We start from the raw sequence: 72,089 nt of genomic DNA, 5'->3' as shown, positions 1-72,089 counted from the left end.
TATCTTTTAAAGGTTTCTTTATTTTTCATTGCCTTATGTGGGTTATCATTCTAGGTCATCTATTCTTTTCATAGCTAACTAACCTGTCCTAAGGAATAACTGATATTCCTTTGTTCCTTTCTTCTAAGAGAACTCTATGTATACCTTAAAAAAAATTTAGCATGTTGTTTGAAAATACATATATCTGTTTTTTTGTGCTGGACTATAAGCTTCTCAAGTACAAGAACTATATATCTTACTCATTTCCAAAGATAAAGTAGATACAAGTATGCTTTTCTTAATTGAATCCTTAAAAGGTTTTTTATGTGATGTAAAATTATTATTTTAATATAGTTCCAAAATCAGTATTGAGAGGCTTAAGAAAGTCAATTTTAGGGCCTTAGGAAATGGACTTAATTTTCTCGTAGTAATATTACTTTAGCTGTCTAAGTTTCAAAATGTATTATTAGGGCACTCTAAAATTAATTCAAGCTTATAGTTATTTTAAATACATTAGAAATCAAATATGAAATTCTGTTTTCAGTTATTTTGATTCCCGATGTTCATGTCTTAAAAGGTTATATATAAAAGGCATAAAAACACTATCTAGCTTAATTTTATAATAGTAGTTATGAATAAGCTTTTGATTATTCTATTTAAAGACAGCAAAAAGTGGATCTTCGAAAATCACTTACATTTGTCTTTATAATACTTTTAGTATTTTACCTCCTTTCACCCTTTCCCACCCTTCTTCTAAATACATGTTCTGTCTCCATAGAAGGGTCATTAAGCATTTAATTTCGGGAACCTTTCTTACTTAAGCTATATGAAAAGTAAGATCGAATAAGAGACAGGTGTCCATAAAAATAAGTAATGAAGCATAGTTCTGCAGGTTCTTTAAATAATAGATATCGTAATAGCTACCATTTGTTGAGCACTTAACTTGGTATCAGGTACTCTAAGTATGCTAAGCAAACTACCTTTTGATCTTCACAATAATTCTTGTTTCCTCTTCTATAAAATGTTGATAAATACCTTACGCAAGGTTGCACAGTCGGTAAATTTAAAAATTTGATAAATCAGAATCTGAAGGTGACTATAATTGCTTTGTTAATTACTGGCAGACAAAGAATGCCTTCCTGCTGCAGTGAAGATGCTTTCTGATTATGTATGCTTTAAAAATTTAGAGTGGCAGTTGAGGACTGCCTGGTGGGGCAGATTCAGAATGATAGGTGTGATTGACTTAGACAGGGGATATGGTTCTCAAGAGGTAACCAAGAAAAACAAATTTTTCTTTACATTGATTGCTGCGGATTCTGGGTGGGGTCTTGGGGGAGAAGGAGGGAGAAACTCTTTCCTTCAAATCTATTTTTTTAGAATTAAAAATAATATTAAATGAACTTATCTTCTCTCTCCTATTTATTTTGTTTAATTTTATGTCGTGCCCTGGATTGGGAATTAACACAGAAAAGGACCATAGAGATGATATAGAATGAAAATAAATGAAATGAAAAGTGACTTAATGAATGTCATATGCCTTAGATTGGACTTCTCTGAGAGTCTTTGCTACTACAGGAGAGTTGCTTGTCTTAGGATACTAGAGGTCTGGAGTCTGGGGTCAGGATGAAGTTAGAAGCCTTGAAAACTGTTCCCATTTCGGTCCTCTGTATATCATCAGTTTTTCCTGGAATTCCTTTCTTGATAGCTACTGAGAAAAAGGGAACAGAGACTTTTAAAATCTTAGTATCTAAAAGCTCACTTTTATGAACAACTAGTTACTATTTTTATCAATGTGAGCTTTTTTTCCACATTCAAAGGCAATATGAAAGTCAGTAAAGCATTGTGGTTAAGAGCGTGAACTCTGAAGCCAGACAGCCTGGAGTTGAATCCCGGCTCTGCTATCTTCTGGCTGTATGGCATTGGGCAGCTACTTAATCATGTTTGTGCCTTCATTTTCATTACCTGTAAAATGGGGAGAATTAATATTGCTTCCTTCTCTGGGTTGTTCTAAGGATTAAACAAATTAATAACAACTTTTTATTAGCTATGAAGAGTAAGTTTTGTGTACAGAAAGACAACTAATATTTTTTTACAGGTAAAAATAAAATCTGATTTTTTTAGGCCATTAAGTTCAACTTATGTATTATTCTGTTTATCTAGTAAATGTGAGCAATTACTTTTACTTGATGAAACTTTAGTTCAAATTGAACAGATTCAGTTCCTTTAACCATCAGCCTCATTTATAAATTTAACTAAATTTAAACTCTTAAATAATTTTAATTGCATATATAAATTTAATGTATTTAGTTTTCTGTTTAAACAAGTAAGATGGCTGTTGGGCAAATTTATGACCCAAATGAGTAAAACCTTTCCAAATACTTAAAGTTCCTTTGACTGTTCCATCCCTTATAAAATTAATATTTTATAGACATAGACAAATTCTCTTGAACATTTTAATCTAAATAAGTCATATGTCTAAATTTATCATCCATTTTAAACTAGAATCAGAAGGCTAATCTGTCAGTTTACATCAGATTCTTTTAAACATTAAAAACACAAAATTATTCATAAGCTGCTCCAATTAATATAAAACATATTTCTAAGCTTTTCTAAAAAGTATTAACAAATCTGATTTTATTCATTATCTCTGTATTTAATTCTAAATCTTCTCTAGATTGGAAAGTCACTTACCCACTAGAAGGAAGTTTATTATCTCAGGTAAGCTGGAGGTACCATTTTAGGTGAACTTTAGTTATACTATTCCATATTGATTTCAAGTTATTGCTTGACCATTTTTCATTAAAATATGGTTCCTTATTGATCACAGATTTAAGGCTTAGATACTGCACCTGAGCTGCATACATCCTGGATAATTCTTCCTGTGACATTGATGGTTAGGCTTGGCCTTCTTTTATAGTCACCATGACAACAAGTGACTCCAAACCATGCTTTTTAGATAGTATTGGTATTTTAATCCTTAGACCAATGCTGTTCAATATGTACTTTTAAGTTTTGGGTAGCTATATTAAAAAAGCAAAAAGTGACTAATTTTAATAATAGATTTTATTTAACCCAATGTATCCAAAATATTATAATTTCAACATGTAATTAATATAAAAGTTATTAATGAGATCTTCGACATTAAAAAAATTTTTTTTACATGAAACCTTTGAAATCTGGTATGTATTTACACTTACAGAATATCTCAATTTGGATCCTAGATTTTCAGCAGTTACATTAAAATGTAGTCCTGCCAAAATGGTAAAGTTGGATTTGATGGAAAAATATTTTACGTTTCTTTAGTTTCTAAATTAAAATTAATAAAAATTAAATAAAATTAAAATTTTAGTCCCTTGGTTGCACTAGCTGCATTTCAAGTGCTCAGTAGCTCCTGTATTGGATAATGCAGTCCAAGATTCTGGGTTCAGACTTCCTTCTTGCCTAATTATTCGATCAGCGTTAGGTTGTGTCCCACTACTGTTTAAGATAGCTTCTTTCACTCAGTTGGATTCTTCATTTCTCCAGCTCACATTAATTTTAATGACATATGATTGGCTTGACAGGCATTTTAATGTTATTTCATTAAATTAAAATATTCCAGTTTTTAAAATTTCTGTTTTTTGAGTAGTTTCTGTGGCAATTTAAAAAATTTGTTTGTTTACAGATTTTATAAAAAGCAGTAGTAGTTTCAAAAGAGGTGCATTAGGGGTAAGCTTATGCCATCTCTATTTCATCATAAGTAGTTTACCGTTTAGATGGGAATGCTAAAACATTAAATGTAATCTGGGTGTGACTTCAGGTGCTGCCTGGCAATCCTCCTCCTTTTTCCTAGTCTGCTGATTATTCTGCTAGCTGAGACAACCATTTTTTTCTCTTTTTTCACCTCAAACCTGTACTCCCCCCTCCCTCCTTAGCCTCTGCAGATGAACTTGCTTCTAGAGAACTTCCAAAGGCTTCTACTACTGGATCTTCAGCATCTCCTCCTTCTGAACCCATGCACACTGCCATCTCTCATGCGACCCAACGTGACTGAGCTGCTCTCTGCAGTCATCTTTTTCTCTTGTACATTGTGTATTTTCCCCTGTTGCCTACTCATGGATAATGGTCTTTTGCTATCATTAATTTTCTCCATTATTGGATCATTTCATTAGTTTATATACTGTAATATTACAAACTATTAATTTAAACACATTTTTATTAAAAAACACAACAGAATACTTCCTTGTCCCCTAAATTTTCCTTCAGCTTCTATACCATTTTTTTTTACTTTTCCTTAGAGCAAAACTTACTGAAAGAGGTGTTTACACTATTCTTTTTCTGTCTTCTCATTCTTGAATTTATCAGTTAGGGCTTCATACCAATTACTCTGCTGAAGGTACTTTACAATGACCTTGGGAAATCCAAAGTCAGTTCTCAATCTTCCTCTTACCCAACCTAGCAGTGACATTTGACAGTCGATCAGTCCCTTCTTCTTTTAAGACTTTCTTCACTTGGTGTCTACATTAGTTGTTGCTTTAGTAATGCTGCATTATAAACCACCCTAAAATTTAGTAGCTCACATTTAATCTTTTGTTCATGCGTCTCCTGTGGCTACATTTAGGCTGATCTAGAATGGGCTGAGTTGGGTGGCCCTGCCCTAAGCTGTGGATTGGGTTTAGATCTGTAACTCATGTATTTGTTTTGGGCTTTATACTGAAGGGGCTATACCTAGGGCATGTTCTTGTTATGGCAGATTATTGAGGTCCAAGAGTAAAGTCAAGCTATGTAAGCATACTGAAGGCCTTTTTTTTTTTTTTTTCATATTGCCCACTAACTAACATTTTTGTTGGCCAAAGAAATTCACATAGCCAGGCCTAATATCAATGGGCAGGAAAGCACACTCCATCTGCAGTTGGGAAGGGAAGGGGAGTGAATATTTGCTGAACAATAATCCAGGACATGTAGCCTTCAGGACACTTCTCTTTGTTGATTCTCTGCCCATCTCACTGGCTTTTCTGCTTAGCGTACTTCGATGGTTTCTGTAGATCTCTCTAAACATTTCAGTGCCTTCAAGTCCAGATTGGATTATTTCCTTTTTTTTTTTTTTTTTTTTTGTCTACTCCCATTTCCTAGATAGTTCATCTTGTCTTGTGGCTTTAATATCATTTACCTCTGTTGAGTCTCAAATTCATATTTTCAATAGAAAATCCTTCTTTTAATTTCCATTCATACATCCACTTGACGTTTCCACTTTATGTCCTAATAGGCACCTCAAACTCAACATATCCTGATTCCCTGTACTAATACTCTTCCGATCTGCCTCTCCTACAGTTTTCCCAGTTTAGTAAATGGCATCTTCATTATTTTAGGAGCTTTGGCGATAACTTTGTACTTGACATCTTTATAACTTGACTTTCCCTTTATTCCCCTTCATACTTTAAGTTGAGTTTATTAGCAGATTTGTTTACTCTGCTTTTGAATTTGACCATTTCTCCCACTGTAGCACAATCTACTACCATTTCCCTTTTGTTTTATTGAAGATGCCTTCTAACTGGTCTCCTAGCCTCTGCCCTTATAGAGCAGAATACTGTCTTATTTCCTTTGTAGCCGCAAGAACAATCATTTTGTACCTTAAATCAGATCCTATCACTTCCCTGCTCAGAAGACTCTGATACCAAAAGAAAACTAACCCCCCCTGGTCTGGTTCCCTCCTTGCTCAGAATAAATAACAGAGCCAGTTCAGAGGCCAACGAGGCCTACGTGCTCTGGCCCCTGCTAGCCCCTACTCCATCTCCCCTTTGCTCATTCACTCCAGCCTTGCTGTTTTTTTCTGAATGTACTTAGCCTACTCTTGCCTCTGGACCTTAGCAATGCTGTCCCCTTTGCTGGGACTACTGTTTCTCCAAATGTTTGTTAGTTTACTCCTTTGTTTCTTTTAGGTCTGTACTCAAATGTTATCAGAGTGGCCTTCCCTAAGCACTCTATAAACAATTGCAATGTTTTTGTCTCCTGTATTCTCTACCCCTCTTACCTATTCTTTTCCATAGCACTGTTATCACCTGGCACATCATGTAGACAAATAAAAAGTGTACATTTGTTTGTCTTCCTCTTGTATAAAATCCATCAAGACAGTGGTTTTATTTTTATTTTTATTGCTATTCTCAGCTTCTAGAACAATGCCAGGAATATAGTAAATGCTCAATAAACATTTCCAGCATTAATAAAAGAATTTTATGTGAAAACTGTTTCTAGTGAAGATGATCAGTATTAAGAAAACTTCAGAATATTATAAAAGGATTTTAGGTTTCTGTAGTCAAGCCTCAGCTTGCTGAGCATTGTCAAGTGATTGTCTCTATAGCTCATTAAATGGTCTCAGAGAAGAGCATAGAAATGCCATCCTCTACTCTAGTAAAGAGATCAGAATTATTTATTTGGTAAAACTTGAAATATCTATAATCACTGAGACTTGAGAATTTCCATGGCAGAGACTTTTCAGCTGGGCGAGGGCTTTTAATAATACCTACGTATTTTAACAGTTTTGTTGAAGTCTTAAAAAAAGGTACTGTATAGTTCCCGTCTCTTCTCAAGGCTTTGTAAAAATGTATATAAACCATTGGAAAATAATTTTGAACCATTTCTAATTTAGTATGATATAGCATTTCTTATGTGAAATTTTAGGGCTAAGAAATAAAAGGAAGATACCTGAAATCCACTTCTTTATAAGCTTGGATTAGCAGTTTGCTTGCACATATTCAAGTACTAATGATAATAATAAGCACTGTAAAAAACATGGTGTCTCAAGAGTGAGAGACTGTACAATCAAGTAAGTGCAATAGTTCTCTGATTTGTGTATTTTTGAAACCGAAGTAAATGTTACTTGCTAGGGAGAAGAGTTACAAAGTTGTGCTTTAGCAAAGCTTTTTAATGATCTCTTAATCATTGAAATATGAACTGGAGTATAGAAAATACAAAATACATCCCCATTCCAAGACTATGAATTAAAAAAGAATTATTACTCTTTGTTGTATTCAATGTGTATGTATCATGTGAAATTTTTTTTTTGAGGTCCACGTCTCTTAAAAAATGTACAGACTTATTGAAGGTTATTAAACCAGCTCTTAGATACTAAAAGAAGGAAATGAAATTGAGAGTTATTGATTAGTGTGTAGTCTGCCTTGCTGGTTCATTGTGCCTACATTGAATGGATGTGAGGAGCATGAGTTTCCTCTTAGTAATCACATGTGGCTCGGAATTCTGGCTTTGCCGCTTAGTAAGCCAAGTGACCTAGAGCACGTTCCCTAACTTCCCTTACAAGCTTCACTTACCTCATTACAAAGTGAGATACTGATGATACCTGTCATAATGATCATCTGGAGGGTTAAAGAGTTAAATGAGATAATATATATTTATTATTTATTATCAGCTCATGTATATTTATTGTTTCTTATTAACTACACAATATTATTAGCTTGGGGAGATTATAATAAAAGTGGATAGTAATATTACATTTTTATATGAAAGATGGTATAACCATCTTGGAGATAAACTTTTCTAGCAGTGGGAATTGATTTGTGTTGATTTAAAGGTGTTTTTGTCATTTAGTTCCTCATAAGTGATGGCAGTCTTCTTGGAGTTAAGATGCATGAGAATTAAAGTGCATGTTCTTGCAACTGGTATCTGTCTGTAGGTGGGAAGTAATTAGATTTAGTTCAACCTCTGGGTAGAGGGCTGAGATTGAATAATTGGAGAATGTTGGGAACAAATAAATCTGTTAGGTTAAAATAGGACGTTCTTCATACTGACAAATGATGATGGTATGATATTTTAAAGAGCAGGGTAAACAACTCTTTTTGTTAAAGCTCCATCCTGTACTTAGCTCATGATTTTTTTTGGTTTTGTAAGACAATATATTCATTTACGGAGTACATCTATACAGGTAGAACGAATGGCACATGTATAAGCCGGAGACCAGGAGTCTATAGACACTGACTTGTAAAAGGGGAATAATGCCATCACCTAGTAGGGTTGTTGTGAGGATGAATGACAGATGGATGGACGTAAACTCCTTGAGGACAGAGACAAAGACTTTTCTTTTGCTTAAAGTTCTATTCCCAAGGATTATTGCGGAGCCTGGCACCATATGGGCACTCAGTTACTTACTACTTGAGTGACTAGATAAGAATTTTGAGAAACAATGAATAAGATATAACTCTATGTTGATTTCATCACAATTCAGTGTTTCCCTTATATCACACATAGAAGGTAGATACATCTATGATGGCCAAATAAATTATTATAGCTAGCAGGAAATAATTCATAAAGCCATAATATCAAGGTTTTATTCAGATATTTTAATTAAATTTGTAAGTACTCCAAGCTCATTTTGACAGTGGAACTGCTATAAGCTACATATTAATAAATGAAAGGTATTTTCATGGGGAATCTATGAGAACACTTGATATCCAAAAAGGATACCATGTATGTTATAACCATATAATGTCGCTGAAACTGTTAAGATAGTTATGATATCTTAATCATGGTAATGTATGGGTAGAAAAGTTAGCATATCTTACATTGACTATGTACAAAAGATGCTTTAAAACATTTAATTTAAAAAAGACATCTGTGATTCATTTAAGATAGATCTCACTTACTAAAAGGGGTATTTGAGATAGACCATAATATTGATTTATATAGTTTTGGTATGAAACAAGCAACATAACAAATTTAATGTTTTCCCTTTTCCTGTCTTTATAGACAGTGATGGAAGAGTTTGAAACCTCTAAACAATTTTACCCCAATAGTGGAACACATAATTAAGAGGAACTTAAAGCATTTTAGAACTCAAAATTGTATCGGGTCTGAGATTCAATTATTCCTTGGTTTGCAGGAAACTTAAATGGCTTGATAATTAACCGCTAGATCATGGTCAATTGGTCTATAAATGATAGGTTTTTCTGCTAGAGAAAGCAGCTTAGAAAAAGAGAAAATTTAGATAGCCCATGTAAAAATTTTCCATTGTAGAAAGGAGGAAATTTTTTATGTAAATGCATTTTAATATTACTTTATTTATTCAATAAGTACTTATTGAATACTCATTGTGTGCAAGGCACCAATGACCGAAAGGTGAACACTCTCCTGGAGCTGACAGTGGAGCGACTGGTCATTACATTAGAGTGTGATATGAGGGGCACATGATGCATGTGGAAACATGTAGGAGAGGTGTCCAAACCAGGTTTGGGAATGATTAATACCTATGCTGAATGGTGTCCCAGGCAAGGGCGCAGGTATGGGACTGGTTAGAGTGGTGAGAGAGTAGGTAAGAGAGCTAGGAAGAGGGAAATTCACATACTAAAAGCCCAGAATCTATTCTATAGATAATGTGGCTTTCGGAGAGTCGGTAGAGTTGGAGTAGAGATATATGGTTGGGGAGAAAGACGGAATGGTAATAGATGTGGCTGGTGAGGAAGGCAGAGGCCCTATTACGAAGACATTAAAATATTTTCAACAGGGAAGGAATAAATGATCAGATTTGGGTTCTAGAAAATCTGGTTGCTTTGTGTAGACTTTAAAAAATCACATTATTCTGTTTTATGTTTTACATATTATGTATAGATATGCGTTTTTCACAAAGTAAGCCAACCTGTGTGACTAAAAACTGAAAATAAAATATATTTTATAATATCAAAAAATAAAATGTTATCATTGCCCCAGTATTTGTCTGTTGCCTTCTTTCAGTCATTACCTGTGCCCAAAAGGTGACTACTAGTCTGAATTTTATCACTCTTAGTTCACCTATTTTAAAACTTAAAACAAATGGAATCATACAATATGTATTTTTGGGGTCACTAACCATTTCTTTGTGACATTTATCCATGCTGCTGAGTGTAGTAATGGTTTGTTTTTTTCTTCCCCCACATCTTGCTATTTCATTATTGTATATGCCACATTTTTTAAAAATCCATTTACAGTTCATAGACATTAGGTCATTTCTAGTTATTCTCTATTACAAATAGTGCTGCGCTGAACATTCTTATATATATGCGAGCATTTCTGTTGAGGAGTGGAATAGGTAATTAGCTGTGTGTGTGATTTACCTTTGATACTGTCAAGCAATTACCCAGTGGCTGCACCAGTTTACATTCCCAATGTCCGTGTAGAAAAGTTCTAGTTCCTCCTCATTCTTGCTCACATTTGGTATTGGTAGTCATAGTGGTGAATGAAAAGTAATACCTCATTGTGGTTTTTATTTATACTTTCCTAATAAGTGAGATTGAGCAATTTTTATATGTTTTATTGGCCATTTGAAAGGCCTCTTCTGTGAGATGCTGGTTCAAGTTTTTTGCCCATTAAAAAAAAATCTCGTTCTTATTGGTTTTTATGGAGTTCTTTGTATTTTCCAGATACAGGTCCTTTGTTAGATACATGCGTCGCAGGTATCTTCTTATGCCATGGCTTGCATTTTAATCTTGTAATGTTGTTTCCTTGATGAATAGAAATTTTTAATTTGAACGAATTTCAATTTATAAATCTCTTTAGGTTAGTGCTGTTTGTCTTGTTTAAGAAATTTTTTCTTACCTCAGAAGTCATGAAGATATTCTCCTGTGTTAACAAAAGTCTTTTTGTTTTACATTTTACACTTAGATCTATAACCTTCTTGGAAATGAATTTTGTGTTGTGTGAGAGAGGGATCAAGATGATTTTTATCTATTTAAATATTCTGTTGACCCAGCATTACTTGTAAAGATTATCTTTTCTCCAGTGAATTGCAATGGCACATTTTTTCATAATTCAAGTCATTGTATTTTTGTGAATCTGTTTCTGGATTCTGTATTATGTTCCTTATGAGTTATTTGTCTAATAAAATGCCTTAAATGTATGTAGTCCTGATATCAGGTAATGTAAGTCTTTCAATTTTGTTTTTCTTCTTAATTAACATTTCCTTAGTGTTTAGCATTTCCATATAAATTGTAGAATCACCTTATAAATTCCCCCACCCCCGGCCCCCCCCACACACACTGGCTGAGATTTTGATTGGGATTGCATTGAATTTGTAGACCAATTTGGGAGAATTGACATCTTTACAATATTAAGTCTTCTATTCAATGAACATAATATAGCTTTCTATCTAATTAGATTGTCTTTAGTTTCTCTAAGTAGTTGTCAAGTTCGCTCTGTAGCATTCTTGCACATTTTCATTAGGTCTATTCTTTTTGTTATTATTGCAAATTACATCTTTTAAAGTTTTACCTTCTAATTTTTTTTTTGTTGCCTGTGTATATAAATGCAATAGATTTTGGTGTATTGACTTTGATTGCAAGGATTTTGCTGCATTTACTTCTTAATTTTAATAGTTCAGTCCTAGAATCATTTGAATTTTCTATGTGCATAATCATTTTATGTGATAGAGTTTTAATTTTTCTTGTTCAATTCTTATACCTTTCATATATTTTTTATTGCCTCATTGCACTAATTAGGACCTCGGTTATGGTTTTGAATAGTAGTGATGATAGCATGTGTTTGTTTCATTCTCATTCCCAGTTTCAGGGGAAAGCTTTCAGTGTTTAAAGTATGCCATTTACTTACTTAAGAGTGTTGTTGGAACCTTTGTGTCTGGTTAAGAAAATTCTCTTATTTCTAATTTGATAGGCATTTTACTCATGAACATGTGTTGAGTTCTATCAAATACTTTTTGGCATCTGTTGGAATTATCATATGATTTGTTTGTCCTTTATTTTGTCAGTGTGGTAATTACTTTTTAAAAAATGTTAAAGCAGTTTTGTATTACTATTATAAGCCAAACAGATATGCTAACACTTTTATGTTTTGTTGGGTTCAATTTAATAATTTTGTTTAAGAATTTTGTGTCTATGTTTATGGAAGAGATTAGCTCCTAATTTTCCTTTTTGTATAATGAACTCGCCTTGTTTTGGTATTAAGGATATGCTGGTCTTAAAAAACCACTTGGGAAGTGTTCCCCTTTTTTGTTCAGCTCTCTGGGAGAGATTGGTATTAGTTCTTCCTTAAATTTTTGATAGAAAATTCATCAAGAGTTTTCTTTGTAGGAAAGTTTTTAATTATGACTACAATTATATTAAGTATAGACCTATTGAGACTTTCTATTTCTTCTTGTATCAATTCTGTTATGTTGTGTTTTTCAAGGAATTTGATTATTTCATCTAAATGTTCAAATTTACAAGTAAAAGTTGAAATGAGATCCTCAACTTCTTTTTAGGATTTGTGGGATATGAGTAGTGTCCCCTTTTTCATTCCTGACGTTAACGATTTGTGCTTTTTTGTTGTTCTTGTTCGGTCTTGTCTGGGGGTTATCAAATTTATTATTCTTTCACCGAGTCTATTTTGACTTTTTTTTTTTTTGCTATTATATGTTTTTATTTTCTAATTCATTAATTTCTGCTCTTGGTTTATTTTCTATTCCTAATACTTTTTGGCTTTAATTAGTTCTTTTTCTAAGTTTGTAAGAATGATACTTAGATTTTTGATTTTTAATATATACAGGTTCTGCATTTTCCTTTAAGCGATGGTTTTAATAGCATCCTATAAGTTTTGATGTCGTATCTTAGTTTTTCTGCTGAAAATATTTCTGAGACTTTTTTTTATGGCCCAAATATGATCACTTTTGGTAAACGATACATGTATACTTGAATAGGCTGCACAGTATATTCTGTAGTTATTGATGCAGTGCTCTATAAATGTAGATTGGATAAGATTTATTATTTGTATTGATCAAACTTCTGTCTATAGATTTTTTTGTCTACTTGTTCTGTCAGTTATTGAGAAAAATAAGCTAAATTTCTTACTGCGATGACATTTTTAAATGTCTCTTATTAATCTGTTTTTTCAAAAACCGATAAATTATTTAATAATAATTTATATTAAATGCCTCTCTTTAGTGATAGTAGTGGTTCTTGGCTTATAGTCTACTTATCTGATATTAGTATATACAAGTTTTCCTTTGGTTCATGTTTGTATGGTGTATCTTTTTCTATATTTTAACTTCTTGGGCTTTTATTTTTATAAGCAGCATATAGTTGGGTTTTGCTTCTTTATTTCACCTGACAATCTTTGGAACATCTAATGGTTCATTTACAGTTAAAGTAATTAATCAGTTAAGTATTCGATAATATACTGGATTTAAATGTACCGTTTTACTATTTGTTTCTAATTATTCCATATGGTCTCCATTCCCCTTCTCTTCTTTTCTTGCCTTTTTTAATGAATCAACTATTTAACATTCAATTTTCTTCTCTGTTGGCATCTTAATTATATATCTTGTTCTTTTAGCCATCATTATCTTACAACATCCATCCTTCATTTATGAATTTACTTTAAATTGGTACTTTATTTCCCTCACAATACTTGATTCTGAGAATAGTTTAACTCTGTAAAAGTCTCTGCTGCCTCTTGTACTATTGCTCTTATTTCAACTTCACATATGAATAAACCACATAATATATTATTATTGCCGTCTTATGCAGTTAGTATTTATTTACATTTAGCCTTTCTCTTCATTCCTTCATATAACTCTATGTTTCCCTGTGGGATTATTTTCCTTGCATTGGAAGAACTCTCTTTAGTATTTCTCTGTATTTTTGTTTGTTGGAAATTTTCTTTATTTTTTCTTAATTCTCGAAGTGCATTTTTGCTCCATGTAGAATTCTAGGTTGTCAGTGTCTTTCAATGTAGTAAAGATGTAATTTCATAGTACTCTGTAATTTATTTTTCTTTAAAAAAACAGCTTTCAGTCTCATTGTTGGTCCTTTGAAGATAATATGCTGTTTTTCTCTGCTTAAAACAATTTTTTTTCTTTGTCTTTGATATTGAGGAGTTCTATTATAATGTGCCCAGGTATATTTTCCTTACAATTTATCCTGCTTGGGGATCATGGAGATTCTTGAATCAGTTTTAAAATATTCTTGGCAATTATTACATCAGGTATTACTTCTTCTGGTTTAGTCTCTCTCATCTTTTTAAAGTACAATTTTATGTATATGTTAGACTTTTTCACTATGTCTTATTTGACTCAAACTCTTTTCTGTATTTTCATTTTCCTGTGTAGTTTGCTGAGGCTTGCTTTATTTCTTATTTATTTTTAAAAAGATTTTTATTAAAATATACCTAACATACAATTTTGTATTAGTTTCAGATGTGTACCATAGTTATTCAACATTTATACACCTAAAGAACGATCACCATGATAAGTCTAGCAAACATCTGACACCTTACAGTGCGATCACAATAATATTGATCATATTCCCTATACTGAACACCATATTCCCATAACTTACTTGTTTTATACCTGGAAATTTGAACCTCTTATTCCCCTTAACCGTTCCTTTTCTGATTTTTCATTTACAGTTGACATTCAGTATTATATTAGTTTCAGGAGTACAACATAGTGGTTAGACATTTATTCATTTATGAAGCAATCCCTTTGACTAGTCTAGTACCCACCTGGGTACTAGAAATTACCATATTATTAACTATATTTCATATGCTTTACTTTACATCCTTATGAATATTTTGTAACCACCCTTTTGTACTTCTTATTCCCTTCATTTCTTTCACCCTGCCCACAGTCCCCTTTCTATCTGGAAACTATCAGCTTATTCCCTGAATCTGTACATCTGGTTTTGTTAGTTTATTTTGTTCCTTAGAGTCCACATATTTGTGAGATCATATGGTCTTTATCTTTCTCTGTCTGACTAATTTCACTCAGCATCATACCTTCCAGGTCCATCCATGTTGTCACGAGTAATAAGATTTCATTCTTTTTTATGGCCGAGTAATATTCCATTGTGTGTATGTACCACGAATTCTTTATCTAGTTGTCTATTGGTGGACACTTAGGTTGCTTCTATATCTGGGCTATTGTAAATAATGCTTCAGTGAACTATGGGGTACATATATCTTTTCAAATTAGTGTTTTGGATTTCTTCAGATAAATATCCAGAAGTAGAATTGCTGGGTCATGTGGTAGTTCTATTTTTAATTTTTAAAAGAATCTTCATACCATTTTCCATAGTGGCTGCACCAATTTTCAATCCCACCAATACTGCACAAGGGTTCTCTTTTCTCTACATCCTCACCAACACTTGTTTGTTGATTTATTGCTGGTGACCTTTCTGACAGATGCAAAGTGATATCTCTTTGTGGTTTTAATATGCATTTCTCTGATGACTAGTGACATTGAGCATCTTTTCATATGTTTATTGGCCATCTGTATATCTTTGGATAAATGTCAATTCACGTCCTCTGCTCATTTTTTAATTAGATTGTTTTTTTTTTTTTTTTTTTTTTGGTGTTGAATTGTGTGAGTTCTTTATAAATTTTGGGTATTAGCCCCTTATCACATGTATCATTGGCAAATATCTTCTCCCATTCAGTAGGCTATATTTTTGTCTCGTGATGGTTTCTTTTGCTGTGCAAAATCTTTTTAGTTTGATGTAGCCCCATTTGTTTATTTTTTCTTTTGTTTCCTTTGCCAAGACTACATGCACATCAGAAAATATATTACTAAGAGCAATGTCAGAGAGTTTACTGCTATGTTTTCTTCTAGGAGTTTTATGGTTTGGGTCTTACATATAAGTCTTTAATCCATTTTGAGTTTATTTTTGTATGTAGTGTAAGGAGGTTGTCTAGTTTTATTTTTTTGCATGTATCTGTCCAGTTTTTACAACACCACTTATTGAATAGGTTGTCTTTACCCCATTGTCTTTTCTTTTCTACTTTGTCAGAGATTAATTGACCATAAGGTGTGGGTTTATTTCTGGGCTCTCTATTCTGTTCCGCTGATCTATTTGTCTTTTTTTTTTTTTATACCAGTACCATTCTGTTTTGATTACCATACCTTTGTACACTTGATATCAGGTATTGTGATATCTCCAATTTTACTCTTTTTTCTCAAGATTGCTTTGGCTATTTTGGGACTTTTGTGGTTCTGTATAAATTTTAGAATTATTTGTTTGAGTTCTGTGAAAAATGCCATTGGTATTTTGATAGGGATTGCCTTGAATATATAGATTATTTTTGGTGGTCTGGACATCTTAATAATGTTACTTCTTCCTATCCATGAATACCGTATATGCTTCCATTTATTTGTATCTTCTTCAGTTTTTATTAATTTCTCTTTCTGATAGTTTATTTTTGGTGTATAAAAAACAAATTATTTCTGCATATTAATTTTATATCCTGATATTTTACTAAATTCATTTATCAGTTGTAATAATTTTTTGGTGGAATCTTTAGAGTTCTTTCTATGTAGCATCATGTCAGCTATAAATAATGACAGTTTTACTTCTTCCTTTACAATTTTGAGGCTTTGTCTTTCTTTTTCTTGTCTGATTCCTGTGGCTAGGACTTTTAGTACCATGTTGAATATAAGAGGTGAAAGATGACATCCTGTATTATTCCTATCTTAAGGAAAATGCTTTTAGCTTTTCCCAGTTGTGTATGATGTTAGCTGTAGGTTTGTCATATATGGCATTTATTAACTTGAGGTATGTTCCCTCTATTCCCACTTTGCTGAGAGTTTTCGTCATAAATCAATGTTGGATTTTGTCAAATGCTTTTTCTGCATCTACTGATATGGCCATATGATTTTTATTTTTTGTTTTATTTATATGGTATATCGTGTTAATTGATTTGCAGATATTGAACCAACCTTGCATCCCAGGAATAAATCCCACTTGATCATGGTGTATGATTTTTTAAATGTATTGCTGAATTCAACTTGCTAATATTTTGTTGAAGATTTTTGCATTTATGTTCATCAGGGATATTGGCCTACAGTTTTCTTTTTCCGTAATGTCTTTGTCTGGCTTTGGAATCATGGTGATGGTGGCCTTATGAGATTGGGAGTTTTCTACTCTCTTGAATTTTTTGGAATGTTTTGAGAAAGATATGTGTTAATTCTTCTTTGAGCATTTGGTAAAATTCACCTGTGAAGCCATCCGGTCCAGGACTTTTCTTTGTGGGAAGTTTTTTGATTACTGATTCGATTTCATTAGTAGTAATCAGTCGGTTCAGATTTCTTGTTTCTTCTTGATTCAGTCTAGGAAGATTGTGTTCTCAGAAATTTTTCCATTCTTTCCAGATTGCCGAATTTGTTGGCATATAATTGCTTGTAGTATTTTCTTATAGTCCTTGGTATTTCTGCAGTGTCAGTCATCACTTATCTTTCATTTCTGATTTTATTTATTTGGGTCCTCTCTTTTTCTCTTGATGAATCTAGGTAAAGGCTATTCTATTTTATCTTTTCAAAGAACCAGTTGTTGGTTTCATTGATCTTTTGTATTGTCTGGTTTTAGACTCTATTTAATTTTCATGAAAAACTGCAGCGGGGAGCAACAATGACTGCCTACCACCTGTGAAAAAGCCTCTGGTAATGCACAAGTTTGGTGGGGCAGAATCCCATGGAACCACCAGGGTGGAGTGAGTGTGGGTCACCAGGCCAATGGAAATTCAGATTTGGCCATGTAGGGTGAGGGCTCAACACAGGGATCAAGCAAGATGGCATTTGCCTAGCTCCATGGGAGTAGGACCCAACATAGGGACAATGTCAGCTTTCTCTTCAGTCTTCACTCTGAAGCCACACAACTCAGTCTCTCCCTATATGTCTCTGGCACCTCCCTAGCTTCTCTCCTTTTACCGGAACCCAGGATGAGTGCCTGGGAGTGAGGATGCCTGGGTTTATAGCCACCTTCCATCTCACCTGGACGGATCAGAATCCCAGCTGATTTTCATAGACAGATGTTGTGCAAGCTACTCTTCCAGGTGCTGGTGCTTCAGGCTGGCAGTCCACATGGGGCTTGGACCCCTTGCTGTTCAGGTGGGTACTCTGCAGCTGAGATATTCCTTCCGATGCTCAACCACCACACATGGGTGTGGGGCCAGCCTGCTGTGCCCCTCCTACCAGTCTCGAGGTGGCTTCTTCTTTATATCCTTAGTTATAGGACTTCTGTTCATCTAGTCTTCAGATGGTTCTCTAGGTTGACTGTTTTATATTTTACTTGTACTTTAATGTGGTCATGGGAAGAAGCAAGCACAATGTTTACTTATCCCATCATTTTGACTGGAATCTTTGTATATCCCATTGTCTTTTTTTTCTCTTTGCTTTAGTTTGGAAATTTTCTAATGATCTATCTTTCAGTGCACTAATGCTCTCAGTATTTAATCTACCTTTAAAGCATCTATTGAGTTTCTATTTCGTTACAGGTTTATTGAGGTATAATTTACATGTCATAAGATTTACCCATTGTAAGTATACATTTCGGTGATATTAGTTACATTTATAGAGTTGTGTAACCATTACTACAATCCAATTTTAGAACATTTATCTACCCCCAAGGTTCTCTTGAGTCCATTTGCAATCTCTTTCCATCCCCTAATCTCATGCAATCACTGTTTCTATAAATTTGCCTTTTCTACTCATATAATATAAATTGAATCATACAATGCGTAGTCTTTTCTATCTGGCTTCTTTCACTCAGAATAATATTTTTGAAGTTTACAAGGCTTGTCCATATTGTGGCATACATTGGTATTTTGTTCCTTTTTATTGCTGAATAGTATTATATTGTATAGGTGTATATCTGTTTCTTTATTCGTTCATTACTTAATGGAAATTTGGATTGTTTCTAGTTATTGGCTACTATGAATAATGCTGCCATGACAATTCTTGTAAGTCTTGTATACATATGTTTTAAATTTTTTTATGTAAGAGGAGTGGAGTACGATTTCTGGGTCATGTGCTGGATGTATGTTTAAAGTTTTAAGAAACTACCAAACTGTTTTCTGAATTGGCTGTAACATTTTATATTCCTACCAGCAATATATGAAGGTTTTGGTTTCTTCACGTCCTGGTCAGTTATTGATTACAGCCATTCTAGTGTATGTGTAGAGTCGAATTTATGATTTCATTTGTATTTTCCTAATACTTAATGCTGTTGAGCACCTTTTTACATGCTTATTAACCACTTATATGTTTTTCTTGGTGAAATGCCTATTTGCTTCTCTTGCACATTTGTAATTGGGTTATCTTATTGATTTGTAAGAGTAGTTTATGTATTATGGATACAGGCTCTTTATCAGATACACGATTTATAAATATTTTCCTCAAATCTGTGACTAGTACTTAAGTTTTCTAGATAGCGTCTTCTTTTGAAGTGCAAAAGATTTAAATTTTGATGAAGTTCAATTTATTAATATAGTTTTCTATGGTATGCTTTTGTTGTTGTATCTAAGAACTTGTTATGTAATCTGAGATTTTCTGTATTTTCATAAAATATAGTGATTTTCTTCTAAAAGCTTTATAATTTTCACTATTACATTTAGATCTAGGATCCATTTTGAATTAATTTTGTATATGGCGTGTGGTAAAAGTCTGTTTATCTATTTAGTTACATATGGGTATTCGATCACTAGAACTTTTGCTGAAGAGACTATAGTTTTCTCATTAAATTAACATCCTTGTCAAAAATCAATTGACCATAAATGTAAGGCTTTATTTCTGGACTTTCAGTTGTTTGTTTGACCTATCTGCCCATCTATCTGTCTGTCTGTCTGCCTACTTGCCTGCCTGACTGACTATCTCTCCATCTATCCACCCTTACTTTCTATTATGCTTTATTTTAAATTTTGAAAAAATCAAATAATGTAAATCTTCTAATTTTGTTCTTGTTTCATAAAATTGTTTTGGTTATTCTAAGTCCTACACATTCTCATATCAATGTTAAAGTAATTTTGCCAATTTCTACAAAAAGAAGTCTGCTGTGATTTTGATAGAGATTGTGTTGAATTTACAGCTCAATTTGGGGAGGATTATCATTTAAGCAACATTGAGTCTTCCAATTCATGAATATGAAATGTCTCCATTTATTTAGATCTTTATTTTCCTTTAGTAGTATTTTGTGGCTTTCAGTGTGTAAATCTTGCACTTATTTTGTTACATTTATTCTTAAATATCTTTTTTTTAGTGAGGTATGGTTAACATACAACATTATTTTAGTTTCAGATATACAGCATAATGCTTTGATATTTGTATACATTGTGAAATGATCACCACAGAGTGTCTAGTTAACATTTGTCATCATATATAGTTACAGAATTATTTTTTTTGCAATGAGAACTTTTAAGATCTACTCTCTCAGTGATTTTCAAATATGCAATACAGATTTATTAACTATAGTTGCCATGCTGTATGTTACATCCCTAGGACTTATTTATAACTGGTAGTTTAAACCTTTTGATTCTCTTTACTAATTTTCCCTACCTGCCCAATTATTCTTTAATACTATTATGAATGGAATTACTTTGTTAATTTTATTTTCAAATTGTTGCTAGTATGTAGCATATTAGCTAGTTTATGGCTGATATAAAGTAATACAGTTGATTCTTGTGTTTGTTCCTGTGTCTTGCAATCTTGTTAAATTCATTTATTCTAGGAGTTGTTTGTGGAGTCCATATTATATTTTACATACAGTTCTAAAGTTCTGTTTCTTCCTTTTGAATCTAGATACCTTTCTTTTCTCCTTCCTTTCTTCCTAAATTCTTTTCTTCCCTGTTTCCTTCCTTTTCCTTCCTTTCTTCTTTTTGTAGTAGCCAGAACTTCCACTACAAGGTTGGATAAAAGTAGCAAAACTGGACAACCTTGCATTTTTTTGTGGCAAACGCAATCACCCTTGCTTTGTCCTTGCAAGCATTGGAGGTAAAAGCATTCGGTCTTTCAACATTATGTATAATGTTAGCTGTAGTTTTCCTTCCATTAATGCCCTTTTGTTAGAATGAGAAAGACCCTTTCTACACTTAGTTTTAAAAAATTATCAGTGGGTATAGGATTTTGTTAAATATTTTTCTGCATGTATGGAGATGATCATGTGTTTTCCCTTTTTATTAACATTTATCAATTTTATTTCTATTGATATTATGTTTACTAATATAGTTTATTATATTTATTGATTTTTGAATTTTAAACCAACTTTGTTTTCCAGAGTTAAATCTCCCTGGTTCCAGCTGTATAATCTTTTTCCTGTATTGCTGAATTCAGTCTGCTAGAACTTTTTAAGAGGATTTTTGTGTTTGTATTCATGAGGAACATTGCTTTGGAGTATTCTTGTGATACCTTTACTTGGCTTTCGAGCTAAGGCAATTCTGGCCTCATAGAATGGGTTGACAAGTGTTTTTTTCTTTGTTTTCTGAAAGAGATTGTGAAGATTGTTCTTTATATTTTTGATGGAACTCACCAGTGAAGCCATCTGGGTTTGGGCTTTTCTTTATGGGATAATTTTTACTTACCAATTCAATTTTTTCCCCTTGTTTAGGCCTATTCATATTTTCTATTTTTTTTGAGTCTGTTTCGACAGTTTGAGTGTGTTTTTTTTTTGAAATTTATCAGTTTCATCTAAATAGTCTAATTTGTGGAGATAGTTGTTTGTAATATTCCCTTTTTCATGTGTGCTAGAAAAGACCGTTATTCTAAAGTCATTGAGTAGAGTTTTCTACTAATATCAGTTAGGTCTAATTGGTTGATAGTTTTATTTAAGTGTTTGCTGTCATTGCTGATATTTGGTCTAGATATTCTACCAATTATTGAGAGTAGGTTATTGAAATCACCAACTGTTATTGTTGATTGAACTGTTTATCCTCTCATAACTCTCAGATTTTGCTTTCTATTATTTGTGTACACATTTATAATTGTCATATCTTCCTGATTTATTAACAGATTTATCATTATGATGTTTCTTTTTGTCTCTAGTAATATTTCTTGCGTGTCTGTTTTATTTGATATTAATATTGCCATTTCAGCTCACTTATGTTTACTGTTAACATGATATAACTTTCTTCTACTTTGACTTCCAGTCTATTTTATGTCAGAACCTGAGGTGTGACTCCTAGAGATAGCACTTAATTCAGCTGTGCTTTTTTTAAATCCCGTCAGACAGTCTCTGCTCTTTGAGTGGAATGTTTAGTCCATTCACATTTAATATAATTATTGATATGGTTTTATATTTGCCCATTTGCCGTGTGTTCTGTATATCTTGTATTTTATATCTCTCTTCCTCCTTGACTTCTTTCTTTTGTGTTAACTAGTTTTTAATAGATTTGTTTGAATTTGTTTTTTAATTTTTAAATATGCTTGTTTTGTTGTTATTTTATTAGTGGTTGCTCTAGGGATTACATGTCTTAATTTATAGCAGTGTACTTCAGATTAATAGTAAGTTAATTCCAGTGAAATATAGATACTTTGTTTCAGTATAATTTTCTTATACTCCCCTTTCCTTTAAGTTCTTATTGTCATATATATTACATCTCTCTCTATATTGAAAACTAAACAATTGCATCTCTAAATATTTCAAACCCAACAATGTTATAATTATTGCTTTATACGATTTTATGTGTTTTAAAGAAGTTAGAAAAATATATTTATAGAATATTTTGTATTTCCTACATATTTAACATTTAAAACATTTTCATTTCTTCTTGTTAATTCAATTTAATGTCTGATGCCATTCTTTTTAGTTCAAAGAATTTCCTTTAGTATTTCATATAAGGCTAATATGCTAGGAACAAATTCTCCCAGTCTTCATTTATCTAGGGATATCTTTTTCTCCACCTTCATTTTTGAAGTTTTGCTCATTTGGTTGACAGTTTTTTCCCCCAATACTTTAAGTATGTCATCCACCGATTTTTGGCGTCCGTTGTCTCTGTTGGGAAATCAGTCACTAATCTCATTTCTTCTTGGTATGTGATGATTGGTTTTTCTCTTGCTGCTTTCAAAATTTTATTTTTCTCTTTGTCAACCAACTGTGATGTGTCTTTGCGTGGATATCTGTGTTTATCTTACTTTGGTTGGGTTCATTAAGCTTTTAGATTTGTAGATTATTATTATTTTTTTTTACATTACATTTGGGGATGTTGTGGCTAATAGATTGTCACATATTTTTTCTGCCTCTTTCTCTCCTATTCATTTCTCATTGTATGTATATTAGTATACTTAATATTGGCCCATGGGTTTCTAGAACTCTGTTTTTATTTGAATGTTTTGCTCTCTGTTCTTCAGATTGGATAATATATCTTTATTTTAACATTACTGATTCTTTTTTTTTCCCATCTCAAATGTACTATTGAGCCTCTGTTGCGTTTTTCATTTCAGTTATTGTAATTTTCAAGTCTCAAGTTTCTATTTGGTTCTTTCAAAATAATCTCTTTATTAAGATTCTCTATTGATTGAGTCATTGTTACCATACTTTTTAAAAATTCTTTCAACCTATTATAAAAGTTTTGTAAATGTATTTGTAATAGCAGCCTGAGGTCTTTGTGAAATCTAACACATGGGATCACTCAGAGACTCTTTTTATTGACTGCTGTTTTTTTCCTGAGTAGGTGCACCTTCTCTTGTTTCTTTGCATATCTAAATCTTGTTGTTGTTGTTGAATACTGGACATTTTGAATAATATATCATTAATAGCAACTGGGGCTTATGATTTATTTTCCCCCAAAATGGTAGTGGTTGTTTGCTTACTTATTTATTTATTTTGTGATTAGTAACTTAACAGGCTTAAATTTGTGAAGTCTGTCTCCCCATATGTATAGCTGATATATCTGCTTAGTTCTTTTTCTCATCTTTTAATTTTTAAACATGGCTTCCTAGGAATCTATCTTTCCTGTGTCTGCATAGCTGAATATTCAGCTAAAAATTAGTCAGAACTCGTGCTCAAATATCTCAAGCCAGTAAAGCTTCCACTCTCTACAGATGGATCTGTATTTGGACTGGGGAGTTCATTCAAAGTTCAGGGTGTTTTCAAGTCTGCCCCTGTTTGTACTTCCATTGGGCACTCTTTCATATTCTCTATGCATGGATTCAGGCTCTATTGGCCATGAATATGTAAACTCTAGTCTCTAGTATATATGTGCTCAGCTTTTGGTCAAGTCAGACTATTTTTCAAACCTCTTTTTTCTGTCTTACCTTCTGGAACAACATATCTGGCTAATCTGCCAGTCTATGGCTCCCCTAAACAGAATTGCTATCTTAGGCTAGTAGATCTTTTGTCTCTCCATATTAACCTGTAACTGAGATGACCACTTTAAACGATGTTTCATGTCAAGCGAGCTTCCTTGACAGTGGCAATGAAACTGCTATTTCTCACAGCTGGTTATGCCCTGGTTGACCTACCATGCTGAAGGGAGGGCACAGGGTTGATGGGAGAAGCCCCAGGCAGTAGTACTACAGTGCTTATGTTAATCTCACTCCAAATTCAGTCATTTTCACGAGTCTATGCTTCTCAGTTTCTTGAATTCTGTAATTTTTAAAGTGCTGAATTAATTGATTTTGACAGCTTTGACCAGTTCTGTAGTTGTTTTATGGGGAGATTTGCCAATCTCCTCACTCCATCATACTGAAGTAAATCTGTTCCAGTTATTGTATTTTTGAGATTTTCAATCTTTATTTGTTTTTTACATTTTTTCTTTTTAAAACAGATTCCAGTCTTCTGGTAAATTTTTCACTTGTCATCTGTTTCCTTGAGCATATTAATCATAGTTCTTTTAATGTTCATGTCTAATAACTTCAGTATTTGAATCCCACTGCTTCACTTTCTCTTGTCCATCTTTCACCCCTCCTCCCTGGATTTTAGTCATTTGGTCTTGTCCGCTAGCATGAGTGAGGAGGGTTTTTTTTTTTTTTTTTTTTAAATAGAATATCAAACAGTATATTTGAAAAATTGTAGACACTAGACGATGTTATCTTTCCTTAGAGTACACTTAATCTTCCTCTGGAAGACAAGCTACGGGTAGCCTATTTTGATTTAGTCAAGGATTGAAAAAATTTGATTCTGACTTTCATTCTTTCTGAGGCTTATTTTACTTTTGTTTTTTTCTTTATTCCTAGAGGATGGCCTTTTAGAGATCTCAACTCAGCTGCTTTCTGGGACCTTCCTCTTTGGAGAGTCTGAACTCCACTTTCTCTTTCCTCAGCTCTACAAATCCAGGAAAAGCTCTGCCTAGTAGTTTAACCTCATATATGCCACTTTCTCTTTGGTTTCCTGTCTTCTGGTGTTATGCCACTGAGGAATCTTGAAGAGAATTGTTAGGTAGAATATTGGTCTTGCTTCTCTACTCCTCTCATCTTCAGGTGCTTGGCTCCTTCAGTCCTTCCTGCTTTGGTAAACTTAAACTCCAGTTTTTGAGCACATAGTGCAGTGAGCCAAATATTTGAGCTGTTGCTTTCTTCTTGGCCTCTTGCCTCAAGTAAGCACAGAAATTGGCAAATGTTTTGATGAGCAAGGTGGCCAAGAATGTTGGGCTAACTACAGTACATTTTCCCTTCGCTCCTGAGTCTTGGTCTCTCTAGTCTTGGTTGCCTTGATTGCTATCTAAGACTTTGAACAATTTTTTGCTATTATAAATTGTATCCAACTTTTCTTCATGGGAGGGTTGGTCTAATATAAATTTCAGTCTTTATGAGAGTGGAACCCCAAAAGCATTCTTTAGTGTCATTACTTATTTGACCTAACTTGACAAAGATATGTGTGATAGTGCAATTTTTTTCCCCTCTAAATTAGGGTCTTAGAATAATCATAGATTCTTTAAGGTATGATGATTGAACGGAAAAGTTAAAAATTTATTCTGAAAAATTTGAACTAGAGAAATTCTACTCAGTGTATATCGGTAACTAAGAGACTTTTGTATAAAAGAATAAACTAATCTGCAGTGTTATGTTATTGGTCTTTTGAATACTTTTCTGAACCACTTAGTTCTTTATTGTTTCTTATAATGAAATCAATTAAATATATAAGGCAATTTTATAAAACTTTGATAATGACTAGTGTAGATCTTTAATTGTAATTTATAGAATAAGACCAACTTTATTGGCATTTATTATTAGAAAAACACAAATATTTAACAATTTATTAATGTGAAATTATTTTCTTAGTTTTTTAGTGAAATTTCACAGAGTGCTTAATTTTTATGCTAATTTCTTTAGGATTTAATACTTTCATTATAATACAGGAAGCAAAAATTGGTCTTGAAAATAGCTTTTAAAAATTATTAAGGTAATGTTCAAAAAATTATTAAGGTAATGTTCAAAAAATTATTAAGGTAATGTTCATCATTTGTAACAAGTGTACGACTCCGGTGAGGGATGATAATGTAGGGGGCTCTGCATGTGTAGGAGGGTACAGAAAGTACAGGGGGAAAAGGAGAGGGAAAGAAATGGCAAATCTCTGTGCCTTTTCATCAGTTTTTCTGTTATTCTTAAACTCCTCTAAAAAAATTAAGTTTTCAATTATTAGATCCACAGAAATGATATTGACCTACTTTGATATACCAGTGTTATCCTGATGCACTGTCAAAGAAATTTTAAAATCATTATCTCTAGGTTGTTAACCTAAATATGTTAGGTGCTGTTTTTCTATGTACCACTCTAGTAAACAACCAATATCATGATGAACTATAATGACTTTTTGTATGTTTTTGATACTCATTGATTTTGACTTGATTTAAGCTCCAAAGTTGAACCTATAACATTTTAAAATAAAATTTTTGGTTATTGTTCGAGGTATTAAGTTTATGAATATTTTTAGTGTACTGAAAAATGAAAAGAGGAACATCAGTGACTTTCTAAGAACATGTGAAAGGAAACTTTTCTGTTCTTTGTCTTTTTCTGAAATTTTTATTTGGTAGAATAGACACGAAATAAGCATTAATAGAATTATGAATATTTAATTGCACGTAGGGGACACTAATGGCTACCTCATAGACGTCCAAATAGTGAAAGTTGTTTTTAAATTATAAAGCACTATATAATTTCATTCATCTAAATAAGAATGAATATCAAATGACATATATATCAGAACCCTTGATAAAATTAGAAAATGCCACACAATGTAAGGCATCATGATTAGGCCCATGGAGCTTGTTTCAGCTTGCAGTTGCAGTCCATGGTTTGGATTTTATTATTTTTTTGACAGATGTAGAAATAGGATTTTTTTCATTAAATAGGTTATACTACCAGACAAATGAATATTGAGATACCAGTAGAACTATGTAGCACCAGCACTTATCTCACTGCCATGACTGCTATAGTTTGTATATATGCCTGTCTCTGTTAGATTTTGAGCTCTGTGAGGAAAGTGACAGCATCTTGCTCACTGTTAGAGATATGGCAGCTGGTACATGGGAGATATTCAATAAATGTTGGCTAAGTGCATCATATTAAAGAAAAATTTTACACCAGACACTTAAAAATGGCAAGTCAGATTCTTTTCAGTTACTACTGCAGTAGAGGAGAGAGACTTAAGTGTAAACCGAGCTCAACACCACTAGAACAAAAGGCAGAAGGCCTTTTAGATCCTGGGGTGTGTTAAAGGGGGAGCACCAATGGTCCTTAAGGGAAGTTTGTCTTTGTGGTTAGGCATTCTCGGTTTGTTCATTGGCACTTACCTGGAGGAGAAACAAACTTCTCATATACTTAGGATAGAAAGTACTTTTGCAAATTGGTGCAAGGCATCCTCTGGAATTATGCTCCTACTCTCCCACAAGAACTGGGGGATAGGAGAAAGTGCTCCCTGGATGTTTGTATTTCAAAGAGGTAACTTCTAGTTCTTCTTGGAGACATTTCTGGTTAGTAAAAGATTTACTTCTCAAAGGGGCAGAGAAAGGGTTTGTAATTGTAAAGTTTTATAAGTAAATGGTCTAAGAAAAGGGTGGTCTATCGTCAGGTTTTGGCTGGAACAACAGTAAATTCTTCTGGCAGCACTGAGCTTTCTCAGGCAGGCATTTTAGAGAGCTGGGTCATTCTAGGAACACAGCCTTGGGCTAAGAGAAACTAGCTAGTGTGACACAGAAAGGTTAAATGATTTCCCCCAAGAGATTTACTCAAGATCCCAGAGCCTACTCATTAGAGAAAGCTGGGATTGGTTTAACCAAAAATGATTGTGGGCCAATTTGGGGGTTTACCTCCAGATGTTGTTATCAAAGAACATATTTATCAAATGTCAAACTACCACAGTGTTGCCATTGCATTCTTTTTTTAAGAAAATAATCTTAAAAGGTAAAATTGCCCATAGGTGGTGATGACAGTGACTCAACAGTGTCCCTGGTAGCCCCATCAGGAGATTTAGTAGGGTTCTCTGTTGTCTGTCTGAATCTGCCAAATAGAACTCTTTTGAGTTCCTCCCATACTACAGGGAATGTGGCAGAAATAAAGTAATAGCAATAGGACAACAGCAAAACAATCAACTCAGAACTAAAATAGTAAACCTTTAAAAACGTTTTATTTAAATGTGATCACTACAGTGTTTAAAAATTTTTAAAGATTGATGTATACCACTGCTCTTACTTATGGCAAAACCTATTAAACTGTTTTGGGTGTTATTAAACAATAAGCTAGGTTTTCCTCCCCCTTGTTCTTTTTCCTGTATTGCTGTACCTCAATTTTATGTTGACAGTTTTCCTTTTTTTTCCCTTTTTGTTTAGTAATAAAATAACCCATTTAAAAAATTGTAATAAGAACACTTAACACGAGATTTACCCTCTTAACAAAGTTTGAAGTGTATGGTCCCGTTTCAACTATAGGTTTAGTGTTGTTAAGCAGATCTTTACAGTTTATTCATCTTGCTTACCTGAAACTTTATGCCCCTCTCATTTCTCTCTCCACCTTCCCCCTGGCAACCACCATTCTATTTTGAGTCTATGAATTTGACTACTTTAGATATTTTATGTAAGGGGAATCATGTAGTGTCTTTCTATGACTGGCTTATTTCACTTAGCATAACATCCTCCAGGTTTATTCATACTGTTGAAAATGGCAGGATTTGCTCTTTTTTTTTTTAATGGCTGAATAATGTTCCATTATGTATATATACCATGTCTTCTTTATCTATTCATCCATGGAGGGACATTTAGGTTGTTTGCACATCTTGGTTATTATGAATAGTGCTGCAATGAACTTGGACTGCTAATACCACTTTGAGATCTTGCTTTTAATTCTTTCGGATAAATACTCAGAAAAAGGATTGCCGGATCTTATTGTAGTACTATTTTTAATTCTTGGAGGATCTTTCATGATGTTTTCCATAATGGCTGCACCATTTTGCATTCCTGCCAACAGTGCAGTGCGGAAGGGTTCCAGTTTCTCCATATCCTTGATAGCACTTGACATTTTCTGATGTTTTTGGTAGTGGCCCTGTCCTGACAGATATGAAGTGATATCTCATTGTGGTTTTGATTTGCAGTTCCTTGATGGTGAGTGATGCTGAATGTTTTTTTATCTACCTGTTGGCCATCTGTATGTCTGTAGTAAAATGTCTATTCAAGCTCTTAGCCCATTTTTTAATGGGATTATTGATATTCTGCTATTTTACTGTAGGAGTTTGGGGCTGTTGGAATAAGTCACCTAGAAGTAAAGGACCTGTGTGGAATAGAGTGGAAGCAGAATTCATTGTCTCACTTTCATCGAGTCATGGACTAGTCATTAGAAACCTTTGGGTTATAAGATGGGGTAAGTCAGGGCCACTTAGAGAAAGGAAATCTATTGCTTAGGAGAGAAAAAGTAGAAAATCGGGATAGATTAATATCCTACAAAAGAATATTAAGAGGTGAGAATGAGGAACACAGGAAGGTGTAGCTCCTCCTTCTCTGCATTCCCTTAGCACGCTTTTGCAGCATTTATCATCAAGTGCTATAATAGCTGAGTTACTTACTTGGCTCAACCTCTAGATTGTACATTCCTTGAAAGTAAGATTATTTCTAGCACTTAGTAAGTGTTGAATAAATATTTGGTTGAGGAACAAATATACATGGTGGATGGGCAGGGAGAGAAGCAAAACATCCATGAAAACAATTGTTGGAAAGTTGTGACAGAAAGCTTTGCTAATGGTTTTTATTTTTATCTTTTAATTATGGAAAAACTTTTAAACTTATTCAAAAGTAGAGACAATGGTAGAATAAATCCCATTTTGCCAATCACTCAGCCTTAACAATGATCAACATGTGGCCAATCTTGCTTCATTTATCTGTTCCCCTCCCCACTGGATTATTTTAAACAAAGCCCAGATGTCATGTTATTTCATCTGTGAATACATCAGTATGTATCTTTAAAACAATAAAGAGAATTTCCTTTTTAAAAAGTATAACTACAACATTATTTGCACACCAGAAAATAGCACAGTAATTCTGATCAGTATTCAACTTTTTCTGATTGTCTTGTAAATTTTTTGTCTAGTTGATGTGTCAGAATCAGAATCCAAATAAGGACTACACATGCATTTAGTCAATAAATCCCTTAGGCTTCTTTTAATCTATAGGTTTACCTTTTATTTTTTATTTTTATTTATTGAATACATCAGATCCTTTACCTGTAGATTCTCCCAAAGTGTAAATTTTTACCAGTTGTGTCCCACAGTGTAATTTGTTTTTCTGTCCTATATTTCCTGTAAACTGGTAATTAGAGCTTTGATGAGAATTTCCATTTTTTAGCAAGAAGACTTCAAAGGCAGAGTATGTACTTTCTATTATAAGGCATCAGAGGGCACATAATACCTGTCCCTCTATTTGTGAGCTTAAGTTTGACCTGTGAGCACTGTTGTCAGCCTGATCCATCCATTATAAACTTCCTCATCTGCTTTTGGCCTAATGGTTTTAGCAGCCATTGATAATTATTGTGTAGATCAGGGACTGGTGAGCATTTTCTGTAAAGGTCTAAATAGTAAATATATTTTAAGCTTTGCAGGCTATAAGGTCTCTGTCACTGTAATGTGACAATAGCTTTAGGCAATATGTAAATGAATGGCCATGGCTGTGTTCCTATAAAACTTTATTTATTTACCAGATCAGATTTGGCCCACTGGCCATTATTTGCCAACTCCTGACCTACATCAATTATTTCATTAGGGATTGTAAAATAATATAATTCTATCACCCTTTGTTTATTAATAGAAATGCATCTATGAAGAAGAATTTTGCCTTATCAATTATGTGGTTATTCTATGGAACTTTTTGTAAAGGAAAGACAGGATAAATGCTTGAGTCTTTCTCTTTATATATTGCTATCCATTTTCAGAATAAGGAGCTGGTTTTCTAGCATTTTCCAAAAGTGATTAGTTTGGCTTTAAAGGATTATTGTTAAATTATGGATTTTTGACATATTTGATGTTTCAGTCTCCCTAGATACTCTGTAGATACACAGGAAGGACCTATGGCTGTTGTCTGTTAACAGTCAACTGCAGCCGTGTGGCACTCCTGAGGCATTGTTAGCTACATGGCAGAATGTCTCAGTTGTAGTTACTATAAAATAAATCAGTGACCTTTGTCTACAGCTCTAAAATCTATGATGCTATACTTTTCGTTGTATTGGGTAAGAAAAACACATTATGTTTTTCAAATTCAGAAATTAGATGCTCAGTTTTACATTTTTTTTATGTTAACATGATTGTTTTTATCATGACTAGCATGCTTTTGTAAACAAGATTGATACTAAAATGTTCGTAGTTCAATATTATTTAGTTAGCCTACAATCTGAAATTTGATTTAATACCCTTGGTTTTTCATTAGTGCCAAGTGAAAACAAACTGGACATATTTAAAAGGGCTCAAATTTACCATCGTACATATCAATATCAAAATGCTCTCTCATGATTTATCATCCATATTTCACTTAAATTAGTCCATATTCTAATGTACCTCCTTGCTTCTTTTCTCTCATATTTTAGCTGTTTGAATTCATTTTATGCATTTTCTCTCTACCATGGCCAAACTTTCACCCTAAACCCACTGTGCCTTCCCCTTAGAAATGTCCTCTGAGTGTTCCTATCATTGACCTACTTGCTGCTTTTGATGCCTCCTTGTCATCCTTTGTTTCCTTGGATTTAAGGATGACTTTTTTTTTTTTTTTCATCCTCTGATTCCTTTTCTCTCTTCTTTTTCCCCAGCCTGTGAACAGTGTTCCCAAATCTTGTTTTATATGTCTTCAGCATTTCTCACTTTCTCTTTAAGTTCTCTAACTTTCTTGGGAAGCTCATAGTTTGCCAGCCTGTTTTCATGATTTCAGTTAATACCCCATATGCAGGTGACATTTAAACTCGGTCTCCAGTTCTGGGCTCTGATGTTTCTATATTTATTGCCAAGTATAAGATGTTTAAACTTTGATTGTTTTTTCTAACCGAAAATAAAATCTAAGAGAAGAGAGAGAGTACATCATGTTCTTGAGGTATCTTTTAAATGTATTTATGGCACTCCTGGAGCCTCTGGTGCTAGCTGAATAATGAAAAGATTTTGAAGACTAGTTTAAAGCATTTTAACAGTTATTTTCTATTTTCATCTTCTTCTGCACCTTGTGTCCGCTTTTGCCCAGTAGCTGCTGGCTACCTTTGCTTTAGACTACTCTATGACATTCTTTCTCTATTTAATATATTTTGTCCCACTACAAGTTTCCCTTCTTTATGTGCAGATTTTCCAGATGAATTCTGACCATCTTCAGGGAGACCAGCAGTTGAGCTCTTTTTTTCTCAACTATTAAATGAGGAGAAATCTCTTTCATAACTTAAAATCTCCCCCAAATCCGTTATTTCCTGGACTGATAAGAAAGGAAGCAATGCTCTTCTGGGTTTGCCTTTCGAGGATAAGAGTGTTTCGTCTGTCTGTCACACAACAAAATCTTTTAACCTTAATTTGTAATAAATATAAAATTGTCTTTCCTAACAGTGTACTTCTTTCCTTATACAGATATGATTTTTATCTTGTTCAACAAATATTGCAGCTTTTTACTCTCTCATAATCTTCACAGTTGAATATATATCAATCAATAGTACCACGTTATGTGGCTGTGTTGCCAAGTGACAACATTGAGCCTGAAAGGCTTATTGAGAAAAGCCATTCAAGGCAAATAAATTCAATAAAATTTAATCTACATTTTTGTTTCTACTTGTTAAACTTGGATTAAGGCATTTGGTAAGTGTGGAAGAATTTAGAAGGTGATTTTTTTTCCTTGAAAAATTTTTTTTGCTCATTATTAACGGTTGAATTTAATTAATTGGATTGGTCCCATTTTGCTGAGTCAGAGCACAGTTGGACTTTGGTAAGTATAAAGATACTCCATTTCAGGAGGTCTTATAGCCTTTTTTCTTAATGCTGGAGTAAAGATGGTATATTTTTTAGAATTATGGGAAGTGAGCAAAAACACCTTTGGGAGAGATGACAGGGAAAAATATTTTTGTTATAACTTTGTTTTTATTTTAGAGTAATATTATGAAATAATATCTTTCTAGCTCTTAGAATATTTATAATTTTGAAAAAGCTGTGAGTCTCGAGTTATAGTAGTGGTGACTGTTTTGCTTAGAACATAAGGGAACATTCAGAGAAAATTTAAAAGCTTTAGGTACAAAATACATTTCTTGAGGTAGATATCTAAACATTTATCAAGAAACAATTCTACAGGAATTGTATTCTGTGAATTTTATTAATGGATATGTTTGATGAGCCTAAACCTGAAGCTAATTTGTGAAAGCTGGAGATTTGTAGTGATGAAGATAAAAAAAAAGGAATTCATTCATTTGTCTAACATATATTGAGTGCTTTCTAGATGCTATGATATATGAATCTTTTTTCAGTTTTATTTTATGGTTAAAGATTTCTTGGGTAGCTTAGCTGATCAGAGTCAATATTTATTTATGGAAGCTATGGGGTATTAGATTTATAATTTAAAAATCAAGATTAAAAATGTATAGTATTCAAAAATATTTATCAGGACTAAGTGCTGACTTTACCACACTTAGAAGGATGTGGTGTACCATCACAGACTGATAGAGACAGGAGGAATCTTGAAGACAGTTCAATATCTTTATTTATATAGCAAATATTTAATGAATATTTACTCTGTGCTGGCTTATGATAGGTGTTTGTGCTACCATGGTAAACAAAATATCAATGGCTCTTGTAGTCTTAGGATTTATATTCTAATAGTGGAAATTGAGAGCAAATTAATTAGTTAAATAGTGTGGTGCTGGTGTAAGTTCATTGAAGACAGTAAACAGGGTGCTGTAACAGAAAATAAAGGGTCAGGGATTTCTAAAATAAGGTAATTAAGGAAGGACCTCCTTGAGGACTTTGTATTGAAGTTGAGACCTATGAGCAGGAATGAGCTTGGTAAGGACATTTCCCATCAAAGAAGCAGCGTAAAGCAGGAAAGAGTTTAGATTATTTATGGAGTTTAACAAAGCCTCTGTGACAAGAAGGCAACATGGACAGTGGTTCAACATGGGACTAGAGGGATGGCAGGGGCCTTGCTCTGTGGGATCTGGATTTTAATCTCCTTGTAATGTAAAATTGTTGAATATCATTTTTTTACCCCCTAGGCTTTATTGAAATATAATAGACAATTAGTTGCTCGTATTTACATTGCACAATTCGATTTTTTTTCAGTTATAGTTGGCATATAATAATGTACCAGTTTCAGTTGTACAGCATAGTGATCAGAGATCCACATAGCTCGCAAAGTGATCACCCCACTCAATCTAGTACCCTTCTTCCTCCTTAAGTATTTATTACAACATTATTAACCATCTTCCCCATGCTACACTCTACGTCTCCATGTCTATTCTGCAACTCTTCATTTGCACCTCTTAATCCCTGTGATGTTTTTCACAGTTCCCCCATCCCCTCCCATCTAGTAGCTCTCAAAGTATTTTCCATATCTATAAGTTTATTTCCACTTTTGTTGTTGTTGTTGTTTATTTTGTTTTTCAGGTTCCACATTTACATTTACGTGAAATCATGCGATATTTATCTTTCTCTATCCGACCCATTTCATTCAGCACAATACACTCTAGGTCCATCAAGGCAATATCTTTTTCCATCACCTTCCTTTTAGTCTTGCATGTCTTTTAATCTGAGGTGAGTCTCTTACAGGCAGCATATGTAAGGGTCTTGTTTTTTTATCCATTTGGCCACTCTATCTTTTGGTTGGAGCACTTCATTCTTTTCCATTTGAGGTACTAGTTGATAGGAATGTAGTTATTACCATTCCTTATTTATATTTTTGATACATGTTTTTTCTTCTTAAAGCAGTCCCTCCAACATATCCTGTAATACTGGCTTGGTGTTGATAAATTCCTTTAGGTTATTTTTGTCTGGGAAGCTCTTTATCTGTCCTATGACCCTAAATGATAGCTTTGCTGGATAAAATATTCTTGGTTGTAAATCCTGGGTTTTCATCATGTGAGATATTTTGTGCCAAGCCCTTTTGTCCTGCATATAGTTTCTTTTGAGAAATCAGCTGCCAGTCTTATGGGTGCTCCCTTGTAAGTAACTAATTGCATTTCTCTTGCCACTTTTAAGATTCTCTCTTTGTATTTAACCTTCAGCATTTTAATTATGATGTGCCTTGGTGTGCGCCTCTTTGGATTCCTCTTTCTTGGGACTCTCTGAGCTTTCTGGGGTTGTATGTCCATTTCTTTCACCAGATGGGGGAAGTTTTCCATCATTATTTCTTCAAATAGCTTTTCAATGTCTTGTTTTCCTTCAGGTACCCCTTGACACAGATATTTTTACATTTAATAGTGTCCCATAGATTCCTTAAATTATTATTATAGTCTTGGCTTCTTTTTCTTGCCATTCTGATTGAGCGTTATTGGTTTTCCTATCCTCTATATCAGCGTTTCGATCCTTTTTTTTACCCACTCTGTTTATTCCATCTAACCATCTAATATACTCATCTCAGATAATGCATTCTCTATTTCTGACTGGTTCCCTTTTATAATTTCTATTTCCATTTTTATCTCTTTGTTAAAATTCTTACTGCACTCATCTATACTTCCCCTAAGTTCATGGAGCATCTTTATAGCCAGTGTTTTGAACTCTGCTTCTGTTAGATTGCTTGAATCTATTATTCCTAGATCTCTGTTCTATTCTCTAATATGGTTTCTGCTTCCTTGTCTTCCCATTTTGGCTGCCTTTTTGTGTCTGTTTCTATGTACTAAGCCAAGTTCCTAAGTCTCCTTGTCTTATTAATGCAGCTCTGTGAAGTAGGTGTCCAGTGGCACAGTCCTGAGAGGGGTTCAGCGGCAGGCCATGTTTAGCCCCAAACTCTGCCCCTCTGGAGCCACCTGTTAAGATTCAGCAAGCAATCCACAGATGCTATACTTATAGTTGCCTCCAAAGACCACACCAGAAAACAAAGTCAGCTGCCACCAGTGTGCATCCTGGCGCTGCTCAACAAGGAGCACCTGATTCTGAGGATGCACCTGGATGTGGCTTGCATGGGGCCGTGAGTTGGGGAAGGACTTCAGCAAATCTTCTGGGCAGAGCAACCTCTGTTATCCAGTTTGATGATGTCACAGCTATAGCGATGCTGTGTGCGCACATTGGGAGGAAGAAGGGCTCAGCAGAGGAATATTGGACACCTCCAGCACTTCTTCTCAGGGGAAAGCCTTGCCTCTAGCCCTCACTCAGACAATCTAGTGTCTCCATATAAGTCCCTGGTGCCCTCCGTGCAGCCCACCCAGCACTTGGGCTCAGAGTGAGCAGGTTGGTTACCACGAAAGTCCGCTTGCAGACATGGCCCCTTTAAGAGGCTGTGGGCTGCTGCTGCAGTCTCTGTCCCACTCAGCCACTCTAATTCAGTCCCCTCATCTCTTCACCTCCTCCTACCTTTTACCTTTGCAGGGTGATTTATTATTTCTCTACCTAGTTGTAGTGCTTCTGTTCATCTAGATCCCAGGTAACTTTTCTTGCTGTTTACTCTGTATTTCTGTCATAACTTTGCTTTGATCGAAAGAGGGATGACAAAGCCTCTATCATCTATGCCATTTTCCTAGACATCATTTGATTTATATTTTTAGAAGCTCACTTTTGGCTATTGCAAAAAAAATAGCTTGTAATGGGGCAAAGTTAGAAGCAGGAAGATGAATTAGGAGGTAGTTTTGTAATGAATAAGGTCAAAGACTAGGTAAAGTTGGAATATTGGAGACACACTTTGAAGGTAGAATTGATTTGACTTGCCAGTTCATTGGATGTGAGCAGTGAAAAACAGTGTAGAATCAAACATGAGTCCCAGTTTTTGACCCGAAAAACTGAAAGAATGATGGTGACCTTTATTATGATGGAGAAACTATGCTGGGTAAGGGTTAGAGATGAGGATGAAGACTTGTCCTAGACTTAAAGTTGAAATGTTTGTAAGAATACAAGTGGATGTCCACTAGGCAGTTCCCTAGCTTCTAGCACATAGCATGACACATAATAGGCACTAAGTGAATACTTGTTGAATGATTAAATGAAAGAGATAGTATCAGAAGACGTCTGTATCGTGACTCTATCAAGATTAAATGAAAGAGATAGTATCAGAAGAGGTCTGTATCATGAGTCTATCAAGATTTAAAATTCAGCTGTTCTTCTTTTAAGTGAGTTTCTATGGCAGTTGAAGATGACTTTCTTATCAATTACTAATATATTGATAAAAATATATGGAATGTCTGTGATTTTCAGTCATGGCTTCAGATGTATAATTGTGTCCTTTTTTGACTTTTGGTGTGTCTCCCAAAGGAAAGGTGGATACATTGGTTTGGAAGAAGGGGGAACTTTTGAGAGAAAGAGAGGGAGGGAGAGAGAGAGAGAGAGAAAGAGAGAGAGAGAGAGAGAGAGAGAGAGAGAGAGAGAATATGTATGTAGTGTTTTACTTAGTGAAATTGGCATCAAAATAATTAACCTCCTGTCTAAGTCTGAAATTGTATAAATGGTGCAAATCACCTATGTAAGTTTTTTTAGACATTTCGTTCTTTTGATATGGTTAGAGGGTTTTATTAAACTTTGGCAAAGGGAAATTATGGAGAAAGGAATTAATATCAAAGAGATTTGTCTAATGAAAAAGGACTCAGTCACTTTTAATAGTGTAATTTGCAGGCTGTATTTCTGTTTACCCTTGATCTTTTAAAATTATATCTTTGTTTGCCTCTTCCAAATAAAAAGTAAGATACCAAGCAAATGATATAAATTTATATGACCTATATATTATCTGTCAATGTCCCATAGAGATAGAAAAAACAAGAAAAAAATAGTGAGATTTCCTTTTCAGATCATCAGGTAGTGGAAATTATTACAATTTGCAACATTGGTAGATTATGCTCAGCGTGGTCTGTGCTCTACCTATAGACAGAAAACCTGTGTACCATTTGATACTGTGTTCAATGCATATTTTTATATCTAGTACCAGTTAGAATGCTGAAGTACTTTAAAAATATCAATAAGTACATTATTTCTAAAAACATCCATATAGTGCTTATTTATGAAAATATTTATAACTACATGATTTCATTGAATCCTCACAACAACCTTGTGAAGAAGGTGTTATTTCTTAGTCCAAGAGCATATTACTGTTGATGTCAGAGCTGGGTCCCAAATTTAGGTCTCCTGATTCCAGAGTCTATGTGCTTCTATTTTAGACTGCCTGCAAGTGATGGTCATGCTCCTGGCTGCACATCCAGGGTCCTGAGATTGCAGATGTGGATGACTAAACATAGGGTGAGGAGTATTTGTTTTTCCTTTCTCATTGTTGGGCATTCATTGATTTAAAGCTGCTGGCAAATAATGCATGATAAATCCCTCCTCTATATGTATAAATAGTGGCCTCTTATCCAAAATTAATAGCCTAGAATTCTAGATCATTAACTTGGCTGTATTTTAATAAATAGATCGTAATTCACCATCCAATTAAATTGCTTGGTCTTGGAGGAGTGGTAAAGAGTTTTAATCTCAAGGGAAGTTTGCTGGAAGATGCTCAATATGCTGTCAAGTAACCATTAAGGGTTATTGGTGTTATAGGTTAAATTCATTTAGAATTAGCTATTGATTCTTCAAGAATGAATAGCTTGGCACCTGTTGAGCCTACTCTTTTAGAGTTTTCCAAGTTAGACCCTTTTAGTATAGTAAGAAGGATTGTTTTCAGTGAAAAGGCATAGCAGAAACCTCAATTCCGAGCACACTATACTAAACTACAAATATTGTTACTGTTCCCTAAGGGAGAACTATGGTAGTTGGAACTGAGACCAGTATATTATTGGTGATTAGTAATTAATAACAGTAATGTGAGTCTTTCATACTCTAACTGGAAGCCAATTTACAAATCTCTAGATAGAAAAACTGGACTTTCCTGAGGGTATAAGCCACATGTATGGTTTAAATTTAATTTGAAACTCAAGTATCATAAATACTGAGATTTGGAGCATAGGGTTTTATGAATGAGAGACTTGGCATTAGAAAGATGGCAAGCATGTATCATTTATCAATAGCCGAGCTTAAAAAGAAAGTTCTACCTTGATTATTCACAAAGAAGAATAGGGCTGTAAGTGCCAGAATCTCTCATATATTTGGGGAATAGAGCAACTAGTCAAAGAACTTAGGCTGTTATAAAAACTGGTGATCAAGAAGTGAAAATGTTTGAAGAGTGGTGTTTCATTTTGCACAAAAAGAAATTAAAAGGTAAGTCTTTAGCACCTTCTCTAAAAACAGGAACCATAGATAATGAAAATGACAATTCTTTAATTTGTATCAGTTTTTTTTTGTTAGAAAACCCTTTAAAATATGTTGTCCCATCATGTAGAGAGCAATGTTAATAATGTTTATTTTCCAGAATGGGAAGAGGATTCAAGAAATAAGAATTGAAACTTGGCAGTTGTTGCTGTTTCATAAGGAGAAAATATAATCTATCCCATTAATGCCAAGTTAAAATGGTTGATGGACTCTGTGAGCATGATTCAGGCAAAACGAAACCTGTATGAGAAATAATTTGAAGGAACTAAACTCACCCTGAGATGTATAAATAATTTATATGAACAGTGGACACAGGATAGAGCCCTGGACAAGTAAAAAAGTAGGATTACAGTGACAGCTTAGTTTTTGAAATCCCTTTTTCCTGACTTCTTATGTAATCTTGAAAAAAAATGCTTAACCTTCTGTGGCATTTACACATCTGTTAAATGGGAGTTATATTACCTTTGACTATTGTGAAGTTATACAGTGTTTCTAAAAATTTTGAGCTTCTAGAAAAACTCTTTCAAGTAACAAACGTTATTGTAACAGAAATGATAAAAGTTTATATTCAGAAGAATATACAGATATTGTATTTTGACCGATACAAAGTACTTTGATCAAAGTACGTAAGAAAGTCTTCTAGGTAGGAATGATAGCCATTGATAAATGAAGAAAATAATTTCTTCAGACAGACATGAGTTTTGGATTAGTTTGGAAAGGGATAGTTTAACCTGATATGTTGTTATCTATTGTTACGAAACAAATCACCTTAAAACTTAGTGGCTTAAAACAACAGCCATTTTATTTGCTCATAGATTTAGTGTATCAGCATTTTTTGCTGGGCTCTGTAGGAATGATTCTTTTGCTGGTCTCTTTTGAGGTCATTCATTCAGATGGTTGTAGTCACTTGGTGGTTCAGCCAAGGCTGATCAGTCTGTGGTGGTCTCACATGACTTGGACTGGTGCTGGTGTTTGTCTGGGCTTCTCTCCCTTGTCATCATTAGGAAAAGCAGCCTGGACTTCTTCAGGCTACTTCAGATTTAAGAGGTGAGGAAGCAGATTCTTCTGCTTGTTAATGGGATGAATAGAAAGTAACATCTCAAAGTCTGTATAGGACTGTGGAGAATTGTAGCCATTTGCAAATAACCTAGTATGCATGATAGGGGAAGACAAAGGATGTTTAGGTAAAATAGTCTACTAATAAATTTAAAATCGAAATAGAAGAATTATATCATGGAAAGCTGAGTTATATCAAAACAGCCTATGTTTTACAAAGTATATATGAGTGTTTTTGAAATAGAAAAATAAGAAGTCTTATCTAATAGTTTTTGATATAACTTTTATGTGCAAATACAACTCTCTGAATTGCAATGTAAGACTTGTAATGTAAAACTTACAATATAAAACTTCTTGAAAACAATGTAAAACTATTATTTATGAAAAAGAACCAAGGGAAAAGTAAAGGAATTCATGTCAGGTCTGTGGATTCTTGGGGTCAGTTTGCTATAGAAGAAGGAAAACAAAAGAATATACAGAAGGGAGAATTTTTAAAAAATAAATTTCAGAAATAGTTATGACCTTGGGATGAGTGTATTTGATAAATATCTTGATGTAATAGTCACTGAAAATGATTAGGACTGCCAGTACTTTCCCCAAATTAACCTTTCTCCCACAAATTCCCACCTTTCCCATCTGGTAAATATTTGAAAAAAATATCTGGGAATTATAGTTGTCAAGGATTCTGGGATATAGCAGAGTAAACTGGTTCACTACCCTGCCCTTGTCAATTCTACTCCGTTCTGCCTCTGCCGACCCAAACCACTCCTGGAGCCAACAGATCCCTGGGTACAGGTAAAGCCTGGAGTTCTGTGGAAGTTGAGGTTAAGGGGAGCAGCTGGAGGCCCTCTTCCTGGGCTGGCTGGCACTGAAGACCGGCACCTGACAAGTCCTGAGGGAGGATCCACATGCATTCGATACTACAAAGAGCTTCATCTATAGCAGTTGGGGGACTCCTGGGAGGAAAATTAAAAATCACCCTTACCCCACTGTATGTGCACGAGTGCATGTGTGTGCGTGTGCACGCGCATCCCCTAAGAGACCAAGAAGAAGATGAAGACTTGGGCTGAGTTCTCCTTGTCTTGGAGGTGGGAGAGTGTGAGGAGACTGGAGCAGAAAGTCTTTCCTCCTCATGCCTTCCTGCTGTTACACTGCTAAATCACAGCCATGGAAACCACCACTCACAAGGCTACAGTCACGTGGACCCTCCAACAATTAGACCTGGACCCCAGTGATATAACAAAGAGGAAAGATGGCACCGCAGCCAAAGAGAAGACAGTCTCTGAGAAAAGATAGAACACATGGTTAGTGTGATAAAACAGCAGATGAGGACAGATGACAGTCTGACAAAAAACAGTAAGGCACATAAGGGGATTTAAGGGTGGCACGAAAAGGCTTCCCAGAGATGAAATGCGTGATTTTCCAATCAAACATTTCAGTAAATGACTTGAAGGAGATAATGGTCATTCCTGAGACTTGAATTAGTAGCTTGGTTGGTCAAAAGGAAGAATCTGGAAGCATAGAACAAAATATAAAAGGACGGAATGCACAAGAGAAAATAGATCCAGGACATATAATATGTGTATAATAGGTGAGCGAGTAAGAGAAAAAGGAGCAGATAGAGAAAAGGCAATAATTAATATATAAAAAAACAAATTTTCTGAGCTTAAAAATCAAGACTTGAGTCTATAAATTTAAATGGCTCACCAAGTTCCAGGCAGAATTTATGGAAAAAAAAAAAAAAAAACCATCTCTGTATATATTGGAAGAGCTCTCAAACTCTTAAGAATAAAAAGCAAAATCTTAGGAGCTTCCTGGCAGAGAGAACAAATTCACTACCATTAAGAAGTTCAGAGTAGCAGCAGATTTCTCGTCTGTGACACAGGAAGCTAGGGATAGTGGATTAACTTCTGTAGACCATGGAGACACAAAGCCAGCAGCCTGAAAATCAGCTGCCACTTCCCTGTCAGAGTAAAGGAAATTTACTGTTATGCAAGAAGTCAGAGATGTCATTACCCATTTTCTTAAAAAAATACTCAAGAAAAGAGTATAAAACTAAAAGCATCTAAACAAAAAGAAGATGAAGTGAAATAATAGCAGGGGGAAAATTTTCTAAATTAATTAACTCAAGTGAAAAGGAAAGAATATGTTCAACTGTAACAGCCTTTATATTAAATGTGCTTGAACTGATATTTCCTATTAAAAATAAATAAATAACAGAAGGTAATAAAGAGAAACATTATTATTTGGAAATGTAAAAACACACTTTAAACTTTTGTACTAAAGGGGAAAAGAAAAGTCAATGTAATGTTGAACTGAGTTAAAAAGTAAAACTCAGATATATGGTGTCTAGAAGAAACACTTGAAATAGTGATGAAAGTTGAAAATAAAAGGACGGGCAAAGATCCCAGGCAAATACAGAGAGTCAGGAGAACTAGTAACATTGGTTTTAGACAGGTAGTATTTAAGTTAAAGGCATAAATAGGATAAGGAAAGACATTATATAATGATTTCTAAAAGGCACACCTTATGAAGAAGATAAACTTGTGTGTATAAAATAACATAGCCACTAAATCTGTAAAGCAAAACTGTTAGAAATACAAATACAATTATGGTGAGACACTAATAAACCTCTCTCACTTGTCTCAACCTGTCTTAACTTTGTACAGACCCCTAAGGTAGGGAAATTGAATAAACGAAAAAGTTAGATTTAGTAAATATGCTAGAACATTACATCCCTTGAATACAGAATATTCTTTCCTGGATTTTTAACAAAATTTAATCATATACTGGACCACAAAGAAGACCTTAACAAATTCAAAGGAAAAGAGATTTTTATAGATCTTGTTCTTTGATCATAATCCAGTAATGTTAGAAATAAATAACAGAAGGTAACAAAGAGAAACATTATTATTTGGAAACTTAAAAACACTCTTTAAACTTTTGTACTAAAGGGGAAAAGAAAAGTCAATTTATAAGGTATCTAGAAATCAACAAAAGGAGCACAATTTATTATAAAAACCATGAGAGTGAAAGTATAGTGGAAATTTTACAGCTTTTAGATTTTTTATTATTTATTAAAGACAGTATACCCTATGAAGAGAGAAAAAAGAATGACAAAACAAGCTAAACTAAAATACATTAGAAAGAGGAAATAATAAAGATAAAAGCTGAAGTTAATGAAACAAAAATTATAGAAAGGATACATATAATAGGTGGTTATTTGAAACAATAAAATAGATATCAGATTTATGTGTCTGATTAGAAAACCCATAAAGAGCAAAAAATTTACAAGATTAGAAATGAGAAAAAAGACATACTCAGAAATGTTGGAGTGATTCAAAAAGGATAACAAAGGTAACTGCATTCAACTCTATGGCGAGAATTTGAAAAAAAAAACAAACAGAAGAAATGGATTATTTCCTTGTCAAATATAATGTCCAAATTTGACTCAGGAAGAAGTTGGAAAATTTGCATCATAAGACATTACCATGAAAGTGATTGGAAAAGTGATTAAAAATCTACCACTTAAAAAGGCAATGGAATCATACGGAGTTACAGCTGAGTTTTATGTAACCTTTAAAAAGCAAATAATTGTACTATTTTTTAAACTTTCAGAAGATTATGAAAAGCTCCTTATTCATTTGTAAAATAAACGTGCATTTTAACTACAAAACCCAATAGAGTACAAATCAAGTCTGGAGACTTGAATATAGATGCAAAAATTCTAAATAAAATATTAGCAGGTAGAACCCATCAGTGTATATGAGGATGCAACTAAGACCAGGTAGGGTTGATTCTAAGAATACAAGAGTGGAAACCTATCTGTGCAGTCCCTCACATGATCAAATTAAAGATGGAAAACCATATGACCATATGAATAGATGCCGGAAAAGAATTTAATAAATTTATAGACATCACTAATAAAAAGTATAAGTTAAGAACAAAAAGAATGGATAGAAATCATTTTAATATAATGGACCATTTACCAAAACCAACAATAAGTATCATTCTAAACAGCAAAACAATAAAATTGCAATGTCAGGAACTAAACAGCTTTACTATCACTATGCATTCAATCATTTAACAAGTATTTTTTTTAGCACCTATTTTGATGCTGTTTCAATTCCAATCTCAAAAATCATTTTCAATTTTGATAAAATGATCTGAAAGTTTATAATAGAAGGTTAAGTGCCACTAATAGTTGAGAAAAGAATTCCTTCACATCCTCCAAACCACTGGAATGTAAATTCCATGAGGAAAGGGATTTTGCTCAGTGTTGAATCTTTAGCACCTATAACCGTATCTGGAACACAGTAGGCACTTAATAGTTGAACAAATAAATAAAAAAAGACTACTGAGGAGAGACTTAATCAGTTATCAGAATATACTAAAAAGCCATAGTATTCAAATTATTATGAATGAGGCAGATGGCTAGACAAATAGATCAGTGGAATACAACAGAAAATTTGAAATAGATTTCAGAATGCATGAGAATTTAACATATGGCAAAGGTTATATTTTAATCAGCAAATAATGGATTATTTAACAAATGGAATTGACACAAATGGCTTTTGACCTGGAAGAAAATAAAATTAGAATTCTGTCTTATACCATATGTAAAAATGAAAAATAAAGCAAGACAAATTTTGCAAGAAAATAACTACATGTACAAAATTAAGAACAGTATTAACTAAGTTTAGAGACTTAGAAGCTACAAGAGAAAAGATAAATATAATATTGTACAGAAGTAAATATTTTGTATTTCAAAGGATATTAAGCCAATAAATAGTAAATTTTGGAGAAGTGATTGGAATACTAGGGAAGAGTTTAATATCTGTAATGACAAAGAACATTTACAAATTGACTAGAAAGTCCCAGTAATCCAACCGAATGTGTATATATATATACTTTATATATATATATAATATATATATATAAAATATATATATATTAATATGTAGTTTAAAGAAGAGCAAATGCAGAAGGCCAAAAAACAAAATACTCAAAACTCAAATGATGATCTATCATTCCTCAAGCTGGCAAATTTTAAAGTTCAGGAACATCATTGTTGTTAGGTAAAAAAGAGTACTCATATTACCAGTTGTACTATGTGTTATAGTCTTTCAGACAGCAATCTGGCAATATATTGTAGGAGTAATATCTGGATGACCCAGGAATTCCACTCCCTTTGCTCTTAAAGAAATAAAAACACCTGTATGTAAAGATGCACATTACAGGTTGTTTTCTGCAGTAGTGTGTTGGGAAAAATAAAGGACATAAATGAATGTTTACCAAGAAAGGAATGGCTGGCTCCATTACAATATCTCCAGATGAGGAAATATTTTGCAGCAGTTTAGAAAGGAATTTAGGGCTGTTTCAGTTGAATTGAGAGACTTTCATGAGGCATTATTGAATGAGAAAAGCCAAGACTCAGAAAACTGGCTATAGTATAGTAGCTAGAAAAAAATATTGGAAAAAATATGCTTATGTCTTTACAGTTATATGTACAAGGATCAATACATGTACATGGAAATATATATGGAAGAAAATACACCAGGTAGTTAATATGGGTTACTGGGAATAAAGGGGTGGCGTTCAGGTTGATATAGTTGGAGGGAAATGAAGAGGAGAAATTAACCAAATATAGAATATACACACACAGAAAGACTACTAATAGGTAAACAACAATATATATGATGACTTTTGTGTATGTGTGTGTGTATATATATGTGCATACATATAAATTTGCATGTATATGGGCACATGTGTGTGCACACATACACGTGCAAGTGAAATTTTCAAAGTAAAGATTTCCTATTGGCTCTGAGTTGTTTTATTCAATTATTTATTTATAATTTATGGAGTACTGTACTAAGTAGGAACCTAGATCTAAAGCCACAGTAAATTCTCACAGTCAAATATAGTATGGTAATTGTATCATGGCTCTCTTTGTGTTGTAAGTAGCAGAAATCCAACTAAAAAGCTAGCATAAGCAAAAAACGGGATTTATGGTCATAGGAGCCTTCACATGCAATTAGATTCAGAAACTCGGTTCAGCTCTCATCAGATGGTCTGTCTTTTGCTGTTATCTGTATCTCTGTCTCCTGCTTTCCTTTGTTTCTCTTTTTACATTTAGCTTCATTCTCTCTTATTCTCCCCCTGGAAGGCATGGCAGTTCCTTCATATATCTTTTTTCCTGGTTCTGTGCTCCTTCCTCTGGTTTCTGGCATATTTTCTTTTCCCCTAGCTCCAAATAAAAAAAGTCCTAGGAAGGAGCTTTGACAGGCCTGGTTTGAGTCACATGCCCACCTAGACTGATTCTTGTGAGCTGAGGAATAACTGAGTACTGCGATGAGCCAGGCCTGGGTCACAAATCCACACTTTTGGAGTGAAGAGAGCTGCAGTATTGGGATTAGAGCACACAGCCCTACCACAATCACATAATTTGAGTGAATGTGGAATTTCCCCAAAGAAGCAGCGGCAGCTGGGAAGGCAAAGTGTGTTCTAAAGGAGAAAAAAAGATCCTAGGTAGACAAAGCAACAGATGTCCAGTGAGGAGGCACTTTGCTCAAAATACTGTACAAGCCAAGTTTGCATCTTTGGTGTCAAAGGAATTGAGTAGTGGAGGAAGCAGATTTGAGTCAAATAATACTATGTATTTAGGGCAGTGAAAATAGTCTTTTGTCCAATAGCTTAAGTTGATTTATGGGAATTATATTCGGTAATTATCTATTTGTATATTTTTAAAAGGATTTTAAAATGATTGAAGACTTAAGTGATTAATAAGGAATACTAACTTCATATATTTGAATATGTGATATATTTTTCTAGGAAAAGAAAACCCCCCCAGCTTTATTGAGATATAATTGATATATAATATTATGTAAGTTTAAGGTGTACAACATGATTTGATACATGTATATATTGTGAAATGATTACCACAGTAAGATTAGTTAACACATTCATTACCTCAGATAATAACATGTAATTATTTTTAAAGCAGTGTTAGTATGCCAGATTCTTTACCCAGTACCTGGGTGAGACATACTTTTAGTGGTTGTTTTCATCTGAATGCTCCAGACTTGCTCATCTTAAAGATTTCATTCATTTTAATATTGATTTATAGTAATGCCTGGATATTTAGTAAAAGGAGAAAGATTTATACGATCTGAAGAGGAACCAGAGTATATTGCCTGGATATTTAAGTGTTAAATAAATGACTGACATTTCTATTTCATGAAAAAAAGTTAGTGAGCTTACAGATCATAAAAGAATAATTGATAAGTTGATCCAAAATATCCATTGACAGAACAATCTGGACTGTGAAAATAGCTGAAGTATTTAGCCACAGATTTTTTTAACTTTTTACCATGAAAGATAACTAGGGCAGAAAAATGTCCCCTTAAAGGTGTCTGTTGTCCTAACTTTTATACTAATCCCATCTTTTTCTTTTTGGTTTTACCACCTAAACTTGCATGCCTACTACAGCTTAGTTTTGCCTCTTTTTTTTGAGCTTTCTAGGAATGAACTTATACAGTGTGTGGTCTTTAGAGTCTGATTTCTTTCACTCAACATCAGCATTGCTGTCTGCAGTTATGGAAGGAAGGCAGAGTAGGAACGACTGGAGTGTTTCTCTTTTAGGACCAAATAACAACTAATCATAACCCTAATCATAACCCTATAAAGTCATAGATTTTAGGTTATTATTTGAGTTCTTTGAGGCACCTTAGAGCCGTAAAGAGACGATGAAGTGTTTTTTGAGAACTCTAGCAGTTGATACCCTGTCTTCCCAACAGGAGAGTCACCATGCCGTTTCATGCCATTCCAGGAAGAAACACTGCGCTGGCTGCATTTCCAGCAATGCTACCGGAGCTCAAGGCCGTCAGCCAGTCCTGCCCAGAAGTGCCACTCTCAGGCGGGACTCGATGAAGCATTTCAAGCTGATGGCACGGATTTGCTAAAATTAATCTTAGAATTAAAGTAGATGTCTTTTCCATTGTGTATTTGAACATTTAGTATTTTTTTTGTTACCAAACAGTACCCTATATGAGTTTTTATAAATATGAACGTCATGATAACTTAACTCTATCTTAACATAGTCAAAGGCCTGATAGTTTCTGTGAAAAAGGAAAGCATTGTTTCAAATAATAGCTCAATATTGTCTAAGAAAATAATTTATGTTCACTGAATTATAAACTAGAAATTGTGGCAGGCCCAACGTAGAACATTCTTGCTCCTGTTCTAATGGTTAGAAGCTTGGTGCAGAAAGCATTCATGTGACTGATTATGAAATACTGATAATATAATATCTTTTCACATACACATATAAGCCTTTTAAAAATCTTCATTCCCACCTCCCCAATTTTATTGAGATAGAGTTGACATATAGCATTGTGTAAATTTAAGGTGTACAGCATAATGACTTGACTTACATATATTATTAAACGATTACCACACTAAGTTTAGTTAATATCAGTTGTCTCATAGGTACAAAAAAAAAGAAAAGGTGTTTTTTTCTTGTGATGAGCACTCGTAGAATTTACTCTCTTACCACCTTTCAGATATATCACACAGCAGTGTTAACTGCAGTCATCACATTGGACATCACGTTTCTGGTACCTGTTTTGATCTTATAACGGGAAATTTGTACCTTTTGACCACCTTCACCCAGTTCTTCTTGCACTCTCACCTCTGGTAACCACAAATCTAATTTTTAGATCTGTGTGTGTGTATGTGTGTGTGTGTGTGTGTGTGTGTGTGTGTTTTAGATTCCACCTATGAGATACTTGCATGACATTTCATTTTAGCATGTCTTCAGAGTCCACCAACATTGTCACAAATAGCAGGATTTCCTTTTTATGCCTGAATAATATTCAGTGTGTGTGTGTGTGTGTGTGTGTGTGTGTGTGTGTGTGTGTGTGTGTGTTTATCATAACTTCTTTATCCATTTATTGAGTGATGGACACTTAGGTTGTTTCTGTTTCTTGACTATTGTAAGTAATGCTGCAGTGAACCTTGGGGTGCAACTATCTTGTTGACATTATATTTTCATTCCCTTGGAATATATATCCAGAAGTGGGATTGCTGGGTCATATAGTAGTACTGTTTTTAATTTTTTGAGGAGCCTTCAAATTGTTTTCCATTTACATTCCTACCAACAGTGCGCAATAGTTCCCTTTTCTCCACATCCTTGCCAACACTTGTTATTTCTTGTCTTTTCGATAATAACCATTCTAACAGGTGTGAGGTGATACCTCATTGTGGTTTTGATTTTCATTTCCTTTATTATTAGTGATGTTGAGTGCCTTTTCACATACCTGTTTGGACATACATATTTTTTGGAAAAATGTCTATTCAGGTCCTTTGCCCGTTTTAAAATTGGATTATTATTTGTTGTCGTTGTTGTTTTTGTTATTTAGTTGTATACGTTCTTTATATATTTTAGACGTTAACCTCTGATTATCTATATATAGTTTGCAAATATTTCTTCCCATTCTAAAGATTATCATTTTCTTTGTTGATCAGTTCCTTTAGTGTGCAGAAGCTTTTTAGTTTGATGTTTATTTTTGGTTTTGTTTCTTCTACTTTAGGTGTCATATTCAAAAAAATCACTGCCAAGAACTATGTCAAGGAGCTTTTTTCCTATGTTTTCTTCTAGGAGTTTTATGGTTTCCAGTTTTACATTTAAGTCTAATACATTTTGAGATAATTTTTGTGAGTGGCATAAGATAGATGTCTACTTTTGTTACATATAGCCTTTTGTTGGTGTTTATGTATACTCTGATTTTCTGTACTTTTAGATGTAATTTTGCTTATTTATTCTCACTAAATATTTTACTTTCTATTTTTCTCATATCTTTATGTATATGTTTACATACTTTTCCTTTTTCACACAACTTTTATACATGAGTCCTCTTGATGGCAATGGAAGCAATGACTGCTACAAATTCTACCATTACCATCAACTTCAGTATATGTGGAGTTTAGAGGGCATTAAGGCTGAGTGGGAAGGCAGCTGCAAAGAGACACTAACATGTTTGGTTTGGATGGGCCTTTGTCTGTGTGGCTACCAAGAGGCCTGAATGAATGGGAGCTGTTTAGTAACTGGATCACCAGTGACGAGCCCAGGGCTAGGTACCATTCTGTGAAGGCAGCTAAGACTGAGTGTGGTTACAGCAATAGAACACCTTCTTGTTCCTTGGTTATCATCCTGAAGGTGTTCACCCTACAGGAGAATAAAAAGCCAGCTTTGTAGAGTTGTGAGCAAGATAAAGTCATGTTTTACAATGATGTGGCGTATGTATTCTGAATAGGGTCAGGATCAGGAATGAAGAAAATATTTAGGGCACATGGAAGGAAAATGGATAGAAGAATTGATGTTTGTATCTGTACATCCTTTCTTGTGTGTGCAAGAGTGGATTTATACAAATTGGCTTATGGTAGCTATTTTGAAATACATGTATTCATATACAGCAAACTTAATTTTTTAAAGCCTTACCAACATTTTTTGGCTCATGTCAGAGTCTGTTTACTGATTGACTTCATTTTCCCACCAAGAATATCTTGCCACTGATATCTATCATATTACATACACATTCTTGTATTATAGTAAGTCAGTTAAAAAATTAAAGTCATGAATAAAAAGGAAAATAATATGTGTTCATTAACCAGTGATTCATGATTTCAGAAATTATCCAAGCTTAGCTGCCTTCTGCCTCATCTCTGTTAAGGCAGCATGGTCCATGGAAAATTTTAAATTCTAACAGAGTTTGACTTTCCTTCTCAGGACTGTTACGGCAGCCTTCTGCTATTATTGCTTGGGGGTGTGCTCGGGAATTCAAATACATTTTTATATTTTCCAAGCAAAATTTAATTTAAGACAAATCTACTACCAAAAAAATCACATATATTAAAGAAAAATAACATTTATTTGTAGATTTCTCATATTGCTTCTCCCTTCTGACAATTGAGAAACTAACTGCACATGAAATAAATCTCCAGCCATTTGTCTAAAGCCAGTAGTAGCAACTAAAGGCCAGCATTAAGGACTATTGATTGTGTTATACTTTCTGTTCACTGCAGAAAAGGGTTTAGATGAAATAAAATAGGTGAGTAGGTGAATGTCGAGTACTTCTTGATAGTGCAACTCATGTTTGCAACTATGACTGTGCACGTGTTAGCTGTGTTCTCTTTTTTGGGAATTCAACTTTACTTGTTTATACTGCTTATGTCTGATGTCATAAGCTTCACCTCTTCCTTGAGTGAGTAGATATGGTCTTCAACACTAGTACTGAGACAAAAAGTTTGAAATTGAGTAGTCAAATAACAATCCATATAACAGATTTTTTACACTGGGAAGGTGAGAACAGTTAGCTCTACTTAATATGCTCTCATTTCTACCAAAGTACTTTCTGAAAATGCACTGTAAGCATTTATTCTTAAGGTTTCCCATCTTTCGTGTATCCCTAAGAACTATTTAGACAACTGGTATTTATACCAATGACACTTTGAATTAGTCTATATTGAATGATAGAATTTGATTACAAATGTACCTTTCTGATATGTGTTCCATTCTATTTTCAAGGAAACCAGAATTTGTTACAAGTTTCAGAGAGAAAATCTCTGTATCTAGCCATACTTACAGTGCTTGGGAGTATATTTGACACCATTAAGATTCTTAATTCCTTTTTTACTATTATATATATGGATGGAAAAAGCTAAGCATGGAAATAACACTTTTCTGTCCTGGGGCAGAAATGTGTGAAAAGATGAAGGGGATTTAATCTTTTAAGTCTACTGCTTCTAATCATTGAAGCCCAGAAAATTTCACACAGCACTTTTCAGAAGAACTGTTCACTATATTAGAATCTCTTTTTTCCTTTGCAGACCCCTCATGTGGCCTTTCTAAATATGCATTTGAGACACAGAATTATATGGAGAAGCTGAAAATGCCTGGAAGACTTCTGGTTTCTGTCACTATTTTTCCTGCCATTTTATATCTCTGCCTCATTTGGATAATGTGATATTTAGAGAGACACTTTAATCAGAATTGTTCTTCCACAAGACATCCGGCCAAAGATTGTATACGGAATTCGAGATGGCTAGTCAACTGCCAGAAGACGCCACAGAGTCTCAAGTCTCCGATGAGCTTGAATGTAAGATCTGTTATAATCGATACAATCTGAAACAGAGGAAACCCAAAGTGCTGGAGTGTTGTCACAGGGTTTGTGCCAAATGCCTCTACAAGATCATAGACTTTGGGGACTCCACCCAAGGTGTCATCGTCTGTCCTTTCTGTAGATTTGAGACATGCCTGCCAGATGATGAAGTTAGTAGCCTGCCTGATGACAACAACATCCTGGTGAACTTGACTTGTGGGGGCAAAGGCAAGAAGTGCCTGCCAGAAAACCCCACCGAGCTGCTGCTGACCCCCAAGAGGCTGGCCTCTCTCGTCAGTCCTTCTCACACTTCCTCCAACTGTCTGGTTATAACTATCATGGAGGTGCAGAGAGAGAGCTCCCCATCTCTGAGCTCTACTCCTGTGGTAGAATTTTATAGGCCTACAAGTTTCGACTCTGTTACCACTGTGTCACACAACTGGACTGTGTGGAACTGTACCTCCCTGCTATTTCAGACGTCCATCCGGGTGTTGGTGTGGTTGCTAGGTTTACTGTACTTCAGCTCCTTACCCTTAGGGATCTACTTGCTGGTCTCTAAGAAGGTCACCCTTGGGGTCATCTTTGTCAGCCTCGTCCCTTCCAGCCTTGTTATTCTGATGGTGTATGGTTTCTGCCAGTGTGTGTGTCATGAATTTCTAGACTGTATGGCACCTTCTTAATCTATATGCAAACTAAGAAACTTTACACACATTGCCATGTTTCAGGTTAGGTGATTTATCATTTAGTTTCTTTTATAGTCTCAATGATTAGCAATTATAACATTGACAAAGCCATTGGCCATATGTCTGTGATCTGTTTTCCATCAAATGTCGACACAATTGGTTTTTCTGTATGCTGGAAGTACAAATGTTGAATTCTATTTAGGTGTTAACAAAGAAGCAAAATGTGTAAGCTAAGCCTTCACGGAGCTCTTTGTGTGAGTCTTCCCAGAGAAAGGGCAAGATTTCACTCAGTCCTGCTAGACAGACACAGAAGCAGTGGGGGGTGGTATTAGACCACAGTAGAGGTCTTTGCAAAAGGTTGGAAATGAATTGATTCCTCTTATCATCATCATTGATAGTATACAGTGGGGAGCAGATGGAAGAGGAGATCTATTTCAAGACACACTGATTTGAATAGTGCGCGCTCCCCCACAGCCCTGTTGTTGGAGCTCCCCTGAATCTCCTTCAGCTGTTTTCTCTAAGTTGATGCTGCTCTCTGTGGTCTGCTACTCCAGTTGAGGTGCTTGTCCCTTTGCACATTTCACTTGCCAAGAGGAAACTCGGCTTCATTCCCTTGTGCAGTTTCAATTAAATATCTGTTTTGCCCCATTACTGAAGAGAAATTAAAAATATTAAGCCATATGCATCAAAGTAAACTTCATGACAGAATTTGGCCACTTGTGTTTGAGATGCACCCTTTCCCCATATTTATTTTCCATTCTCCTCCATCTTCTCTGAAATTCTTGCAGAGCAGTTTTGTTCTTGGACATCTTCATTTGCATCTTTCCTTAAAACATTTTAGTTTAGTTTTTTTTTTAAACCACATTATTCAATTAGCCCCACCCCTTTTCCTGAATCAGTTCCCACTTAAATTAGTTGCTATAAGTTTATGAGGATTTTTTTCCCCCATTTTACTTTAAATTCTGTTGTGGACTTAGTTAACTTAATCCTATAATAATTTGGTGGTAAGTTCTGACAGTGGAAATCCAGAAACAATGAATGAGATGTTCTGGCTCACAGTATGATGTGCTGCAAACCTAAATAGTTTGCTGTACTCTGCTGAGTCAATTAAAATGTAATTCTTTAGGTTTATGTGCAAGACTGCATTGCAGTAGGCAAAGCAAAAGGATGGGTAAGAAATACACAAGCTGATACCCTGCTTGAAAAGACTCTTCAAGGGAGTAAAGTGGAGGTGGTGGAGTACAACTTCATGTATTGCTATCCCTATTGTTTTTAAGTCCATTTTAGAATGGATTCATGTTCTTACACAATTTATTTCAAATAAAAGTATATGCTATGTGACTAGAGTTAATTTCTTTTCCTGATGTAGGGTCAGTTGAATGTATATATTTATGAGAAGAAATTGTTTAGCATATTTCAGGTTTGAAGGAATAGAATATCCACAGAAACTAGGCAACAAAACGCCTTTTAGTCTCTAAAATCCAGTACTGATGATGAACATTAAAATATTTATAACTCTTAGAAAGGGGCATTACTAAGACTACTTTAACTTGTTTGTGATAAAACATTTGTTGCGTGATATAGTTACAGTGAACCAGTTCCAATTTCTTTATTCAGGAAAAATTGACACTTATTTTTAGAATAGCAGTTTGATTTTAATTGTATAACTATTTGAGAATACATATGCCCAAGACAAATGTGACAGGAAAGTATATGTGGGGTGTGGTCCAATGAATTTAAGTCCAAGATACAGCTAAATACATTTATGATTTCACAAAATCTAGTTTGGATAGTATTTGAATACAATTTCCAAAAATCCATTTGTACTTAGAGTACTTACAATGGTTAGGAGAAATTTTGTAATTTGGACTTATGTGTTTAGAAGGGTTTTTTTTTTTTTTTAAATACTCACTTTATCTGAACAAAAGATGTTAAATTTGATGTTAGAAATGTAATAGCAGATAAATTGGTGAGCTATGTGATGAGATTTCTAGAAAACTCTGGACATGGGTACTATGCATTTTGCTTATTTGTATAATGTCTACAGTTTTAAACTTGTAATTCTCTGTGTATTGTAATAGTCTTTTTTTTCTGTTTAGTTGCTAATAGGTTCATTTGGTTGTAAGAGTTTAAATGTATGACAACAAAAAACTCTTCATACTGTTGCGTGAAAAAAAGACAATGCTTCAATATTTATTCAGTGTGGTGTTTTGTTTGTCCATTAAAATGTTATTATTTCCAAACCAGACTTTGATTTCTCTGACTCACCATTGAGATTTAATGATTATTTTTGGACCTCTATTTTACATTAGAAAGCTGCAAACATGAACTTCCAGAAAGCCTTGATTCAGCAAATGCCTTTATCATATGTGTGAAGACTTCAGAACCTTCTGACAAAGTTGATCTAACCCATCATACTTCTAAAAAGCCTTCATACTTTTTTTTTTAAGCAGGGGAGAATTAGGGAAGATAAAACAAAAATCTTTATCTTTTAGTATGTTTTCAATTTTAATTTGAGTTGTTTTTCATATTTTGCCTAGGTGTTCAACAAAATAGAATACATTTGGTTGGGGAATCACTAACCTCATGTGGTCTGGGCAAATTTAAAAAATATCTAAATGTGACCATTGTTAGGTAAAATAGAAATAATTTAGGAATATGTAGCAATTAAATGTTTATGATAATTAGTGAATTGGTTTCATATGCTAATCAAGAGTTATAGTTTCATTCATTTCCAAAATCTCTACATTAAAGAGCAAAGAATCAGATTAAGGAAAGCACTTACCTGTGCTAAATAATAACATGAGTGTGAACTCATGCTTATGTGCTGAGAGACCCTTGAGTAATGAGCATTTGCATGGTTATAAACAGTTGCTAGGCCTCAAAGACACCCTGAGTTTGAAGAATTGTCCTAATATGTCAACCAAGTGGACATGGAAGCCAGAGGGACCCAGTATTGATAGGCAACTTGTAACTGATTTAGCAGTTATAAATATAAGCTCTATGACTGCCGGGGTACAGAAGAAGTGGAAGCGAGTTCATGTGAGACACTGCAATGGAGGTAAACTATGATTCTGCACGTTTCTGAATTTTCTTGAGACTTGTTTTTTTTTCATGTTCTTTGTAGGAAAAACAAATACTTGCCTTGATTCTTTTGATAACACCACAGAAACACTACATGTTATTCTAGAGCTTTCCTCAAAGCCTTGATGGTAAGATCCCTGAAAAAGTTTAACCAATTGCTCTTGAAGTTTGACTCTTAGTTTCCACATCTCTGCCCCTTTGTTAGATGTTTACTTCTCTTTACCTCAAACCCTTCCTGAATTTTTACTCCTCTGTGAGAAACTGTAGGCTTACTATTGAGTCTTCCTTTATAAGTTTACTTTTGTGTAAGAGATTTTTTTTTAAAAAGTGTGAATAACAAAACCTTGAAATCTGTGTAAATTCCAAGTGAGTTCTGAGGCAATACAGATTCAGCTTAACTGCTTATATACCATTTAAATCTTGGTATAATCCAAATCTAAGTATACTCAGTGTACAGATGTTTATGGTTTTGACATAAAAGGTGCTTTAAATTTAGGAATACAAAAATAAAAAATTAAATGATAACCTGAATATTATATGCACTAAGTAGGGATCTATACTAATATATTTTAAGTGGTTGAAATTTGATTTAATTAAAACATACCTGGAGCAATTATTCTACAAGCATTTTCATGAACCACGAGTTTTATTAGATTAGCAACATATTAACATTGCCCCTTTAATTGAGATGGTTAGGATTTCGTCAGAGAAAAGAGTAAGTTCTGATTTAGCAGATCGTTTTAGATCTTGGTTTTCCCATGAAGAGTGATGCTTTAGGTAAGAAAGTTTTTATGTTCAGACCCATTTACCTCAGATAAATGTTGATATGAAGACATACATTTGGGAATCTCTAATGTTTTAATAGCCACTGAAGCATCGGGAGTTGCAGAGGAGAGAGCAGAGCGCCAAGGCTAAGCTCTCTGAGTCTGTAACCAGTTTGACCAGTAGAGAAGCTGGCAAAGGGATTGCATTGCATCTGCCAGAGCAGGTGGAAAGTGAGGAATGGAAGCTGGAGAATATGTGGTCACTGGAGCTAAGAGAAAGGAGGTGGAAGTAGGATGATTAGATGAACACAAATGGAAGCAGATTTCAGATTAGTTTACTTAAAGATTTTTTAAAGATTTTTTATGATTTTCAAATACATAAAGAAGTTGAGAGAATCATATAATTCTTACTGGTACAGTTACCACTTAGAGTCAGCATTTCACTTTGTTTTTTCTATCTTCTCTAAAAATAAGACATTCTCCAATTTAACTAAAATATTATATCTAAGACAATTAAAATTATTTTCCTAGTATCGTTTAATGTGCAATCTCAAATTTTTGTACTTGTTCTCAAAATATCTTTAATAATTTAAAACACAAACCAGGATCTAGTCAAGCTTCATGCATTGTACTTGGTTGTTATGTGTTTTATTTTCTTTTATTCTGGAATAGGCACTACACCTGGTTTTTCCCATGACATTGACTTCTTAAAGAAAGCAGGCCAGTTATCTTGTACAATATCCCACATTCTGGATTTGCCTGACTGTTTCTTCACAGTGGTGTTTAACTCTATCGCTTGTATTTTCCATGAACTGAAAGGTAGGTCTAGACATGTGATTGGATTCAGATTTGGGGCAAGAAGTTTTCTTAGATGATGCTATGTATTTAGTATTGCATCACATCAGGAGACATGAATGAAAAGTTGCCCATCACTGTCTCATTCAGGATGGTGACCTCCAGGCTTCTCTGTTTCCCCTTTACAATTAGCAAGTAATCTGTGGGGCGATACTTTGGCATCAGGCAAATATCATCTTCCCTAACAATTTCTACCTGATGATCTTAGCATCCAGTGATGATCTTTGCCTGAATTAATTTTTTTTTCATTTTCCAAAGATTTGGAATGCATTATTCTGTGAGAACTAACTTCCCTTTCACTGGAGGTTTTTCAAGAGAGAGTGTTCCAGTCGTGTCTCAGCAGGTATGCTGTGAGGGAGGTAGAATCCTAGGAGTCTACACCTGTCTAAATCTTCAGTAAATCTTAAGGTTGGAATTCAACTTTTATTACAAGAATAAAATGAAGTGGCAAACAAACTTTTATCTCCTGAGGTGCTTTCTATAATCTCAGAGAAGAAAGAAATCTAAATCTTTTGTGAAATCATGGTATTTTAAACCTGTAAATGATGCACTTGACTTTAGCCTCATACTTTCAAAATACCAGTTGGGTTTCTTGCCCACTCACCTGAAACACAGTATTATTCTCTTGCTTAAGTTGTTTAACAAGCTCTCTGATTATCTTCCAAATCATGTTAGAACTACTTGTCATTTCCCTTAAGACTCCATATTCTTTTGCCTCAATCTTTATTAGATCTTCTTGAGCGCTTCACTTCAGACAGCTCCATTTTACTCTTAGTCTAGTAATTAGTTCACTCCTCAGTTTATTCTTCAGAGTGAGTCTGCTTGGCCAGAATAGTTTCTTGTTTATTGTCTGACCATTACCTCCCTTCTTAAAATCTCTTCCATGTTGTGTGTTCCTCCTTACAGTTCACTGTATGTTCTCGGTTTTCATGCTATTCTAGAGCTTTCTCTAAGTACACTCCCATTTTTAGATTTTTCAATCCCTTGAGTGGCAAGTGGAATATATACAGAGCTTCTATCAGCTCATGTAATACAACCTATAATCTTTATAGAATTTTAAGTTATTAATAAGCATTATTCTTAAGTAAAACATTATGTGTCTAATTCTAAGCTTAACGTCTCCCTCTAATTCTTGCCAATACAATTCTAATTTGGTTGAGTCAATCATGAATGGTCTCAATAAATGTATATGAGGCTGTCAGATAATTCTAAGAGCTAGCTTAATGTTTCAAATTTCTTCTCAATAGTTTAGAATTAAGGTTTTTATTGTTTGTACGTGTAGATAAGAAAGCTTATCTTCTAACATGGAATTTTAAATGAATAAAAACACTAGCTATGAAATGTTATTTTAATGCTAAATGACATCATTAGTCAATAAATGAACGTCTGCTTTTGTTGTGTGCTGAGCCAAAAACCTCTCACACTCTTCCTTTTTTACTCCATTTTCTCTGATTTCCTTAACGTCATTTATAGAAGAACCTAGTGTTTCTCACTGCCCTCCTCCATACCTCTGCATGCATGTGCTCGTGCATGTGCGTACACACACACACACACACGCACACCAAGTCTTCACATTTTATGAAAAAGATTTATGAAAGAGAACATTAGTTTTCTGACATTTGGTAATTATGCATTTAAGTATGGTTTAAAAATATTCACGTGACCTCTTAACAACTACATTTATGATTTCTCATAGAATAAGAGAGTTAGCTGCTTGTCCTTAGAGGTAATTATTCCTCTTTTACAGGATTCATCATTACTAAGCAATAGAGATCCTTCTTAGTCATGTGATAAATTGGTTGTTGACATTGCTTCTATTTGAGGTGATTTTTCAAGATATTTCAGCTAGAACTATGTATTTCTATAGTTAAATTTATTGTCATTACAATTTTTATTTTTGGTTAGAATTTTAAGAATTAAAAAATTATTTCCAGACCATAATTTGACTAACTCTGATCACCAGTTGAAAGGGAGCAAAATGTACCACAATTTTGTGGCATTTTTCTGCTGCTAGAGTGGAGGATGGAGTGAAGTAGCACTAGGAGATCACATACTAAATTCTGTTCTGGAACTGGGGAGGAAGATTGCACTGTTGATTATATAATCCTCTTCTTTACTTATGTTTTTATATTCCAAATACAACCTTGTCAGATTTTCTTGATAAAACACTTCAAAATTTATTACTTTAACTCATATTATCGACTACCTATTATACATAATATAAAAATATTCTTTGACTCTCTGACATGATATTCATTAGTATCAGATTTCATTAAAAATATAAAGACAATCATGGCATTGAAAAACAATATCTTATTAAAGAAATTGTTTCAAAATAAATGACATAGAACATGTCCAAGTAGATGGCCCAAGAAGGGAAGACTTTCTGCCTGTACGTTTAAGAAGATGTGCATACTGTATCTTCATCTTAGAGATTGCCATTAAGCATCAGCATAGAAAGATGTGCAGACATTTAAAGAAATCCTTTTAGTGGTTTAATTCAATATTTTTTCAAACTTATGTAACCATGAAACTTTTTCTCAAAACAACTACTAATAGGTTGTAAAATCTGTGTTGTATGGAAACCATTTTGTGAAATTTTTCACTACAGAATTGACAAAATAGTCACAATATAGATTCTGACTACAGATGTAAATCACTGAACCAGTGCACGATTTCAAAAGACAGTGGAGAATAAAGTCATAATTAAGCAGTAGCTCCAAGTAGAATGTCAAAATGCAAAGGAGGGAAGGAACAGGTTTCCAATTTAAACATTTTAATTCTTGTCAAAGTTTTATGAAATAACAGACTTGAACCATTCCTCTAACCCCTGCATCGGCATCAATCTTCACATTACACATGACGGAATATCTATGTGCAGAAGGAGTTTCCAAAACAGAATAAATTACCTATTGATTTTGAGCCTATGAAACTTCCAAACAATGAAACCCAATGTTCCAAATTTTGAAAAATGTATACCAGATTTAAAGTTTTGATCATCAACTGTTAGGGTTGGAAAGATTTTACAGGTCACAGTCCAACTGCCTTATTTAACAGACAGTAAAGTTGACACTCCAAGAAATGGCTCACAGGGTAAGTGCCAGAACTAAGTTCTAATGAAAGTCTCTGAAGTCCAAGTCTGCTTTTCACCCTATACTTCCTTGCCGCTTAATATCAGTCAACTTATTTTGTCAGATTATAGGCAAAAAAAAAAAAAAAAAAAAAAAAAGGCAGTTAGACAGAGGTTATTTTGTTCCTAGAAGTTATGCCTAGCTACAAAAATATGTAATGAAGACCTAGAATAAACACGGGAATTATTCAACATTCTAATTTATTCTGGAGAAGCAAGATCGAAGCATCCAAGTACTGAAAACGTATCCATAAAATAAACACTAAGAACTTTACCACTCACAAGCAAACAGTTGTCATTAGGAAAAGGAAGAGGGTGTTGAGGTGAGAGGTCAGTACATGTGTGACAAATGATCAGAATTTGGAGACTCTCACATCTATCTTTCCCCTCATCTTTTTAAAGAAAAATATATTATTTAACTGTTAAAGAAAAAAAAATCCATGACATTTGTTAAAGAATGGTAGAGTAGATTTTATTCAAGAGGAGCCATCACAATGGGTGAAGGGATCATTGTAATGGGGTCTTGTAGTGGGAGAGAGAGATTGGACTCAACTGTCTCCAACTAGGACAAATGTGGATATACATTGAAGGAACAGATGTACTAAGGAAGAACATCAGTGGCAAGGAGGATTTTTGTTAGTCTCACAAAAATCTTGCTGAAGGCAGGCCAGGGTGGTAAGATATCAAGGGTGGTCAGATATCAAGGGTCGGGATTTTTGCTAAACTAATTTAGCAAGATTCTTACTCAAAATGGACTCTACAAGGACAGAGAGGGATGCCTGAGTTTGGGCAGAGTTGAGGAGAGGGCTCCGAGTAGCCCAATTAAGGTTAGGCCGAGGAGAATCTTTGTCAAGAGGCACCACCCTAATTTAGACCCTTTCCTGGATAGTTGCAATAGTTTTTGAGGCAACTGTCCTGCATGGTGAGTAGGATCCTCTATGCCATTCTGATCTCAGTATCTGGAATCATTCTCACATCCAGGAAGATGCTGCTCTAATGCCCTGGGTCTTTTAGTGCCCGGACCTCCATTCCAGTGATTGGGTCCTCCTACCCCCACATTCTCACCACCCGTTCATACACCTGAGTCAATCACATTTGGCTTTTACCACAACTACAAAGGAAACTGCTTCTTCAAAAGTACTGATAACTTTTTTGAAAAGTAAATTCTATTTTTATCAAAGTTATACATGTTTGTGGTGTTAAAAGCTAAATGTAGAAGGGCACTTAATGAGGAACAAGTGATCCTGACAGGTGCCTCTAAGGGCAAGTAATTTACACTCTAAAAGCTTTTTTTTCTCTTCCATATTTCTGAAAACAGTACTCATATGACCATTTCTTAAATTTTTTTCAGTTTTATTCATCTGCTATTGATTTTAGGTTGTGGAAAATAAGGATTTCATTTCTTACTACATGCTCTCCACTGCACATACACACACATGCATACATACCCATATTTCTATTCTCTACATCTTCCCAATATAGTTATCACAGGTTTTGAAAAAAATCACTATTTAGTGCTTAGCTTATTATAACTATGTCACATTGTTCACAGCTGAGGTTATAACATATTGTTAATACATTTTCTTTTTTTCTTTTTTTTAAAACAACCTTATTGAGATGTAATTGATATAAAAACTGGACATATTTAATGTATACAATTTGCTGAGTTTGAATATATGTATATACCTGTGAAACCATAACTGCAATCAAGGTAATAAAGATATCCATCACCTCCAAAAGTTTCCTTCTGTCCCTCGTTCTTTTTTGTGTGTGGTAAGAGCACCTAACATGAGTTCTGCACTCTTAACAAATAATTAAGTGTATAATATTGAATTGTTAACTATGGCACTTTGGTGCAGAGCAGATCTCTAGAAGTTATTTATCTTGTATAACTGAAATTGTATGCCCACTGAACAACAACTCCCTATTTCTTTCACTCTCAGCCCTGTAACCACCATTATTTTCTTTTTCTACAATTTTTAATGTTCCCTGGAATTTCCTCATTTAAAAATTTTCTTAGCTTTCATGTACTTATAACTGAATCATCCAGAGTCTCTGACTAGTCAGAAACCTTTCCTTCCTGTCAAACATGATAGATAACCTGCCAGTTTACTATCCCGGAGCCCTGCATTGTTCTAATCTTACCTAGATTAGTCGCTTTCTGCACAGCTGTCATCCAGGGACATCTTTTCATCTTGGGAATTCTCTATTCTTGAATCGCATATCATCTTTTTCTTGGTTTATAGTTTTTTGATGAAGCACATTCTCCAGCAGTTTCCAGAAAAAAAAAAAAAAACGGCATAGAGGTAAAAAGTTTAAGAAATTATATGTCTGAAAATGTCTTTATTCTAGCCTAAGGCTAGATTGACAATTTAGTTAGAAATTATTTTCCCTCATTGCTTGTTTGCCTTGCATACCCTCAGTTTGTATGTGATCTTTTTTTTCTTTCATTTTTTTTGGAAACCGTTAGGGTCTTAATTTTGTTCATACTGTATTGAAATATCAGTGGAAAACTGTTATATGACTTTTTTTCCATTTATTGTACTAGATGTCCAGTAGGCACTTTCCATAGAGAAATTCATGTTCCTCATTTCTAGAAATGCTTTTGTCTTTTTTTTTCTTCTCTTTTTTTTTTTTTTTTTTTTTGCTGGGGGGAGGGGCTGTTCAAACTACCCTTTCCTCCTTTTTTTTTTCTCTTCTGGAAATCCTGTTGGTCAGTTTTTGAAGCTTCTTGATTGAGTGTTTGATTTTCTTATTTGTTCTCGCCTATGTATCATCTCTTGTTTTTGATCTAATTCCTGAGAAGTTTCCTCAATTTTATCTATTAACCCTTCTCTTTAATTTTATTATGTTTGTCATTTTAATTTCTTAGAGTGCTTTCTTGTTCTTTAAATGTTTCTCTTCTTCCTTTAAATGGTATTATCTTCTCATTTCATGAACATGGCATCTTTTCTTACTTTAATGAGAATATAATATTAATTCTAGAATTTTCATGTGTTCTTTTGCTCCCTGCACTGTTTCCTCTGAGTTAATTTTTTCTGTTTATTTCGGTCTTTATATTTCATGGAAAACCATCTCTCAATTATCTGATTCTTAGCTGTCCTTTCAGTTTAGTGAGGAGCTAAACAAGTCAGTTGGAAACTGCATGACTGGGACTTATCAACAGAAGGGCCTTTGGGGACAGCTCTCCTCTTTTACTGGCATATGCTCTATTCTCATTCTATCTGGGTCTTTCTTTTAAGTTAATGCGTTTCCCCACAGAGGAAATCGAGCCAATGTTTTGGAAGCTGAGCAAGGGGAAGAAGATAGCTGTCTCCCTTTTCAATATAGAGCCTGTCATTTAATACCACTGCCTTCGGGAGGATTCCCCACCTCCACTCTCAGGTGCTCCTGGTGTCTCTGGGACAGGCTTTCTCTGATGCAAAGAAAAAAGCTTTGGTATTCAGCAGGGCAGGGCAAGAGGCAAGAGGATCTGGGAGGCTCATTTTTTTTGTGCCAACTTTCAACCACTCCATACCTGCATCTTCAAAGGTAGCTTGTCCTACCTCCAATTCTTGAGCTTTTGCAAGGTTCAGGTGTATGAATTAGCCTACTTTGCTTTGACATTCCTTCCTCTTGTCTCTGCCTCTGCCACTTGCTTCAATTGCAGGCTTAGGGACAGCTTTTGGTAAAATGTATGCTCGCAATAGTTATTAGTCATGGTGATGCTGCATGAGCTCCTACAAGTTACAGAAATTTTCGAATTTTTCCTATAATGTGTCTGAGATATATATACACAATGAAGGTTAAAATTTTAGAAAAGGTACATTCGGTGTTATGTACTGATTCTACCAGAAAAATGGATGTGCTCTCTTGGAGTTCAGAATCACAAGAGAGACACCCATCCTCAATAGCAATCTCACCCAAGAGAAAGAGTCTTCATCAGTAGATTTAGTACCATCTCACTATATCAGGCTGTGAAAAATGTGCAGAGCAGCCTGGTCGATTTTCCTGTATTTAATGAAGAGATGGAAAAATGATGGCTGGTTTAGAAATTATTTTTAATAGAATTTGAATAGCCATGAGCAGAAATCATTTTCTTTTTTAACTTAAGTTCAATAAACATACCGTAGCCCTAAGGGTATAAAAGAACTCTCTAGCACAGAGACATAACATTTACAATGATTAATGATCTCATAAACTGAAAATCTCAGATCATCAAAGCCAGTATAAGTTTTGGAAAATGTTTACTGTGGCCAAGTTATTCATCAAAATATGTTAAAATAATGATGACATTATTTTAATGTGAAATTCAGAAATAATTAAGTATTTATCGGGCATCATTTATTTTCAATTATGCAGGTAAATGTGAGGCCAGAACCTGTGGTCTGTAAAAGTACTCGACATTGGTACATCAGGCAATTACTGTTTAACATTGGGTTGCAAAATGATAACATACTATACATTAAGCAGTACTAAAAGTAAAGTGACATGCTCTGTTGAGCAATAAAGTCATTTCCTGCACTTTTAAAGTTACATTTTGCTTATGAATGAAGACTCCAAAGGAATTTGAACCCAGTTTCCTCTTCCTGTAATGTACATTAATGGACGCCCTGCAGTGACAATCTCTTCTGGGATTTATTGAGCACTTACCAAGTGCCACACTCTGGGTAAACTGCCTTAAATAAGTGCATTATCTCAGTCCATCGTCACAGCAACTCTATTATCCTCATTTAGCAGCTAAATTCAGGATGCTACGAGGTGAAAAATAAGAGTTTTCCCAAACCCAGCTATACTCCCTAAAAGTATTCCCTTTTAATTATTAAAAAATTTTAAAATATATCTTCTTTACATAGTGCTCTGGATTCCCCTCTTTAAGAAGGGAAATATTTAATTCACATAACCTTCTCTTATCCATCTCTCCAGTTTTGTTAGTTTTGCTATCTGTGATATTTCCACCGATGATGTCTATAACTTAAATAATATTTTTCACCCCTCAGGCTGATTTCTGCATGACTGGCTGCCTCTCCCTTGCCCTAAACTCTGGTCCTTAGATTCCAGCTTTTTGTTGATTTGGGATGGAGACTCCGAGAACAGCTTAATGCCATGCTTCCCAGTAGCATTAAATAAATATTTTGTCAACTTTTCATTTTAGAAAAGCTTTAGATTTACAGAAAAATTTAGACACTATTAGAGAGAGTTCACATATATCTCACACACAGTTTCCCCTCTTATTAATATTTAATAGTAGTATGATACACTCATTATAATTAATGAACCAATATTGATATATCGTTATTAACTAAAGTTCATACTTTGAGTTTCCTTAGTTTTGCCCTAATTTTTTTCTGTCCTAGGATCCCATCCAGGATACATTTATTTAGTTGTCATGTCTCCAGACCATTCTTGTTTTTGACAGTTAAGGAGACTTGAAAGTCATTTTAAGGAGAATTTGATGGTTTTAAGAGTTTTGAGGTAATTATACAATGTCCCTCAACTGGGATTTGTTTGAAGCTTTTCTCATGATCAGACTGGAGTTATGGGTTTTGAAAAGGAAGACCACAGACAAAAAGCTCCATTTTCATCACATTGCATTGTACATACTGTCAACATGACTTACCATGGTTGATATTAGCTGAGGTGGTGTTTGTCAGATTTCTCCACCGTAAAGTTACTCTTCCCCACCTTTCTGTATTGTCCTCTGTGGAAGGAAGCCTGCAGTTAAGGAGTGGGGCATTATGTTCCATCTCTTTGAAGGTAGACATCTACCTCAATTATTTGGAAGTTTTTTTATGTGGAAGATTTGTCTCTTCTCCCTCGTTTATTTATTTATTCAATAACATATATTTTCTAAATTACTACATAAGTCATCTTTCCCCCCTGTCTTTTACAGAGAGGTTGTTTCAGAAATTTGTAATACAATTATATTATTTATTCACATTCTGCATTCCATCCTGGGAACCCACAATACCTTACATGATTTTTTGATATGCATACAGTAAGGTTCACTCTTTGTGCTGTAAAGTTCTCTGAGTTTTGACAAATACCTAATCTCATGTATCCACCATTATAGTATCATACAGAATAGTTTTACCACCCTAAAATGTCCCCATTGTTTTACCTATTCCATCCTCCCTCCTCCCCTCAAACGTCTGGTAACCACTGATCTTTTTTACCATCTCTGTAATTTTGCCTTTTCCAGATTGCCATATAATTGCAATCATATAGTATATACTCTTTTTAGACTGGTTTCTTTCACTCAGCAATACGCATTTAAAATTCATCCATTCTTGATAGCTCATTTCTTCTTGTAGAATAGTGAGTGTACCATTGCATGAATGCAGCACATTTTGTTTATCTATTCACCTATTGAGGGGCATCTTGGTTGCCTCCAAATGTTAGTGATTATGAAGAAAGTTGCATAAGGAGGTCACGTGAAAGTTTTTGTGCAGACATGAGTTTTCAAATCAATTGGGTAACTATTTAGGAGTATGATTGCTGGATCTTATGGTAAGATTACTCTTGGCTTTATAAGAAACTGCCAAACTATCTTCCAAAGTGGCTGTATCTTTTCCATTCCCACCAGCAATGCTTCTATTTTCTGTATTCTCACTAGCAATAGGTTTTATGGCTTTATTAGTTTTTTGAATTTTGGCCATTCTAATAGGTGGGTAGTGGTATCTCATTGTTTTAAGTTGTAATTCTCTAATGACAAATGATGTTGGACATTTTTTCATATGCTTACTTGCATTTTTATATATGTCCTTTGGTGAGGCGTCTGTTCATATCTTTTGCTATTTTAAAACTAGATTTTTTTCTTACTGTTGAGTTTTAAGTTCTCTTTGTATATTTTAGATACATGCACTTTATCAGACACAATATATTTGCTTTGCAAATATATTCTCTAGATTGTGACCCGTCTTTTCATTTTCTTAATGGTTTCTTTTTCAGAGCAGAAGTATTAAATTTTATTTATTTATTTTTTAATTTTTATTAAAAAATTTTAAGTTAATTTATTTTTATATATTTTTTATTTTTTAAGAAGTTTTTAATTTTAATTAAGTTCAATTTATCGTTTTTTTCCTCTCATGGGTTGTGATTTTGAAGTTATATATCAAAATTCATCACCAAACCCAAGATCACCTAGATTTTCTTTATTGTTTTCTTCTAGAAGTTTTATAATTTAGTGTTTAGGTCTATGATCCATTTTAAGTCAATTTTTTTGAAAAGTTTAAAATCTATATATAGAATTTTTTTTTTTTTTTTTTTTTTTTTTTTTTTTGTATATGGACATCCAGTTATTCCAGAACCATTCGTTAACGATTATCCTTTCCCCATTGAATTGGTCAAAGATCTAGTGACTATATTTGTGGTTTTTCATTTCTGGGAGAAAGAATTCAGTCTTTCAATAGTAGGTATGATGCTACATAGTGTTTTATAGGTTTTCTTCACCAGTTGAGGTAATTTCCCTCTCTCCTAGTTTGCTGAAAGTTTTTACCATGAATGGATGTTGGGTTTTGTGAAATGTTTTTTTCCGAATCAATTATTATGATTACATGATTTTTCTTCTTCAGCTATTTGTATGGTAGATTACACCAATTGATTTTTCAAATGTTAAACTATCCTGGTATACTTGGAATACATCCACTTGATCTTTATGTATAATTTTTATATATCATTGGATCTGACCTGCAAATATTTCATTGAGGGTTTTTGGTTGCTTCTATTTTTTATGAGAAAAACTGGTCTGTAGTTTTTCTTTTGTGTATTGTCTTTATCTGGTTTCCATATTAAAGTAATGTTGGCCTCATCGAATGAGTAAGAAAGTATTCCCTTTACTTCTATTTCCTGGACAGGACTGTAAAGAATTAGTATAATTTTTTTTTAAATGTTTGGATAGATTAACCAGAAAACAATCTGAACTTGGGCTTTAGTTTTTGGAAGCTTATTTATTATTAATTTAATTTCTTTAATAGGGTTATTCAGATTATCTATTTCTCCTCATGCCAATTTTGGCAGTTCTGTTGAAAACTGGACATTTTGAACTGCATAATAGGAACTGAGGTAAATAGAGCTTTAGTGTGAGGGTATAGGTTAATCTGGCTAACATTAATAACTAAATATATATGTATATATGTACATATATGTGTATGTATATGTATATATATATATATATATATATATATATATATATAAAATTGATAGTTGCCAAGTACAAACCTTGAAAGACTATCTGTTCTTAATAAAATTGAATTCAAATTCTCTAACCTGGTAGTCAAATGTCTCCACATTTTGGCTCCAACCTAACTTTTTAGTCTTCTTTTCAAACAATAATGATGCTACTACCTATTGAGCACCTACTATGTACAAGTTTTTAATACAATAACACTGCAAATTATATGTAAATATTTTTATTTCACAAGTGTGAAGACTAGAAAAAAAAGTGAAATAACTTGCCATGGTCATATAGATAATAAATGACTAGGCCAGGATTAGATCCCACTTCCATCTGTTTGTGAATCTCATGCCTTTTCTCATTAAACCTCAATGTTCATTCCCTTTATCGAGCCCTCCAGTTCAGCCCAGTCAAATTTGTCTATCCATCGTTCCCCAAACATGCTAATAGGTCTTGCTGTACTAGCTAGAATGCCTGATTCACCTGTATCAGTAATGGAATTGTCAACTAAAGTATTTTTAATAATAAAGGCATGGTTATTTCACATACCAGAAAATTTGGAGATGAGCAGTCCCAAGACTGACGAAATGGTTCTACAATGACACCAATGACCTAGACTTGTTCATCCTTGTAGTCTACAATTTTCATTGTCTTGGTGATGTCTCTATACATAATGTTCACTAGAAAGCTGATTAAGCTTTTAGAATCTTATCTTCCTAGGTCAGGAATCCAAGCAGAAAGAAAACAAGTGGGACAAAAGGCAAGAAAATATTTCTCAGAATTTGAGTGGGCAAAACTAGACCTTAAAATACTCCTAGATCTATTAATTGCAAAGTCAATGGGATTGTTATAGGACATGATTTATTTGCCAGAAATGGACACATTGCCCTCCAAACAAAATCAGGAATCTGGAAGCAATGAGGAAGGGGATAATGACTTTGGAGATCAACTTCAGGATCTGCCAGTCATTCATTCTTTAATGTCCGGTCAGGCACGGTTCCCTGCCTCTATGATCTCACCGCACCACGTGGTACGGTTTTTCTTTCCACAGAACTCTCACAGGTCCTGTCTTTATATGTAATTAGCTTTAAATTGTTTGTTGTCTTGTATTATAAGTTATTTTAGTGTTTTCAACATGGTTTTTTTTTTAAAGAAAATATATCCTACAAGTGTCATGTGAATAGAGGCTATGTCTTATGCATTGCTTTATCTTTCACACATCTAATATATGGTGGACACACTAAGCATTTCCTTGAGAAACAGAGTGTGGTCTGGTCAGCAAAATCATCTGATAGATTGCATACTTACAATTCTTTATCTCTTGGATATCTAGACTCATCATCTCTTCTCTTTTCACATACGTAAAAGAAGGATTTGAGAAAATAAGATGTTTTGAAAATGATGAATATATAAAATGGTTTTTGTAATATGTGATATGCAGAACAAGTAATGGACTTTGAAAATATAGTCATCTTCTGAAATCAAGAGAAATCTCATTCATGAGAAAGGTAGTTTAAAAGACTGTGGCTTTGTAATATGACATCTTTCCCTCTACTGTCAAAAACTTTTTAAAAAAGCATTTTCTATACATCATTTTGATGTATTTGACACATTGAGATAACGATATCAGTTAAGAAAAAATATTGATAATCTAACAGACCAAGTTGTTGGCTGAAAGGCTATATTGTGGGTATAAACATGCAATTGTGGCTTTTCAAAATTCCAAACATGCATTTAAAGAAGATAGGCTGAGAGAGCAACAGAATTAGAAGCTGTTTTACAGAATAGTCAGTGAGATGGAGGAGAACAGAGAAGGAAGACAAGGCACAGGGTGGAGATGCTGTTAAGATGCTCAGCCCACTCCCTGGATCTGAACGATCAGTTTGATGACCATTTCTTACAAGATCGTCCAGGACAGTAACTAATTTTCACTTACACAAAATAAGACACTGTACTGGGTAATTTAAACACATCATCCTTGTTTAATTTTTTTTAGCAATTCAATAAAATAGGTATTATTATCCAAATTGTACCAAGGGAGAAATTGAAAGTGCAATTGCCCAAGGTTACAAAGCAGTGACAGAACTGAGGTTCTTTCTTACAGCTGGCAGATTCTGAAACCTGAGTTTTTTTCCTACATTTCTCCTAGAACAGTGGTTGTCCACCATGGCTGCACATTAGAATCACCTGAAAGCTTTAAACAAGTTTATCACTCAAGCCACATCCCAGACCAATTTAATGAGAATCTCTGGGGTTGGGACCCAGGGACCCTACTATAGTCAAATTTGAGAATGAATATCTTAAGGTTCTGGCTTTTGCTAATGAGGTGTAGAAATGTTAGGGTGTATTAATTTTAAATTTATTAGCATAAATGTGGGGTGGTGAATAAAATGCTGATCTCGATTAATCTTGCCATTTGCTCATTATGAGGCTTTGGGAAGTCATAAATGAGAAAAAGAAATATCTCATCAATGGAAAAGTATGGAGAACAGCATAATGAGCCCCTGTGAACCCACCTCCTATCTATATCCAATCTCAAGCAAATCTAAAGTTTTGCTGTATTAGTTTCAGTTTTTCTCAATAATTGAAATGACACATTTGCATAAGAAAACTCCTGTGTTCCTGTCCCTATTATCCTCTCTCCAATTGAGTTTGTCATTTCTATACATGCTTTCATACTCTTACTGTATATAGTCATGTGCTGAAT

At 34.1% G+C, this 72,089-nt stretch overlaps 1 protein-coding gene across 3 annotated transcripts; it reads left to right on the top strand.

The window, feature by feature from the left end:
- Nucleotides 1-38,244: 38,244 nt before the first annotated feature.
- RNF182 (ring finger protein 182) lies at nt 38,245-55,608 on the top strand. 3 transcript variants are annotated; one of them, XM_016121283.2, is made up of 4 exons: nt 38,245-38,486; nt 48,382-48,533; nt 49,115-49,247; nt 52,440-55,608. In XM_016121283.2, exon 4 carries the CDS (start codon nt 52,651-52,653, stop codon nt 53,389-53,391), a length of 741 nt encoding a protein of 246 aa, XP_015976769.1. In that variant the 5' UTR covers nt 38,245-38,486; nt 48,382-48,533; nt 49,115-49,247; nt 52,440-52,650; the 3' UTR covers nt 53,392-55,608. The 3 variants fall into 3 exon arrangements, with proteins under 3 accessions (XP_015976769.1, XP_015976772.1, XP_036092887.1); XM_016121286.2 differs by lacking the exons at nt 48,382-48,533; nt 49,115-49,247; XM_036236994.1 differs by lacking the exons at nt 38,245-38,486; nt 49,115-49,247 and having other exon boundaries at nt 48,214-48,533.
- Nucleotides 55,609-72,089: the final 16,481 nt, after the last annotated feature.

Source organism: Rousettus aegyptiacus, unplaced genomic scaffold (genome assembly GCF_014176215.1).
Source record: "Rousettus aegyptiacus isolate mRouAeg1 unplaced genomic scaffold, mRouAeg1.p scaffold_m13_p_1, whole genome shotgun sequence".
In the NCBI taxonomy this organism is placed as follows: Eukaryota; Metazoa; Chordata; class Mammalia; order Chiroptera; family Pteropodidae; genus Rousettus; species Rousettus aegyptiacus.
Note: the sequence above shows the minus strand (reverse complement) of the source record. Positions and strands in the feature narration are given on the sequence as shown.

Bases quoted from the DNA above. Each gene is read 5' to 3' on its own strand.
- RNF182 (XM_016121286.2), top strand. From the start codon at position 52,651: ATGGCTAGTCAACTGCCAGAAGACGCCACAGAGTCTCAAGTCTCCGAT.